At 38.0% G+C, this 72,089-nt stretch overlaps 1 protein-coding gene across 1 annotated transcript; it reads left to right on the top strand.

The window, feature by feature from the left end:
* The first annotated feature begins 6,226 nt into the window (after positions 1 to 6,226).
* RDX (radixin) lies at positions 6,227 to 57,785 on the top strand. Its single transcript, XM_087821556.1, has 14 exons — positions 6,227 to 6,320; positions 21,318 to 21,388; positions 27,930 to 28,013; positions 32,471 to 32,566; positions 33,079 to 33,353; positions 37,888 to 37,971; positions 38,156 to 38,302; positions 41,048 to 41,144; positions 42,016 to 42,179; positions 47,955 to 48,085; positions 49,083 to 49,243; positions 50,111 to 50,203; positions 54,126 to 54,365; positions 55,236 to 57,785. Exons 2-14 carry the CDS (start codon positions 21,377 to 21,379, stop codon positions 55,398 to 55,400), a joined length of 1,749 nt encoding a protein of 582 aa, XP_087677682.1. The 5' UTR covers positions 6,227 to 6,320; positions 21,318 to 21,376; the 3' UTR covers positions 55,401 to 57,785.
* The last annotated feature ends 14,304 nt before the right edge of the window (positions 57,786 to 72,089 follow it).

Here is a 72,089-nt window from a genome sequence, read left to right on the forward strand (position 1 = left end):
AAAGTTCACGACGAGTTTTATTTTTTATATTTTATGTTTTTTATATTTTATATTACTGAGTGTCATTGAGTCACAAACTAACGAATATTTGCATCAAAAATTATGAAATATGGCAAGTGATTCTGTATATAAATGCTTAATGCATATGTTGTAAAATACACAATTCTAGAAATTACACCTTGTTATATATGAGAATCAAGTATTATATATACGAATCAGAGTATTTAGAGCTTGAAAAAAACTTACAGATGGTCTGTCTAATCCAGCTCCTTTATTTAATAGATAAGAAAACTGAGAGTCCATTAATTTTTTAAAATTTTTATTTTTGTCTAGGACTTTCATACAGTTAGTGGCAGAAAGCCACTCATGATGGGATGGCCATTTCACAATAATGTCGGAGAGGGAATTCAATACTCTTTGAGGTTCCCTTTTCGTCCTGAAAATCTGCATGTCTGAAAAAAAAAAATCTCTGGGAAAGGCACAATAGACTTAACATTCTCCCTCTTTTAATGTTATTTGCAAGTGAAGTTACAGACTAGTCCATTGGATCTTTCAAGGTCACTTAGCAACCTGTTTGTAGAAGTTGGGAATCAAGCCAAAGGTATAGATTCCCTCACTTAGACTCTTTTCACTCCGTTTATTACTTACCTGTGAAATTTTATTGCCGTTTATCACAAACTCAATTGGCTTTGAGCAGAGAGGACTGAGTAAAAACGTTTAGTGTGTCTGTGTTGGAGATTAAAGTGCTCCTATCTGTGAACACATTATGAGTTATGTACTTATGTAATTTGATCTCAGATAGGGCGAGAATAAAGGTAGAAACAGGTCTGCGGTTTCTTGACTCTTAGTTTAGGTACATTAGCCGTCAAACCTCTATTGACTGTACTGAAATTTTATAGCTTATATCAGCAATTAAATTTGTATGGCTTAATAGGCACACAAAGCAGAGGATAAGATAGTGTTATTTACCTTGTCTATTTTTTCCTGAGTGCTATTATATTGGCAAACAAATTGTGAATATGTATTTAAATATGCAAGATAATGTGAACAGTATGACATATGGTTTATAAGAAAATATTTCTTTTTCATTTCTTTCTATGCAAAATTTTTTTTTAAAATTGTGACTTTACATGGTTATAGCTTTTATAAAATGGTAAATAAAAATTTTTGATGGAACATTTTAGTACATTACTATGCTTCAGATTAATTTAATATTTAGCACTTCAGTAAAAACGCTGCTTTGAACAAAACTTTTTCAAAGAAATAGTTGGCAATGAGAGGCATATTTTACCACGTTCTCTCTGTACGTTCATTTATTTAACAAGTATTATTGGATGTCTCACTTGCCATTGTTCTTGTAGTTCCTCTATCTCCAGTGACTGAATACACGGTTGTTCAGATTGCCTACAAGTGAGCATCTTCCTGAGCTGCCGACTTACCTTGAGCCCTCAGGCCTGCTTCTTCTACACTCCCCTTTATCGGAATGGCACCCCCCGGGAACCCTGCCCTCACTGGAACGTCTCCCTTTCTCTTACTCCTCAGACCTTTTAAGAGATTCTATTTCCCCTTCTTCATCCTCACAACCTCCCAAGTTCTGTCCCACGTCTCATCCCCTCATTCCTGGGTCTCTATAGCAAAAGTCTATGGAAGGTGTCCCTGCTGATCTCACCCTCCACTCTCACTGTCACACACTGTTTCCCAAGCAGGCCACAGGGCTGCCAGTTACTTACTGACACAAATCAGATCACAGTATTCCTCTTTTTAACACCTCGTATGGATTCCCATTTGCTCAAAGATGAAGGGAAAATCTCGAACTTCCCAAACCGATCTCAATTTACCTTTCTGGTTTTTATAACCTCTGGTCATAAACATCTTTGTGTCTAAATAAATATCAACCCCATCTTGCTACACAATCTCCAAAACTTACTGCCCCCCCCCCCATCCCTTTAATCTCCCCTCCTCTGTGGCACTCTCTGCTCTAGGCAGAGTGGACTGCCTTCTTTTCTGTCTCCCTTGACACCCCGTGTCTGTCTTTATTATATGCACAGCATTGTTTGCTTTCCTCATCACTGAATCTAGTGCGCAGGGACAACATTGTATTCAAACTAGCAAAAGGTTTAAACTCAGCGTTTGTTCAATATTGAAGAACTTCCATTTATAAACCATACCTGCAAAAAATGAATTTTCTTCATTTTCAAGAAGGAATTTCATATGTGCTAGTGAGACAAATGCTTTGTAACTATTCCAGAATTCAGAATGAGCCGATATATTATGGTAGAGCAGAGTAGGATTGTAGCATAAAAGACTTAGTAAAAGATTTTAATAGATTGGTTTGGGCCTTTCCTTTTTATACATATTATGTGCTATATATAAAACTTTTTCTTTGTAACTACTGATATCATTTCTTTTTTTCTGAAAAAAGGTGGTTTCAGCAAATATATGTGATATTGTCTCCTTCAAATCTGAAATGTTGGAATTAAACTGAGAAAGAAAATTTGAATTATCTCTAATATTTCATTTAAAGGTGCATATAGCCCTGGCTAGTGTGGCTCACTTGGTTGAGTGTGCTTCTATGCATCAAGAGGTCAGTAGTTCATCCTGGCCAGTGTTGCTCACTGGTTAGAGCATTGGCCTACACACTGAAGGGTCACAGGTTCAATTCTCAGTCAATGAAGGGCATGTACCTGTGGTGCAGGCTTTGATCCCCGGCCCGGTCAGGGCATGAGCAAGAGGAAACCAATTGATGTGTCTCTCTCACATCGATGTTTCTTCCCCACTCTCTCCACCCCCCTTCCTCCCTCTCTGAGATCAATTGAAAAAGACATATTAAAGGTGCATATATTTTATTTCAGGAACAAGATAAAACAATGGTGTGTGTAGATTACAATTGCAATCAATAGTAAATCTGACCCCTGAATATAAAATCCTGTCAACTCAGTTCATCATAATTCTTCACAGAAGAACCTCACACTTAGGAAACAGTAGCTTTGTTAACAGTGATGTCAGCTCTCGGTTCTTGAGTTCAGCAAAGAAAGAATTTAGAATTGAGAACTCTAGTGCAAGAGGAAGTTTATTTAGCATGAAAAGCAAAGGTACACTCCAAGGGAAGGTTTGAGAGGGCTGCTTAGAGAGTTGCTTTGGCATTTTAGAAAGAAAGTCATAGAGGCAGAAGTGAGCCAGCTGGGCTGCATGGACTCAGGGAACAAGCTACAGAGGCAAAAGAAGGGCCCTTGGAGACAGGTTCAGGGGGTTAGCCCAGGACGAGCTGCCACTGCCCACTGCTCCCCAGGTTGCAAGTCTCATGGGGACCCTTAGAGCTTAGGAGAAAGAGAGCAAAGATACATGACTGAAGAAAGAAGGCATGGGCTTGCTCTAGAAGGAGAGCATGCCTTGGGTCCTCTGTCTTAAGCGTTTTTAAAAATCTGTTTCTAAAGGCAGGAATTTTAGGGGAGGTCTCAGGGGAAGATCTCAATAGAAGCTTCATCAGCTTCCCAGGTGTGTCCTTTAATACGCTGATTCATCAAAATGAGCATATAGGGTCAGGGTCATAGGTCTCTACTGATTGGTTGGCACTAGGGTAGGGGGGTCATTAATCACTGCATTTGGTCCTCATGTCAGCCATGGGTTGCTTCCTCTGATTTTGCTGCTTTTCTGGGCCTACAGCTGAAACACACTGAGACCTAGATGTTATCTGTAGTTTGACCAAAACTCTCTGTCTCTGTGATCAACAGACCCGAGGCTTTGTTCCTAAGATTAATTGATGCTGATCAGAACTTCATTGTCTTAAGGGTTTAACGCTTAAGGGAGAGGTCATGCAAGGGAGGAGGCAGGTGAGTCTGGGTGCTGGATGAGGCCAGTTTGAATCAGCCACGTGTCTCAGTTGCCCCATTCCACTTGCAAAGGAATTTTCCTAGCTTCTTACTATCCTGCCTCAGCTTTGCTATTTTTGTGCAATTAACAACCCACATTGCAGTAAAAACTTAAGTAAATCGATGTTTTACACTGCAAAAGTAATATAGAAAATACTGAAGAACAGAATAAAGGAAAAAAATGCCCACAGAAACACTATCCAGAGACAACGCTGGTTTCAGTCTTTCCTTTTTCCTAACACCTCATAGTTTTTTGTGTTTTGTTTTGTTTTTTAAAAAACATGGATATGATCATACTGCAGGGATAGTTTTATAACTTGCTTTTCCCCCCACTTAATACTATAAAATCCCACTTGCCATGATGTTATATACATTACATAAGCATTTAAAATTGTTACCTAAAATGCTACAGAGTAGACATACTTTTTATTTTTGCACCTTATAAATAATTCTGTGATGTAGAGTGTATGAATTAAACTTTTGCTCTGTTTCAGGTTTTTTCATTCAGAAAGAATCCCAGATATGCGATGACTGGTTCCATGAATATTTTTATAGCTTGAATCAAGTGCCAAGTTGCTTTTTAAACAGGTTGTTTCCCTTTATACTCCTTCTGACAAGGTCTCCAAGCGCCCTTTTTATCTCATCAGCCTTGAATATTGTCATTTACTTAAACAGTTACTAATATGATAGCCAACGGAAATGTTACAATTTCTGGTCTGTTTGTTGTTGCCTAGTATGTAATAAAATCAAGGCTTTGGAGTCTAATGTAACTGGTTTGGTCATAGCTTTGCCACTTCCCAGCTGTGTTACATTGAGCAAATTACTTAACCACTTTGAGGCTCTCTGCAGTCATGCGCTCCCCCCCCCCCTTGTTGTAATTATTAAAAGAAAGTAATATAAGAGCATTTCACAGCAATGCCTGGCACATGACAAACAGCGGTGAATCCTTTACTTTCCATTGCCAGGGTATGATAGATACTTTTAATTAGTGTACCACCTACGAATTTACCTATGACTTGGACTATTATGCCTGCAGCTAGTTGTGGATAATTCTTGCAACCCAGGAAGGTCAGTGAGCAACCTTTTAGTTAAAAAAAAAAAAAAAAAGGAAAAAAAAATGCTCACACCTGGTTTGAGGAATTTGCAATCTCAAGGCCTTTGAGTAAAACTCTTGGGGCTTTTAATTGTCTGGAGAGGTCTCCGAGGGCAAGGGTGGAAACTCACTGAAGAGGGAGCCTGCCAGCGATCTGCGGAGTTCCGGGGAAAGCTACCGTCGCAGGGAAGGCGAGTGCTAAGGAAGGAAGGATATGAATTATTGTTCTATAAAAGTTAAGGATACGCGTGAGGTTTCATCTGAATCTAAAGTTTGGTCATAAAAGGTAAACATCGGAGACAGGGCGTGCGGGCCAGGCTGACCTGACGTTGCGCACTTGCTGTGTATGCTCAGGGCGAGTTTTCTCTGCATCTCGGCAGCACAGAGACGCGCTGGCCAGCAGCGGCCGGTCGCAGCCACCAACCAACGCGCCCAGGCTAGGGTTAGACTGCGGTCAAACGCCCTTCTCTTAAGTTTAGAATCACCCAGGTCTGGTTGCTCTTTGGGGCCCGACTTCCAACTTTTTAATCGACTCCTTACAACTGCCAAAGAACGCGGGTAGTAATAAAAAGTCATTAAGTATCCTTGCGTGGGTAAAAACACGCACTCTCCTTCGGGGTCCTAGCCATTGAGGTTTTGGGGGAGTTTAAAAACTGGCCCTGAAAAAAGCACGTTCTTAATTTACACGTTCTTTGTTGCAAATACAACGTCCTCGGAGAGGCCCGTTTTTCCCTCTGCTGCAGGATTTTCAAAGCCGAAGAGCCGAGTGGCGCGCTCGACCCCGCTCGGGGCTCCCCGTGGGAAGAGCTCCTCCTGGGGGCGACCGAGGCGCCCGCGGGGAGTTTTCCGGCCCCAGCGGGAGTTTCAAGTTTCCCCTCGAGGGGGAGGCGGCGGCGGCGGGCGCGCGCCGGGCTCGGGGTTGGGCGGCTCCGCGCCGCCGGCCTCACTCCGGCCCGGTCCCTGGCAGGAGGCTCGGTGCCGCCGCGCTCGCCCCGCTTCCCTCGGCGCCCCTGGGCCTGCGGCGCGGCCCCGGACGGCGAGCCCGCCGGCGCCCCGCGCGGGGGGCGGCTGGGAGCCCGAGGGGCGGGGCGGCCCGCGCGGCGGCGGCGTTGGCGCTCTGGCCGCGGCGCGAGGCCGGCCGGCAGGGGGAGGCGGGGGGCGCGGGGCAGCCCCGCCTTTCCCCCCGAGGAGGCGCTGGGCGGCCATATTGCGGAGCTGTCTGCGGTGGTGGCGGCGCCTCTCCTCTCCCGCGGCCCGGCGCTCCGGCCACCGCCTCTCCCTGCCCGCCGCAGCCGACGGCCGGCCCCGCCGCTCAGCGCCCGGCCCCGCTCGGGGCGGGAGGACCGCTCGCTCTGGGGGTAAGTCGCCGGCGCCCTCTTCCCCCACCCCGCTCCCCGCTCCCCGAGACGCCCAGGGCGCGAGAAGTTGCGGGGCCCGCGCTGCCCCGCCGCCGCGGCGCTAGGGCCTCGCGCGCCGCTGTTCGCGCCCGTGGGCCTGGGGGCCGCCGCCCTGCCGGCCGGGCCGCCCCGGGGCCCGCGGGAGCCGCGAGGCCCGCCCCGAGCCGTGGCCGGGCTGCGGCCGGAACGTGCGGCCGCGCGGCTCTCCTCCCGGCGGGCGCGGGGTCCGCCTTGGGCGCCGGCCCCCCTGAGCTCCGGGCGCGGCCGGGGCCCCGCCGCCTGGGCGCGGCCCGGGCCCGGCCTGGCGCCTCCCTTCAGGGCAGTTTGGAAATGCAGATGCTGAGCGGCGGTGGGAGTAGCGCAGGGGCGGAATTGAGGAGAACTTCTTCCCCGGCCTCCAGTTTGAAAGTAAGGGCGTTGCATTACTAGAGAGCGTGCGTGCCGCCCTCGTGGCAGAGGGCAGGTTGCATCACGGGGTTCGGGGCGCTTGGGGCGCCGAGCCGCACCCGGCCGCCCGCGCCCGCGCGCCGAGGGCCGCGCTCCGGCCGCCCCGCGCTACCTGCTGCTGCGGCGGCCGCGGGCGGCCGGGAGCCTCAGAACTTTGCCAGGCCCGGCGGCCCGGCTCCGCGCCCCGGCCCCCGCCCGGCAGGCCGAGCCCGCTGCAGCCCCCCCTTCTTTAAAGGGCTCTGAACTTAATTCCCGGGCTGCCTGTGGAAGGGGGCCCTACGTTCCTTCAGTTGAAAAGAGCACCCCACTTCCTGTACGGATGCCCGATGCCCTGCTTTAACCATGCCCGGTATTTGGTGTGTGCCCCCCCCCCCCCCCTTTAGGAGTGGTTATTGAGGAGGTCGGGATGTAAAGTCAACTTCACCAAAGATGTATTTGGGAATACAGTGGAGGTTTTTCAAGAGGACATTTTCATGGGTGCTGTGGCCCCTGGAGGGGCAGGATGCAAATCTGTAAGCCTGCGATGGCGAGGCTGGGTTTGATCCCCGGGTCCTTGGACAGGGACATGACGGTCTATTGTTTTGCGGAGCATTTTTTTAGAACACTCGCTCAATCCCCTGTGATATTTCTGACGGAGTTCCGAATGAACAATTGCCCCGTTCATTTTGCTGGATAAATAATGGCTTAATCCACTTGCCAGAGCAGCATTATTCGATTTGAGAAGATTAATACTCAGACTTGTTTTATTTGTTTTTTTAATTTTCAGAATTTCATTGCTTTCACCAGTGTGCATTTTCTTCCAGAGAGACTAATAATAATAATTTACCCTCAAATATGACAAAATTTAGAACATGCATTTTGAAGTGAACAGTATGCTGTAAAAAGGATTGCATGGACTTTTGTTTCTTTGTTTAATCACTTTCATATAGGGTGGAATTTAATAAACAGTTAATACGTTATTAGTAAGGAATGAATATACATTGGAATGCTTTACAGTTTTATTTAAGTGAGACAAAAATTTATAGCATTTAGAAATATTCTTGCTCTCTTGGATTATACATTGTTTTATTTTCTCATCTATCTCCACACATGGGAGAGCACATAGGAGAGGCTCAGAAATACTGGTAGAGTAAATGTAAATTTCAGTGTGGGGAAAGTATGTTGCATGTGTCCTTTGTTTTATACATTGTTATTACTTAATTGGAAATTGCGATTATTCTTTTTCCTGTAATGTAAGGAATTACAAGCTTTACTGTTCTTTCTCGCTAACTTCTCCGTAGTCTCAGGGAGGGGATACAAGGGTGGTGTCTTGTTTATTGCTTCACTATGCCCAAGAGCAGACTGGGATTTTATTACTCCTTTTTATCTTTTGCAGGCTGTTGAAAGTCTCTATATTTAATCTTTTATATATATATATATATATATATAAGCTTTATTGATCTCAAAGAGAAAGAGAGAAAGGGGGGCGGGGGGAGAGAGTTGAAACAGCAGTGATGAGAGAGAGTCATTGATCGGCTGCCTCCCACACGCCCCATACTGGGCATGTGTCTATATTTAATCTTAATTTCAGTTCTCAATCTTTAGTCTACGATAATAGATTGAGAATAGAGTCTGAAATGTTGGATGATGGTGGGAGCCTTGTCTTCATTTCATAAAAATATTTGTTTTTATTGATTGAGAGAGAGAGAGAAACATCAATGAGAGAGAAACATGGGATCGGTTGCCTCCTGCATGCCCTTCACTGGGGATCGAGCCCACAACCTGGGCATATGCCCTGACTGGGAATTGAACCAGCGACCTCTTGTTGAATAGGTTGATGCTCAACCAGTGAGCCACACTGGGCCCGCTCATTTTTAACTTAATTGCATTTTAACTTACGCCATTTAAAAATGGCAAATTTTAACTAATATTTCCCAAAGACCAAAGCCTAAAACAAAGTTCTATTAAAGCTGTGAAGCCTGAGCTGTACTGGTAGAGCATACCTGATAGGTATAAAATAGAACTTTATGCTACTGCTGTGAATCTAGGAAGTCACTCTTCTTGGATGGCTTCGACCTCCTACAGACCAAGAGCTAGGGGGCACTTCTTACCTACATTGATACTACTTTTGGGGTACTGGATTAGTGGAACTGGATTGAATTGCCCCCCAGACTCTATCCTTACAGGTTTATTTTAAGCCCCATGCTGTTACTGAGGGCCTGAGCCTGTTTGGGGAACTTCCCTAGCTCCTGCAGCCAGCCGAATACGCTCGCTCACCTCTTAACGGTGGTAGAAATGGCCAGTCTGACCCTGGGGAGTTCCCCAGTTTCTAGCTTCTTTCAGAGAACTGTCTTTCCTATTCATTTTAGTTCCTGGTATATTTCTTAATATTCATTTATATTGAACATATATCTTAAACCAGTTTTAAACTAAAAAAGTAATACATTTTAGGAGAAAGTTTAAAGACCCAGAAAGATGTACAGGGAAAAGTAAAAGTCCAGAGTCCCCAACCTCTTTCCCAGTACTGTTTTCTCATAGGTAATTGCTATCAGCAATTCCTTGGATATAGAAAATGCCAGTACTTATGAAAGGATAAACATATACTTCATGTATCTTATTTTTTACTTTAAAGTCTATAAAAATAAGGTTATTTTGTAACAGACATTGAAAGGGTGTTTATTACTGTTAAACATTAATGTTTCTCATATTTTCATCATTTGAATGGAATAACAGTGGAGCTTCCTACAACAGCAATTTTCAACCTGTGTGCCGCAAGAATTTTTAAAACATGCAATACCTGACTATTTAGTCAGGGGCACTGACCTCTTTTCCCTTGGCTTGTCAAATAAAAAAAATGACAACAGCCAACTCAACAATAGCTGTCCAGTGTGAATGAATCAAAATTATACCAATTTTTTGGTCAGATCGGCAAAAAATATACTTTCTGGTGTGCCACAGAATTTTAGTAATTTAGTCTATTTGTGCCATGAAATGAAAAAGGTTGAAAGTCGCTGTCCTATAATAATTCTGAAGTGTGCTTATGTATGTGTGCAAATTTTCTTGACTAATGATTAAAGGTGAAATTTACCTTTTGTTTTATTCTTAGAGTATGGTATATAAATGCCAGTGAAAAATGGTGTCCTTTGAAAAGGTTTATGGTTTTGGGTGGTCAAATGTGTATCTTTGTACCAGGGAACTGTTTGAAAAGAAAATATGGTCCATATGATTCACTTCATTTCTTCTATTTTTAACTCTAATTTCAGCCTCCTGGAAGAGAGCTGTTCATTCAGGTTAGGCGATATATAGAGTGTTGGGTTTTTTTTCTTCGAATACTCAGTATATATGTATATAAATCTTTTCAAATTCACTAATTTAAAATACTTAGTTTTATTTGACAGGTAGATATAAATTTGCATATGAATAAGTTTTGATTTTTTTTTTTTCCTATTGTAACATCTGTTACATTTTAACAGTATGTTACAAATAAATAAAGTAACTAGACTATGTCAGGTGATCTAATGGGTATGAATAGAATGCTCAAGAACAGCTTGTTACTTTTCTCCATAATTTATACACATTTTAAATAAACTATGTTTAAGTTCTAGTAAAGTTTGTTTGAGAAAGAGATTCTCTTTACTGTTAACCATTTAAAGACCAGACCTGGTTTGCAAGGCCACATCCAGCCTGCTTTCATAAATAAAGTTTTCTTTTTTAAATTTTAATCCTTACCCGAGAATATATTTTTATTGATTTTAGAAGGAGAGGGAAGGAGAAAGAGAGAGAGAGAAACATCAATAGGTTGCCTCTGGTACGGGCCCCAACTGGGGACCAAACTGCAACCTAGGTGTGTGCTCTGACTGGGAATGGAACCTGTGACCTTTCGGTGTATGGGACCACACTTTAACAAACTGAGCCACACTGGCCAGGGCTGTAAATAAAGTTTTAATGGGACACAGAAATGCCCATTCATTTACATATTAGCTGCTTTTGAGCTATAATAGCAGTTTGTATTTTTTTGTAAAACCCAAAGTAAATACTATGTAGCCTTTTACAGAAAAAGTTTGCAACCCCTCATTTAGAGGAAAAAAATCCTATTAAAAGATTAAAAGAATGTTTTAGATACAGTAGCAAGGAAGGAGGTACTGCATTGTTTTATTTTCTCCACAACTACAGAAACTATAAAGTTATGAAATTCAGTAATTGATATATACGTTTTTCTGAGTTGTATGTAGACTCTGGGCTTTCAGGACCTTAAATGTTTCTTTTATTTGTGAAAAGTTGTAATTTATAAGACTGACTGCAGATGAAATTGTGAAGTGAGCAATCTTCAGTTTCAAGTCCCTATATCATTTAAGATACTTTGGCTGTTATAACAGAAAATTCTCAAACATGCTTCAATAATGAGGGAATTTATTATTTTACATAATAAAATCCAGAGGCTCAAGAATAACAATAATGACATCAGGGACTCATTCTCTTACCAGTTCTCTGTCCTGTGGTCTTCCCTTTAGATTCATAGTTAAAACTGCTTTCCCTTGCTTCCAGTATGGCTGCAGCAGGATTAGCATTCCATCCAGACACACAGTATCCAAAGGAATGAGAAGAACTGTCTCTCTTTCAGAAGCCCCCCAGCAGATATCTTAGCCTCGTTGGCCAGGATTGGGGCACCTCGATACCTAACCAGTCATTGGTGATGGTAATGGAATTGCCCTTCTTGTAACTCTATTCCCATTAGATTATTTTCCTTAGTCATACCAAATGGCTTGGGTTCTTTCTTATGCCCATTCAAAATCAGATCCAAGACATATCTGTCATATGTAAGCTAGCAAGAATATGTGAATTCATATCTTTGGTACCAAATTTATTTAAATTATGTAATGAAAAGCATTGATTTCCTGCAAAAATACTTTCAGGCAGGGGTTAACAAACTATGGCCCATGAGCCAAATCCAGCCTAGTGCCTGTTTCTGTAAGTAAAAAGCTTTATTTGTGTACATCATAGCTCTTTTGTTTACATATTATTTGTCTGCTTTCACACTATAACAGGAGTTTCAACAGAGACCATAAGATCCACAAAACTTAGAAAGTTTACTTCTCTGGTCCTTTACAGAAAAAGTTTGCCAACCCCTGCTTTAAGATATCTTTCATACATTCAGATATTTATAGTCATGCCAAATACTCTTCACATTTGAGTTGTAAGATACTGAGGTCACACTCTAGTGGACTAGAGTTCTGTCATACTGTACATCATAAAGTGTGTTAAGTGCTTTTGTGTGTATAAACTGGAGTTACAGTGCAACAGATTTGAACCTATCTTTGTTCTTCTATTTTAAACATTTATTATATGAATTTTCTATGTTTCCATAAATGTGAAGAAATTGGACTGGATTTAGCTTTCTTACCTTTTCGTGTTTAAAATTAATCATTGCAAATGATAATGTGTTATTTGTTTTTCTACCCACGGTGGGAATATTACAGATGTGGTGTTTCTTTTAAATTTATAGAATTCTCTTAGAAGACAGTGTAAATTCAGTGTAAAGCTTTTTTAAGTATTGCAGTTCTCCTTTATATTTAAGTTCTAGACATTGCATTTTCACTAACGGTGTTTTGCTAAAAAACGTTGACTATTTCATTTCCTTGAAGATATCCTTGAACAAAATTCATTTCCTACATAAGAAAGTACTTAATATCTTTAGAACTGCATTATTACCCTTACAGGAAATTCATTTACAGAGGTGATTATACCAGTATTAATTCCAACATCTTTAGAAGTAGTACTTTGGCCTGAAAACAACAGAAGAATGAGCTTAAACTTCTTGAAAAATTCTGCTAATTGCTTGGGGTGAACTAGTCTAGAAGGATGTCAGAAAAAACAGAATAGGACAGTCAAGAGCCCAGAGCTAGGATTTTGATGGACCTCTGACTTGTTAACTAGCTTTATTACTTTGGGTAAGTCACTTAAATGAACCTGACTTTCCGTATCAGACGAATGAGGGATTGTGACACCTATCTTGGGCAGGGGGAGGAAGGGCTGTTATTATGAAAATTAGATAATGTAGGTAAAGTGGCTGAAGAGTGAGCATTCTACTACTACGCCCTCCGTTCACTACCCTTGTCCTTGCTTTTGGCCTATTTGTTTGCAAAATGGAGCTTAAAATTCTTGTCCTTTTTGTTTCACTTGGTCAACCACATCGCATTATATAGGTAAAATGCATTATTATTGCTATTAAATACAGCATTAACACCGAGCTACACCTCTAATAAACACAGTTTTGTGTATGTTAAAGGTTTTAAGCCTGTGGGTCTGTGAACTTGGGTAGGGAAACAGGTTACATCTTTACATGTTTTCTTTGATTACAAATGTGGACAACAGTAGCATTAGCAGTAGCAGGTACTATGTCCAGTAGAAATTGCAGATGCTTCATAATCCATTACTCTTGCAGATACCTTAAAATGACATTTATACTTATTACTTAGAAGTTTAGGCTCACTAGTAGATATTGTTTAAAGATTAATAAAGAAGTACATAAATTTGTGCTTTTTCCATTTTGATAATTGTATTTCAATATAATTACTTTTTGGTGTTATTTTAGTTTGTGCACTTTTAAATTTTCATTTATTGGTTGATATTTTAAGAGAGAGAGGAAGGGAGAGAGAGAAGCACTGATTTGTTGTTTGAGGTATTTATGTGTTCATTGGTTGATTCTTGTTTGCGCCCTGACCAGGGATCCAACCCGCCACCTTGGTGTATCCGGACAGTGCTCTGATGAACTGGGCTACTTGGCCAGGGCCTGTTTCTTGCATTTAAAAAATACTTTTCTAGGAAGAGCTTCATAGGCTTCACCAGAGGTGCCCATGGGGGGAGGGGAGGATTAATAACTTTTTTGTCCATGCTGTTATTGTGTTGATTTGACTGCCAGAGTTACCTTATTAATTTAGTTTATTGGCAGAGGAATTCTTTTGTCATATTTTAGTCTGTGGAGAGACCAAAACTGTGTTCGGAGATTGTTTTTGTGTTATAAAAGACAGAAAAAAATTTACAGCTAGGCTCGGGGAAAAGAGTATCTTAAGAATAAAATTAGGTAGCCTGTTATAAATTATTGAAGCTTTAATCTAGGTCTGGTATGGACTAGACTTAACACCTGTTTTACCACCTGACAGGTGGGAAGGGTCTGTTTTGCTGCTGACTTGCTGGAGCTCAAGGTGTTGAGCATGAGGCTGTTTTTCTGTTGTGTGAAGCAGAGAGGAGGCTGTTTTAGGGTCCCCCTTAAAGGACAAAGAGGAGAATGTTTTATGTGAATGTTTTGTTTATAAAATGTGACACCTTTAGTGTGTGAGCACATACTCATCCATGAAGTTTTCTGGAAATGGAGGATGTGTGCTGACAACACCCTTAACTTGGTTATTTTGCGGCCGTGATTGTGCTTCATTGCTCTTGGGGAGTCAGTATGAAGAGAGCTGTAGGGTAAGACGCCTTTAAGAAATTTATGACGAGTGGGAAGGAGCGACTGAATTTTTCCTCAATGATTAGGTATTATGAGGGCAGAGAGAAGAAGAGTTGATTTTTTATTACGATATACAGTGGTTTAGGTGATTATATATTACCATTTTTTAGAAAGGAAAAGGAAGACACTGACAAAGTATTGAAGATGAGTCCATTGGAGGTGGACCCCTATGACACGTTTCTGGGTACCATGTCTTTTCATGTGACATGTCTGTTCTGCTACTAACAGATTCCAGTTTCAAGAAAAAACATACAATCAAGGATTAGAAATGTTCAATTGAGGTTAAATAACTTTGTGATATAAGTATTTTTCAGTAATTAGCTAATTGGCTAAAAATGTAGGTTTTACTTACATATAGACACAGCCTCATCCTAAAAAGCTGAAGGCAAAATTCTTACCTATATCATATTATATAAGCTAGTAAACTGATAAATAAGCAATTTAGTGAAATAAATGCTCGTCTGATTTTTAAAATAGGAACTTAACAAGAATAAGACCCTGATTAGAATTAAGCGCTCAGTTCTGTATATCCACATACCATTTGTAAGGATACCTGTGTTTTTACCTAGCTATAATGGGTGGTACATATTCTGCCTTTTTGCTTATCCATATGTAAATGTTGACAGTTTGTCATATTATACCCCACAGAAAACTAGTTCATTATGTTGCATATTTCAACATGAATTGTGGTTTTAATCATTGGCTGTTATAAGGAGTGCTGCTGAGAATATTTTGGTACAGCTTATCTTCTTTTGGGGCATATTCCAGAAGCAGAATTTCATGTTCAGAAACACTTTGTAGCTTTCATTATGTATTGCCAACTTATGGTGCTACCAGCAATATTTATCTACTTATTTACCAACACAGACTCATCAGTACTATCATGCGTAATTAATAATTATTTTGCTAGTTTAATGAGTATATAATCAATAATACTTTAAAGTCATTTATTATTTTTTTTTAAATTTATTTTTATTGGGGTAACACTTAACAAAATTATACAGGTTTCAGGTAAAGTCATGTTGATTTTTAGTTTTAATCACAGTTATACTCCCCCCCCCCCCCCCCCGCCAATAAGATTTGTTAGTAAAGAGTTTCTCATTTAACCATTTTTACTGAGTGGGGGTCCAAGTGATATCCTTATATATTTAATTATTTTTTACTTTCTATAATAACTTTTTGTTACGGCTGTTGTATATTTTTCTATTCTACTTAATTTTGATGTTTTATTATTTTTTAATATATCTTTATTGATTTCAGAGAGAGGAAAGGAGTGGGGGAGAGAGAGATAGAAACACCAATGATGAGTCATTGATTGGCTGCCTAGCCCACAACTTGGGCATGTTCCCTGACCGGGAATCGAACCCCGATCTCCTGGATCCTAGTTTGATGCTCAACCGCTGAGTCACGTCCGGCCAGGCTTGATGTTATATTTTAAAACATACCTTCCTGAGTCATATTTTTCCTCCAAAACTGGAAAAATTTTTAAGTCTCTTTGAAAAAATATTAACCTACTTAGATTTTATTAAATGTTATGGTGAAGTTAGAGGTCCAACTTTAGTTTACTTAAATTTTGTTCTTTCATTTTAAGGAACTTGTTTTTCTTATTACAGCTCTGCATTTTTATTTTAGAAGTCTATAGATTAATTGTGATTCCATACACTCATTTTGGAATATCATTCTATTCTCTATACTTTTTTAAAAATAAATATGATGCTAGTATATATATGGTTTTAAAAACTGCCTTTTTACTCAGTAGTTTGTGAATAACTTGCAGTGTCATTTAATATTTTCCTATAACATTTTGATTGTGGTCTAGCAGACCCTACAGATATTTCTAACCTCTCAACTAACCTTTCAGTATTCACTTAACTTCTCAGTCTTGTATATACTTTTTTTTTTTTTAAGTATTACAGATATCCCTTTTTCTCTCCATGACCCACTCCACTCCATCCCAGCCCCTCTCCCCACCATTGTCCATGTCCTTGGGTTGTGCATATATGCATATAAATTCTTTGGTTACTCCCTCCCCCTCTACCCACACGGCCTCCCCCATCCCTCTGACATTCGCCAGTTTGATCTATGCTTCCATTACATATACTCTTATAAATAGCATTATAACTAGAATTTTTGTAACTATACCATTTACACATTCGTTATATTCTGTATATGGTAGAACTCTGAACTCTAGGTTTCAAAAGAATATTTGGTCATTTATTACCCATGCGATTTAGGACAAGTCACTTTTATGCAGATGTTTCTATAAGTATCCATAATGTGACCTGTCTTGTTTGTCTCCTAATTTTTGTTGTAGAAAATTAAATGATGTATAAGAACATACAACTATGAAGTATTCTATAAATACAAGGCACTGTTGAGTAGTCACTTGATGTTTACCTGTTAAATAAGGAGGTAGAGCCATTTTCATATAACTTATAATTAACTGAAATAAAACGGGGAAGACTAACTTGAATTTTAAGAGAGAACACTGGTCTGAAAATATACATTTTCAGAAGCTTCTTTTAGAAGTTAATCGTATCTATTTGCAAAGGCTTTGGTTAGGCCCTGCACTTCCCACAGTTCATTTAGATCAGTTAGGTTTGTTGGAGGTTTAAAAAACATAACTAGCTTGTGTAAAAACCTGTTTTCATGTGTATTGATCTATCATGTATACTTTTATGTCAGCAGAGCTCTCTTTTTAAACCTAAAACTTAAATTATGCATTATTTTGCTTCAAATGTCCTTTTCAGTAGAGTATAACCTCAAGTAACTAATATTGAAAACTTGGATAAATTATGTCTTAAAGGAAAAGAAAACAACCCCACCTTTATTCAGTTCTAGTATTTGAGTAATACATAGCTTCAGAAATTCTGCAGACCCACATGGTTGGCATTTATTTACCTGCCTGGCTGGCCCTGTGTTTGATAAATGCTTTTTCTATAGTTTGAGTGCTTTGACTTCATTTGTGCCCTGGCACCTAATTACTGCTCACTTATATCCTGTGTTCCTTACTGATGAGAGATTGCACGTGATCAGGACATGACTCTTGAGCCTCTGCTAACGTCTCGGGTGTGGCTGTGGGGTCTGATGTGATAATGGAGTGCTAAATCAAGAAAATGTAAAAATTGGTCTTGGACAATTAAAATTCCTTGTACTCTGAAAGGAGCAAACCTGAAATACCTTTGTAGGGATACATCTACAACTCAGGGCTTGTATGACTCTCACATTGGTGAGGGACATGGGCTCTCTGTCCAAAATTACAAACTCTGTAAAGAAATAAGCTATAATAAACTAAAAATAGTACAGTGATAATATAGTGACATAAAATAAACATTATAGGGATACAAGGATTCAAAACAAGTTGTAAAGTAGTATAGCACTATTAAACTTTTTTAATAAGCTAGAAAGAAATAAAAATATATAATCACTGAAATTTTAAACCCATGGACATTAAAAACAACTGGAGAGAATTAGTGATGGAGGAATATTGCGCAGAGAGATGAAGAGATGGTGAATATGAAGTAGGCATGGTTAGAGAATGAGATACCAGTATGTGCATAAGAACTGCTGAATGAAAGGAGAAAATGGGAAACTGGCTAATCATTTTCCAGAATTTAAAACAAGCATGAGCCGTCAGAATAAGGAAGCTTACCAGTTCTGAACAAGATAAATAAAAGCAAATCTGAAGAATGCCTCCATCCCCCCGAAAAAATTCTTAAAGGGAAGCAGAGGAGAAAGGCGGGTTGTCTCAGAGGACTGAGTTAGAGTGACAGCTGACTTATCGTCAGTAACAGATCCCAGAAAAAGAGTATCTTCCAAATGCTGAGGGAATGACTGTTGATGTAGAAATCTGTATGCAATTAAATTGTTACTTAGTGGAAAAGGAAAGTATTTACTGGAAAGCTATAACACGTGTAAACGTATGGTCACCTAACAATCTAGTTTATATGCTTATACAGCCTAAAGGATATAAACTAAAAAAATTGCAATTTACAAGAAGAAATTAACATCCAGAATCATACTTGGGAAAATTTAATCCGTTTTTTTCTCAAATTGGTTAAGTAGACTAAAATAAGTAGTAGAGACTATAAACAACATTAAATATTTGGTTTAGCTTGATCTAGCTTATCAGATGCAGAAAATAAATTTTTATTTATATCTGGAATAATTAAAAAAGAAACTAAACTGACCAAGTACTAAACATAAGGGAAATCTAAATGAATTTTTTGACTATAGTAAACTTAGAGATAATAATAAAAAGATGTGTTCTGCCCCCAGGCCTCTAATCATTTCATTTGTGAACTTAAAAAAAAAAGTTCTTAGTAGTGATTAGAAATTATAATTTGAAATTAGAACTAAACAACAAAAAAATACATATAAAGACTTGTGTGGGAAACCACTAAAATGACTTAGAAAAATACTATGGATTCAAATAGAAGGTAAAATATTTTCTCAAAAAATATTCCCCGCGAAAGGATATTTATATTTGTGTTCTTAGAAACACTCTCATTGCAATTCTCATGTTTTCTTTCTCTTGAACATGAAAGTTCAAGATAGGCACATTGACCTGAAGTGCCTTTTAGTGCATGTGAGTTCGGAAAGCTCAGAGCTCATCTGATAAGAGGCAAAGAAATCTAGCACAGATCCAGTGTTAAAAAAAAATCACTTAAAGAATAATACACTTTGGCTACACTACAGATACTAGAATATATCCCAACAGTACAAATAGGAAAAATGTCCTCTAATATTTTATATAAATGAATACTTGTGGCTTGGGATAAAAATTTATTAATAGAATAATTAAATGAAAAAGTAGTTATGTAATCAGGAAAATTTACTGTGATTCAAAAAATTTTGACACACTCATGTCTCGTGTCAAGAGTTTGAAGAAAAGTGTTCTATGAAATGTGATATAAAGCAAACAGTATTCTGAATCAATATTTTACAGATCATGTATTTTAATATTTATACTAATATATATTTGATTACATATTCAGATACAAATTTTAAAATATTCTAACTGGCAAAATAGGATCACTTTATATTGGAGCTGCCTTATACTTGGACATATTTAGTTTATGACCTTAATGCACGTAAGAGAAAAGAAAAACGATAGGAAATTATTTAGGTAACCTTTCAATTGTAGGGATTAGAAAATGAGCCACAGAGTAAAGCCAACTAGTGAAGAGGAAAATGTTGATGATAGAAATTAACAGAAGAGAAAATTATATAAGAAACAAAATCAAAACTGGCCTTTACACCAATAAACCAAGCAAACTTCTGGCAAAGTTAATCAAACAAAATGGAAGGCAAAAATGGAATGAAAAGATTATACCTCTAGATGTAGTAGAGAAAAAAATCATGAGAGAATACAATGTATAACTTTCTATAAATATATCACCAAGACTTACAGAGAGCAGACTCAGCTGCAGGGTCGGGATTTAAGTGTTTTGGCCATGTTATGTTTGAGAGAATCCTTAGATGTTGAGTAAGCCAAGTTAGCCAGGCAAGTTCTGGAGATATGTAGATTCGGGAGTTACTAGCTTATAAATGATGTGGAAAGCAGGTCCATTTGGAGGCTTTTTATAGGACCTGAGATGATAAGGATCTGAACTAAGACACTAGTAGTGGGAGGAAGAGGCTATAGAATTAGAAAATAGAACTGAAGTACATTTCGGTTTGTGCAAGTAGGTGCCTGTAGGAAGAGAATGCCTATATCATTTCCTAGCTAAGAGTTAAGGAAATGATGAGTGAGGAAATAAGGAGCTTAATACTGCAGCAGAATTTCATAGCCCTGTAGATTAGATAAAAAATAACTCGGAAGGAAGTTCCCTCTATAGAAAGGTTTATTGGCATGTGATTGAGTAAAATTTAGGGAAACGACCTTACTTTAATGCTTTAATTTTATTTCAATTAGGAGAATTTCAGTTTTACATAATTATAGCATCTTAAAAAGCAACTGATAGTATAGTTTTAAAACTAATTTTATATTAATTTAGTTGAAGCTAGTATAATGAATAAAGTTTCTTGGCAAAGATATTACCAGTATAAGCTGATCTTCAAGTAATAATTTATCTAATATTCTTCTCTATAGGTTTTCAAATTGGAATTAAACTTTTTTTTTTTTTTTTTATGGACAGTGCATAATGAATGGTTAAGAATGTTTAGCCTTCTGGTAGATTTGTAGGTGGGGGGACCAGTTTTGTTAGATATTTTTAAGAACATTTACCCTAAAACAACAGCATGATGGTTTTACTGGATTAGGATTCACTTCTTTTGCCATGGAGAGAGGATACAATTTAACATTGGTTTTATCTACATTTCAGTGAAGGCCACTAGCTTGTTGGTGAGTAGCATGCAGATTGTTATTGTGCACACTGTGGCTGTTTTGTACACTTTAGTTGAATAAGCTACTTGTGTATTTCTTCTACTTGAATTTTTAAATTTTCAAGAAAAAAGTTATTTTTTATAGTTTGCATTAATTAGACTTTCCTTTTGTCTTTGGTAGTACAGAAAAAAAGTTGAAAAGTATTTTTTAATTCATTCTTTTTAGACTCTGAATCCATCTATCCTCACCTTGATTGTCAGCTGTGTCTACTGAACTGGATCTAGGGGTGAACCTGACTCAGACAGCATTCAGGCCCATAGCAAGCTTGTTTCCTTGCTGGATGTTGTCTCTAATTAAAGTTTTAGTTGGTGATCAATATGTTTTATATTGTTATTTGACATGCATGCTGTTTTAAATCATAACTATAAATATTTTTAGAGAATGTGAAATGATAATAGAAAACATTGAAAATTACAATAAAATGAGAGTTCTGTGTTACTTTAAACTCACATTTTAAAATATTAATTTTTTAGAATTGTATACCTGAAACATATAATTTTATTAACCAGTAACCCCAATAAATTCAATAAAAATTAAAAAATAAAATATTTTAATTTTTATTTTATTCTATTTATGCATTTAAATAAAAGCATTATATTAAAAAGATAATAGATCAATTTTGCTTTTTTCCCTTTAACAGAAGGTGGCAACAGGATTTATAAAAGTGAATTTTTAAAGAAGGTGAAAAAGAGAAGGAAAATGCCGAAACCAGTAAGTGTATTTTATTTTACTTTTGACACTACTTACTTAATAGATAACATAAGTTCCTTTTGGAACAAGGCAAAGTATTACGATAGAGTTGTTGGGAAGAAAAAAGTATTGATATTACTGATAATTGTTTTATGTTAATGTGGTTAGAGTGCAGTATTTTGTGGACCAGTGAAGAAGAGGTATTGGTAACATTGTAGTTAAGATTAAAATTCATGGGTTCTGGGATCAAACTGTCCTAGTTCTTGCTCTGGCTCTGCTACTTAATTTGAGTGCCTTTGTGAGGTTAGTTCAGTTTCTCCAGGTCTTAACTTCCTCATATATAAAATGGCGATGAACATTGTGGGGATCAGAAGTGGGTACACATTCAGTGTCAGTGAGCAACAACTTACTTTTAAACAGGAGGGATGAGAGGTTTGTGCATTATTAATCTTCTCATAATTCTGGCTGTGAGACCGGTGATGCCAATGCTGATGTTACAGAGTCTTACATGTTTTATTTAAGGGTATATGTGTGCTCATTTTACGTAGTTTATAATTATGTAGCTCTTGACTGAGTCTTAACTCCTCTTGTCTTAGGATAAATGTTCTTTAACAAAATTTGGGGTTTTTTCAGCAATTTTCTTTTGGCCAAATATTTTTTTAAGAAAATTGTTGGTTATAGTTACTGGAATGTTCTGGCATGGACATCACTTTGGAATTACTTTAAGGCTCAGGAGGTAACAAAGTGCATTATTGTCCGAGGTAGAAAAGAACAAAAAGAAACAAAACTCATAACTGTCAGAAAGGAAGAAGTAAAGTTTCCTATCTGCCAGTGACGCTTTATGGAGAAAATCTTCAGGAATGAGCTAGTAGAACTAATAACTGAACTCAAGATTGTTGGTAAAGATGTGAGTCACTGGGAACTAAGGTATTTCTCAGAGGAATGTGCAAGTTTGCAACTGCTTTGGAAAACTCCTCTGTCAGTATAATTGAATGGAGAACATTCATTCCTTAGGGTAAGGATTCAAACGTGTCTATATAGTTTGATACAAATATGTGTTGTTAATGCATAAAAATTATGGAAGAAAATACTTTAAGATATTAAAGTTAATGTATTTTTTCCTTTAAACTTTTTAGCTCAGAATTTAATTAGCCATCCTAAAGAGTCTAGTTTCTCAAAATGCAAGCTTGGAGAAATTTAATTTGATTTTCATATTTTACGCTGATCTTGTTAGCCCAGCTTTATACTTAGTAGATACATAACCTAGGTCAAGTGACAACTTCTGTAGATCTGGTTGTTGTTTTTTAAGTTTCTGTTTTGTTATTGCTGAGAATATTACAGATGTCCCCTTTTTTATCCAGACTGATCCCCTGCACCCCACATCCATCCCACTCCCAGGCTTTCCCCATACCCATGTCTGTGTTCGTGGGTTATGCTTATAAACATATAAGTTCTTTGATTAATATCTCCTGACCCATACCTTCCTCCCCTCCTCCCCTCTGAGATCCCCCAGTCTGTTCCATGCTTCTATGTCTCAGGATTTACTTTGTTCATCAGTTTATTTATTATATTCCACATATAAGTGAGATCATGTGATACTTGTCTTTCTCTGACTGGCTTATTTCTCTTAGCATAATACTTTCTAGTTCTCTCCATGCTGTGCCAAAGGATAAAAGATTCTTGTTTTTACAGCTGCATGGTACTCCATGGTGTAAATGTGCCACGGCTTTATCTACTCACCTACTGATGGGCACTTGGGCTCTTTCCAGGTCTTACCTATTGTAAATTGTGCTGCTATGAACATAGGGGTGCATAAGTTCTTTCTAATTGGTGTTTCAGGTTCCTTAGGATATATTCCTAGCAGTGGGATCACTGGGTCAAATGGCAGGTCAATTTTTAATCTTTTGAGGAACCTCCATACTTCTTTCCATAGTGGCTGCATGAGTCTGCATTCCCACCAGCAGTGTACTAGGGTGCCCTTTTCTCCACACCCTAGCCAGCATTTGTCATTTGTTGATTTGTTGATGGAGCCATTCTTACAGGCATGAAGTGATACCTCATTGTGGTTTTAATTTGCATCTCTCTGATGATTAGCGATGTTGAGCACTTTTTCATATGTCTCTTATCTATCTCTATGTCCTGTTTGGAGAAGTGTCTATTTAGGTCCTTTGTCCATTTTTTAATTGGATTGTTTGTCTTCCTTTTGTTGAGTTGTATGAATTTCTTATATATTTTAGATATTAACCCTTTATCTGATGTGTTGTTGGCAAATATGTTCTCCCATACAGTGGGCTCCCTTTTCATTTTGTTGATGGTTTCTTTGGCTGTGCAGAAGCTTTTTATTTTGATGCAGTCCCATTTGTTTATTTTCTCCTTAGTTTCTCTTGCCCTGGGAGATGTATCAGCAAACATACTGCTATGAGATATGTCTGAGATTTTGGTGCCTATGTTTTCCTCTAGGATTTTTATGGTTTCGTGCCTTACATTTAAGCCTTTTATCCATTTCGAATTTACTTTTGTGTATAGTGTAAGTTAGTGGTCTAGTTTCATTTTTTTGCATGTACCTGTTCAGTTTTCCCAACACCAGTTATTGAAAAGACTGTCTTTACTCCATTGTATGTTCTTGCTTCCTTTGTCAAACATTAATTGACCATAATGGCTTGGGTCGATTTCTGGGTTCTCTGTTCTGTTCCACTGATCTATATGTCTGATCTTGTGCCAGTACCGGGCTATTTTGATTACAGTGGCATTGTAGTATAACTTGATATCTGGTACTGTGATCCCTCCAACTTCATTCTTCTTTTTCATGATTGCCGTGGCTATTTGGGGTGTTTTTTGGTTCCATATAAATTTTCAAAGTGTTTGTTCTAAATCTGTGAAATATGCTGTTAGTATTTTAATAGGGATTGCATTGAATTTATAGATTGCTTTGGGTAGTATGGACATTTTAATGATGTTAATTCTTCCAATCCATGAACATGGTATATTTTCCCATTTGTTTATATCTTCCTCTATTTCTTTTTTCAGTGTTCTGTAGTTTTCCAAGTAAAGGTCTTTTACATCTTTGGTTAAGTTTATTCCTAGGTACCTTATTTTTTTAGTTGCAATGGTAAATGGGATTGTTTTTTTAGTTTCTGTTTCTGTGAGTTCATTATTGGTATATTAAAAAAATGCCATCAATTTCTGGGTGTTAATTTTGTACCCTGCTACATTGCTGAATTCATTTATTAGATCTAGTAGTTTTTGGTAGATTCCTTAGGATTTTTTAGGTACAATATCATGTCATCTGCAAATAATGACAGTTTTGTTTCCTCCTTTCCAATTTGGATGCCTTTTGTGTTTTCTTGTCTGATGTCTGTGGCTAGGACTTCCAGTACTATGTTGAATAAGAGTGGTGAAAGTGGACACCCCTGTCTTGTTCCTGTTATTAGGGGAAATGGTTTTAGTTTTTGCCCATTGAGTGTGATGTTGGCTATAGGCTTGTCATATATGGCTTTTATTATGTTGAGGTATGACCCCTCTATTCCCACTTTGCTGAGAGTTTTTATCAAAAATGGGTGTTGGATTTTATCGAATGCTTTTTCTGCATCTATTGATATGATCATATGATTTTTGTCTTTCAATTTGTTTATGTGATGTATCACGTTTATTGATTTGTGAATATTGTACCAGCCTTGCATCCCTGGAATAAATCCCACTTGGTCATGGTGTATGATCTTTCTAATATATTGCTGGATTCGATTTGTTAATATTTTGGTGAGGATTTTAGCCTCTGTGTTCATCAGGGATATTGGCCTGTAATTCTCTTTCTTTGCAGTGTCTTTATCTGGTTTTGGAATTAGGCTAATGCTGCCTCATAAAAAGAGTTTGGAAGTGTTCCTTCCTCTTGGATTTTTGAAATAGTTTGAGGAGGATAGGTGTTAATTCTTCTTTGAATGTTTGGTAAAACTCCCCTGTGAGGCCATCCAGGCCAGGGCTTTTGTGTGCTGAGAGCCCTTTGGTTACTGCTTCAACTTCATCAGCAGTTATCAGCCTATTTAGACTTTCTGACTCTTCCTGATTGAGTTTTGGAAGGTGGTATTTTTCTAGGAATTTATCCATTTCATCCAGGTTGTTCAGCTTGTGGCATATAGTTGTTCATAGTATTTTCTTACAATCCTTTGTATTTCTGTTGGGTCAGTTGTTATTTCACCTCTTTTGTTTCTGATTTTATTTGGGTCCTCTCTCTCTGTTTCTTGATGAGTCTGACTAAAAAGGTTCATCAATCTTATTTATCTTTTCAGAGAACCAGCTCTTGGTTTCATTGATCTTTTGTATTGTTTTTTTAGTCTCTGTGTCATTAATTTCTGCTCTGATGTTTATTATTTCCTTCCTTCTACTTACGCTGGGCTTTTTTTTTTAATTGTAAGATAAAGTTGATTTAATAATGTGCTTTGATTACCACAAAGAATTACTATTAGTATGAAATGAAAAGGCTTTAAAAGTTGCCTTATAGTGCTTTTTGTTAAGATATTGATAGTGATATTTGTATTATTCATGTTATTTATGTTAACATCTAATAGGTTTATTTTTGTTACATTTAAATGAATTTATATCTTTTTTTTTTAATCCTCACCTGAGGATATTTTTTCCATTGATTTTTAGAGAGTGGAGGGGGGGGGGGAGAGAAACATCAGTGTGAGAGAGAGACATCAATTGGTTGCCTTGCGCACGAGCCTCGACTGGGGTGGTGGTCAAACTTGCAACCGAGGTATGTGCCCTTGACTGGGACTAAAACCCAAGACCCTTGGGCCCGAGGGCAAATGCTCTAACCACTGAGCAAACTGGCCAGCGCTAAAGGAGTTCATTTTAAAATTTTCTCAGTTTTAATTTCTGGTGTGGTTTATGTTGATGAACAAAAGTGTTTTGGGATGCTTTATAATTTTTAAGAGTATAAAGAGGTCCTGAGACCTGGCAGTTTGAGAACTTGGGGTCTAGGGGCTTATAATTGAAACTGAGTTCCTGGTGTCTGGGCTGCAGCCAGCAGGAAGGGAGTTTAAAGCATAGGGAGGCATGCTACCTGTGTTACGCCTACGCCTAGAGGCGGCAGGTGTCTCTTCTCACATTCTGTGGGTGAGGGCTTAGTTACACAGCCACACCTGCCAGCAGGAGGCACTGAGAAATGTTTTGTAGCTCAGCCATTTGTCCAACTATAATTTTATTACATTTTGGTGGTTAAACAACAACCAATCTCTGCCACGATCAGTATGGTTAGTTTAAAGGAGAAAAGTTACATGATAAATGTAGAGGGAGCAGTTGCTAAAATTGAACAACTCTTCATGATTTAACAAACAAAAACCAACACTTGTACTAGATATAGAAGAAAAGCTACAGCAAAAGTTGTTCTTAGTGGGTTAACAGTGGAAGCATTTCTTTTAAAATCAGGAACAAGACAAAAGATACCTACTATCACCCTGGCCAGTGTGCTCAGTGGTTAGAGCCCTGGCCCTCGGGTTCGATTCCCTGTCAAGGGCATGTACTTCAGTTGCAGGTTCTATCCCCAGCCCTGGTCCGGACGTGTGGGGAGGCAGCGAATTGGTGTGTGTGTCTCTCTCTCCCCTCCTACCCCCTCTTCCACTCTGTAAAACTCAATGCAAAAATATCCTTGGGTGAGGATTGAAACGAGGCCCGTACTATCACCATTGCTCTCAGCACTGAACAGATCCTGTGCAGAAAGAGAAACCAGAAGCTCAGGGACTGCAAAGGGAGAAACACTGTTGGAAGGTGTGAAGGTTCTTCTTTCCGTAAGGGGTTGGCCAGATCCCGCCCACAACATGTTTCTGTGTAGCCTGTAAACTAAGAATGTTTTTACCTTTCCAGTGGTTGAGAAAACAATCACAATATTTCAAATGTGAAAATTATATGAAATTTCAAGTTTCCTTTTTATTGGAAATTCTGAAGTTTTATTGGAACATAGTATCTTTATTATCTATAACTACTTTGTTGCTGTAGCAGCATAATTGAGTTAATGCAGCAGGCTGTGTAGGCTGCAGAGCCTAAAATAGTTATTCTGTGGTCCTTCACAGGAAAAGCTTTCTGGCCCCTGCTTTATATAAACACAAAGATTTGCGGACAGTTGGCAAAGGAACTGATAAAAAGGATCGATGTAAAAATCAGTTGTGTTTCTACAGAAGCAAAACCACGTGTTGATGGGCAAATAATGAGAACTCTTTCAGTTTCTGTGGAAATGAGCATATCTTCTAGTATTGTTGCAGGGGCTAAATGAGAATATGGAAAACTCGTGACCTAGTGCCTAATATATGTTAGTATTCAATAAATGTTTTTAAAAGAGGACTTCATAAGGTCTTTGTTTTGCAAATAGATTTAAGATTTCCTATGATTAAAATCAAACCTTATCACTTTATCTATTAAAGAAACTATTAGGTGCAATATGGAATTGCTCTTTACTGCCTGAATGTTAACATCACTTTATTTTAGAAATCAGATAAGAGTATTTTCTCTGCCTAATACTTAATGAGTTTACTCTCTTTCGTACTGATTATCCCTTTTGATTTTGTTACAGATCAATGTAAGAGTAACCACAATGGATGCTGAGCTGGAATTTGCCATCCAGCCCAATACAACTGGCAAACAACTTTTTGACCAGGTAAAATTTAACCACATGAAGTGTGCAATTTTTGACACACTTCATGGTGTGCATGCTATTGCACTTCTTTTTGTGTTTTTCTGTACCTTAACTGATAATGCAGCATTGTAGTGCTGGAATTGTTCACAATACCTATTCAGGTATCTGACAGCTGTAGAGATATTCTTTCTCATTCCTAGATTTGAGGGGTAGGATTTGTAAAAAATAACTTAGGTATTTATTTAATCAAAGACATTCTACAAAGTGGAATGAGTGCAGATCCTAGACAGAGGGGATGGCAGGAGCAAAGACATAGGGAATTATAGGCTATAAGTAAGCACCTAACGGCCATTTGCTGTCATAGGCTCGTTTGCTAGCTGGGGGTTAGAACATGGATGTCATGTTAAGGAACTTGGAGTACTGATTTGTTTTTCCTTCCCTGAGTGCACATTTGAGTCACCAGTGGCCTAAGAAAAAAGGGCAGTGCTTAGAAACCACCTCCAGAGATCCCGATTTAATTATCTGTGGCCTATTTTAAACCATTAGTTTTTTTTAATTTAAGCTCCTTAGGTGATGCTGTATGTAATGTTCTAGGTAATCAAGTTTAATGAGAAAAGATGGAGAAAGGTATTGGTGCCCAGGGTCAAGCGATTAAGGTGAATTGATGATTGCAAAGAGGAGGAAAGTGATATGTCTTCCATGACCTGAAACTTCTAACTTTTACATAAACTTTTACATATGAGCAAGAGAGCAACAGTCTGTGGTCAGACTAACTTGACTTTAGAGCAGCGGTTTTCAACCATTGTGGTGCAAGAATTTTTGAAACATGCGATACCTATTTTGTCAAGGGCACTGACCTCTTTTCCGTTAGATTGTCAAATAAAAAAGTGACAACAGGCAACAGAACAACATCAGTCTGATGTGAATGAATCAAAATCATATCTGTTTTCTCCTGACCAGGTAGCTCAGTTGGTTAGTGTGTCGTCCCAATATGCCAAGGTTGTGGGTTCCATCCCCAGTCAGGGCGCATGCAAGAATCAACCAATGAATGCGTAAATAAGTGGAATAACAAATTGAAGTTTCCCTCCCTCCCTCTCCCTTCCTCTCCCTCCCTCTCCCTTCCTCTCCCTTCCTCATCCTTCCTCATCCTTCCTCATCCTTCCTCATCTCTCTCTTCCTCCCTCTCCTCTCTCCCTCTCTTCCTCTCTCTCAAGTCAATAAATAAAATTAAACAATTATACCTATTTTTTTGTCAGATTGGCAAAAAATATATTGTTTGGTGTGCCGCAAAATTTTAGTAATTAATGTGTTCCATGAGATGAAAAAGGTTGAAAATTGCTGCCTTAAAGAATGGGGGTGAGAGTTTCTTGCATTACAGCAATAAGTAACCAGTTACATATCTTGGTTTTATTAGGTTTATTAGGTGTCATTCTATCAGGTACTGATCCAAAATACAATTAAATAAAATTAAAATTTCCTGGAAAGTTGTTTCTTTTCTTGACAAAGTATATACTTAATCTCCTGGTTGTTGATTAATGATCTTGAAAGCCCTAATAAGGTCTTTTTTGGAAGATGAAAGGCTTTGTGTGTGTGTGAGCAAATTTTTAAAACAAAAATTAGAAGCAGCTGCATTCACCATACATTGTAGATATTTTACCTTGTAAACTAATACCCACTTCTGTTGATTCTCCTATAGCCTGTCTTTATTTGAATAAAAATGTAAATGGAGTTAGCATTTATTGTACTTCTCAGCAAGTTGAAATGTTATTTATATAATGAGTGAAATGCTTATGGTTGTCAGAAACTAACCAGCAAGTAGGCCTTTTTAATATTGACACTGAGAAGTAAAATATTTGTGTTTTATTAAGTAGAATTGCTTTAGTTTGGATACCTGGGAAAATGGAACCCCATTTATTGTGCAGTAATGTAGTCCAAAACTGTGGGCCCTGGAGCTGCACCTGCCTGCACTCGTCCTGGCTGTAGCTGTTCGACTTTGGACAGATTCCTGTCTCTGCCTCTTTTTTCTCCTTTGTTCAGTTAGGGTGATGTTAACATTACTCAGGAGGTGATTGTGAGAGTTAATTAAGGCTACATGTAAAGTGCACAGAGCAGTATTCTACATATACACATATGCTGTCTTTCATATTGTAAATGAAGGTCTAGATTAAGGCATATTGTTATCTGTTATGGGCTCTCTCACCAGTTAATTCTTACAGTTGCTGTTCTGTTTCCTGACAAATTCTCTTGAGCCCAAATGCAAGGATCTAAAAGCAGGCTTTTCCTTGGATGTAGTGAGTTTATGGGGTGAGCTGGCAGGTAAGTTCAGGGTTAGGCCAGGAGTGGACCTAGAGATGGGGTCCTTGCAAATGAGGGTACATAGCTACATGAGTCCACCTGAGCAGAGTCTCTCTTCTAATTATGACATTGCTTGAGGCCAGCCACTTGGATACACTGCTGTCTGTTGCCCTTGACCTGTGTAAATTTCCTACCCCTGCCACTCTGAGCTGGAATGTTTTCTATGGCTCTGTTGAAACAACCTGTCTTTTGCCGAAGTTAAATTATCTAAGGTGGTCTTTGTCCACGTTAACGTTTTGTTGTTTGGCATTGATTAACTTTTGCATTAGTATAAATTTTTATATCCCATATCCAGAAATTTCTCAGTTTTGGGTTTTTTTATGGTAACCTTCCTTAGCACAGCAAATGATTTTTCCTATTTTTAATTTTGTGTGTGTCATTTCAGTGAAATTTTTTAAGGGAGGGAAAGTAAACTGAAGGGTTCAGTTTGCTATCTTGAATCCAAAAGCCTGGCATGTTTTTAGGTTTAAAAGTAAAAAACCAAGAATATTTATCACTTAAGAACTAATGTTGACTTTTTCTGTAAAGCTTTTAAAATGTTAATAAATTCTCATCTCCTCTGGCTCAGTTCCCTCATTTTATTTTAAATGTATATATATATATACACACACATATATATATATTTTTAAATAAATCTTTATTAATTTCAGAGAGAGGACAGGAGGGGAGAGAGAGAGAAACATCAGTGATGAGAGAGTCATTGATCGAGCCCACAACCCCTGGCATGTGCCCTGACCTGGAATCAAACCCCGATTGCCTGGATCCTAGGTTGACGCTCAACCACTGAGCCATGCCCAGCCAGGCTAAATGTATATTTTTTAAAATATGCTGTTAAGTGTTGGTACAATCCTGGGTATGGATCCTAGTTTACCACTTTGTTTACTCTTAATATATGTTTTTTAAATGTTTTTATTGCTTTCAGAGAGAGGAAGGGAGAGGGAGAGAGAGAGAGAAACATCAGTGATGAGAGAGTCATTGATTGGCTGCCTCCTGCACACCCCCTACTGGGGATCGAGCCAGCAACCCGGGAATGTGTCCTGAGTGGGAATCGAACCGTGACCTCTTGGTCATAGGTTGACACTCAACCACTGAGCCATGCCAGCCAGGCTACTGTTAGTACTTTTGAATGCCTGTCACAGGCTAATCATTCTTTGAGATGACATGGATCTTAAGACAAATAAGGCAAGTAATCTCTGTCCTTAATTTTAGACAGTCAAGGAGAATAAATAGACATCCTGCTAATAGAATTAATTATGATATGATACAGTAAATATTCTAATAGCAGTACAGATAAAGTACTGTGGGAACGTCTGGACACAGGTGATTCATTTTATCTGGATAATAGGAGAGCTTCATTCACAGAAGGTATGTTAGTTGAGCTGGGCCTTAAGGAATAAATTATTCAGCAGGTGGTAAAAGTACAGAAGAAACATTCTAGGCAGGGGAAAAAGCATGAGCAAAGCTGTAAAGGGTAAATTCATGGCATGTTCCAAGAGTGGTTCTTGCTCATTGAGGGACGAACATGGAACATACACTGGTGAGTGAAGGGAAGGAGTGGGGGTGAAATCACCAGCAGGGCATTTAAATGTCTTCAGAGACTTGTCACCAAAATGGCACTATTTGCCTTGCCTCACCATAGTGTAGTTGTGAGGGTAAATTGAACATAGGGGTGCATATAATTTTTTCGAATTAGTGTTTTGGGGTTCTTTGAGTATATACCCAGATGTGGAGTTGCTGGGTCATAAGGCAGTTCCATTTTTTAGTTTTTTGAGGAACCTTCATACTCTTTTCTATAGTGGCTGCACCAGCCTACATTTGTTGTGGGGGTAAATTGAAATAGGAAAATGGGATTATAACAGCTCTTGATGGGATCATGATGGGAGTTGAGAAGGAAAGGGAGGTATAAAAAATGGATCAAATAGGATTGAAATGACACTATAAAATTTAATATACAAACTCTAAGTTTTCAGAAATGTTCCTTTAATTAACATGTAAAATTTTAGAAAGAGCTTCTCTGTAGCAAAGGAATAAACCTGTAATACCTATGTAGTTTGTTTTTCTTTTAAGTATAGTGCCATCTAGTTATAGTGTGAACGTTGAACTGAAATTGGCTTTTTTTTAAGGTGGTGAAAACAGTTGGTTTGCGTGAGGTCTGGTTTTTTGGGCTGCAGTACGTGGACAGCAAAGGTTATTCTACATGGCTTAAACTAAATAAAAAGGTAAAGTATGTATAATAACATTCAGCTAATAATAAAGTTACTTTGAAATTAATGATCTTGAGTTTGTGCCAGAAAAACTTAGGGGTCTGACTGATTCAGGATTCCTTTTGCAGTTATATCGGAATCATTAAAGGTGTCATGCCTTTGAATTCAATAAGACACCATCAGCTTATCCTAGAAAAAGAAGTGTTTGCTTTTCCTGTTTGAAAACTTAGCATATAATAAATATTAGGTATAACTTAGTATTTTGACTTTGATTTAAATATCTGCAGAATAAGCTTCTCAAGAGAAGTTTCATTTTGGTTATTATATAGGGTCTGTGAGTTATAGGTCATATTTGTGAGCATAGAATCTTTTTTTCTCACATATATTTTTTACAGGTTTAAAATCTTACTTACAGATTTAGAATCTTATTGCTGTTTTACATCATACCTAAAGGAATTTGATGTGACTAGATTTCGTTATTTTGAACTTAAGATTTTTGTTGATTATGCTTGAAATTACTGTTCCAGGTGACACAGCAAGATGTTAAAAAAGAGAATCCTTTACAGTTCAAATTTAGAGCTAAGTTCTTTCCTGAAGATGTTTCTGAGGAATTAATTCAAGAAATAACCCAGAGACTTTTCTTCTTGCAAGTTAAAGAAGCTATCTTAAATGATGAGATATATTGCCCACCAGAAACTGCAGTCCTTTTGGCTTCCTATGCTGTCCAAGCCAAGTACGGAGATTATAACAAAGAGATTCACAAACCAGGCTACCTGGCTAATGATAGACTCCTACCCCAGCGGTAAGTGAAATATGCTTTTATGTTATATTCTCTGAAAAAATATATTTCAGAAGTTCGTATATAGAATTTTATTTTTTTAGATTTTAAGTTGCCAGCTGAATCGAAGTATAGTTTTAAAAATCATGGCTCAGTAACTACATAGATTTATATAGTCTGCAAGTACCTGTACCTTCTGCCTCTTTCATTTCCACAAGATAAGCAGTTAAGTGGCGATTTGAGCTTAGGGGAAGATGCGGCCTTGGCTGCTCGGTAAAAGCACAGGCAGGTCGGTGCTTAATGAAGGCTTTTGAGAATAGTAAGTAACAGCCTGTGTTTCCTCCATAGAACTAAAATTAAGTTTCTAACTTTTAAAAAGGCATTTCAAACTCAGTTTTTCAGACTACTAGTCTTGTGTTCCTTTCTTATCTGTACTATATTGCTGCCTCAGTAAGTTATTTAAAGTAACATGGCATAAGAAAAAAATCATTAGAGAGGACACCTAGATTTTGAGTACTGGTTCTACTCTTTGGTAGTTATGTGACCTTGGGTGCAAAAAACCCAAAATCCCTGAGCCTTGATAGCAAAGTGGAGATACTAATTCTGCTTTGCCTGCCTTACAGTTTATGATTACTGTACATGAACTGTATGGTGTACAGTTTTAACTGTAAAATGTGTATTTTCTTTTTAAAAAAAAAAATATATATATCTTTATTGATTTCAGAGAGGGGGAGAGAGAGATAGAAACATCAATGATGAGAGAGTCTTTGCTCGAGCCCGCAACCCGGGCATGTGCCCTGACCAGGAATTGAATCCCAATCGCCTGGATCCTAGGTCGATGCTCAACCACGGAGCCATGCTCGGGCGGGCTTAACTGTAAAATGTGATACAAGTGTTAGTTGTTAGCATTACTTAAGAAATTTAGAAAGTACAGTGTCAGATATTATTTTTAAATATCCCAGTTCTTGTACCACACATGTCCTTGATATTAGAATGTATGTGATCTTTTAGAACCAGAGAGAAGTTGTTCTTAGTTCAAATTCCCAAGTTTAAAAATTTCTACTTAAATTAAAAACTGTATATTTTTAACTTAAAATTTCAGTTCTGCACCAGTTTCTCATAGTAGTTAAGCTCTTGGATGTAGTTTCTTTTTCATAGGTACTAATACGAAGAAAAATTAAACTATGTCATGTCCCCTTCTATTTTCCTTTGGTTGAGACATTAATGTTTATTTTCAGCTAACAAAGTGTATTCTGTTGATACATGCTTTATAAGTTAGCGTTAAGTGCAGTAGCTTTAATATTTGATTATTAAATGTTACACTATTTTAGCTGTTAATATTGCAATAATAGTTATCTTAGAGGTAAAACAATGCATGGGTTCACCAAAAGAATCAGGAATGTGAGATACTTACTAGTCTGTATGTTTTGTCTGTTTTTTATTTCAATTCGAAGTTCTTTTTCTCAGATTTTTTTAAGTACTGAATTGAGAAATTGATTATTGGCACAGTATTTCATTTCAGTAAGGATTAGTTTTTATTTTTAATTGAGGTATAATTTATATATAATAAAATATATAGCAGACTAAGTTTTAAGTCAGTACATAAGGTAAATATTATGTATAATCAAAATTACCCTGAAAAATTTCTTAATTCATAAAAAACAATTTTATCTCAACAACTGTAACATAGTAGTTCTTTCAATATTAAGTCAGATTGATAATTGGTTGAGCACCAAAGTAATTGGTTTACATTTAATAGTCACGTGATTTAAAAAAATCTGAAACACTGGAATCACTCTTAAGGACAGTTTCTTATTTTAAATGCATGTATGCTGTAACCACTCTATCTACAAAGAAGGGAGATAGACATGCTCTTTAAGATTTGGTCTTTGACATCGAAAGTCCAGTGAGTTCTTCAAGTTGATAGTCCCTGGAGAAGTAATTCCAGCTGTCGAAGATTAAGAGAGACTCCTAATGTTAGAATACTACTAATTTTTTGGTTCAGAATGAGAAAATTTCACGATTGACCTATGCCATGATAGTATATAGCACACTTTTATATAGCATACTCAGATCATTATCTGAGTATGGGGGGGATTAGTAATCGGAAGGTTATTTGGTGATCATTGATCATAAATCATAGTAATTTGATGATTTTGATGGATGCTTTTAATTCTTATATTGAAAAACCCAGATAAGCAATCTGTTCTCCGACAGTAGAGTTTAGTTTTCTGGTGATGTGGATACTTAGCTCCACCAGACAGTATCTTTCTCCTTTAAAAAGAGCTTGATACACATACATTTTTATATCCCAGGTTTCTGACTTGGGCATCTGGATGTTTGGTAATACCTTTTTGACAAGATGTGGGGGGCAGGAATACATTTTTCAGGAGGGAGATTTCAGTTTTGAACCTATTGAGTTTGAAATATCTACAGTATAATCAAGAGAGAGCTAATGTTCATCGGTCAGTGTGGGTTCAGATCTTGGAGAGCAGTTTGAGCTATGATACAGTTCTGGGAGTAACTAGCACATAGATGGGAAGAAAGAGATGGACCTGAAAGTACATATAGACTAAGAGAAAGGCCTGGGATAGACCTTGTTGGAACTTGACTTTTAAGTACAGAGGAAGAGGCCTGTAAAGTGTACTGAGATTAATACCAGAGGAGTGTTACATCATGGAAGCCAAGGCGAAAATGCTTTCTGGAGACTGGTCAGCAGTGTCAAATAGTACAAAGAGGTCGAGTATGAGGGAAACGGATGCGTCTTGGGTATAACAATAAGTAGATTGGTAGTGACCTTAGAAGGAGCAGTGTCCGTAGACTGTTGGGGACTAAAGCCAGATTTTGGTAGGCGGGGGCGGGGGGCAGTGAGTGTGAGGGATGGAATTGAAGGGTAGTGAATATGGTGGACAGTTCTCGAAAGAAGTTTGCTGTTTAGAAGAAAAAACTAGGAGTAGCAAAGCATGGGTTTCTAGACGTGTTCTGTAACACAGAGAAAAGAATTGACTTATTTTTAAATTTATCTTTATTGTTGGAAGTATTACAGATATCCTCCCTTTTCCCCCCATTGATCCCCTCCACCACGCCTCCTCCCCCGCCCCAGGCCTTTACCACACTGTTGTCTGCGTCCATGGGTTATGCATATATGCATGTAAGTTGTTTAAAGAACTGATTTTTGGACAGAAGGAAAAGGGGGTAGGAAGTTTTGGAGATCTGCAAATTTAGTCCTGCAGATTTAATAGTACAGGTACATTATACAAAATGCAGACAAATGATATTTGAAATTCAGGATATGGAAAGCTATAGCAGAAGTCTTAGTGGCGTCCAGTTTAATTAACCTGTACCTTCAGATTTAGTTAACATCAGATACCAGCAATTGGCTGAATTGATTGTGTCTTCAAGGCTGATTGTACTCCTGTTGGTGAGGAGGCGCCAGACAGCAAGAGAGAGGAATAAAGACAAGAAAAATGTGGAAACTTAAGTGCTCTGAGGGAGAAAACAAAACTCATTTCCCCTAAAGCAAGGGCTTAAAAAAGGGTACATAGAGATAGGAACAGTTTGTAACAAGAACATGATGGTCTGTCTGAGACCCCATTAAGGAGTCTGCTCTCAATAGTAACTTGTCCAAGAAGTCCTAAGATTTCTTTATATTGCCAAGAAATCCCTGGGTTTCATGTAAAATTTTTATATAGCAAAATAATATTTTAACACCACAGCTTTTGCTATCAGTAAAGTGGAATTTGGGGATTCACCAATAAAGAAATAATTATTATATGACCCTAAGAGGATAGAAATACATACTCTATAGCGTGCGTAGTAGGAAAATTATATGCATGTTGAATCTGCTGATTTGATGTTAAAATATTAGTAGTAGAAAATACAGTTTGTATGTTTTTATATTTGCATAAGAAACACTGGAAGGATACAAAAGAAACTAATGAAAAGTTATTTGGAGGGCACAGGTGGTGAAAAATGTATGACTTTTCACTTTATATAAAGTATGACCTATAGAAAATAAAACTAAATTTAGCAGCACAGAAAATAAATACATACAGTAAAAGAATGATTAAGGCCTAAGAATTCTGATTTTCAGTCTTTTCTGTAATTTTTCTATTAATGAGAGTCATTTTTCCTCTTCTGCCCAATATTCATTTGAAACATTTGAATTCTTAAACTATCTGTATAATAACTATTTAAAACATGTTATTAAAGTAATTTCAGGATTATAGAAATTTTTTATTTTGAGATCATTGTAGATTCCCATGCAATTGTAAAATATAGAGAGATCCTGTGCATTGTTCTCCCAGACCTCCCTAATCGTAACATCTTGATAACTTCAGTACAGTATCGAAGTCAGTGTTCACATTGATATGATCCACCTGCTTATTCAGGTTCTATCAGCTTTGCATGCAGTCATTTGTGTGCAGGTGTGTGTTTATCCTGTGCAGTTATATTGTGTATGACAACCACCACAGTGAGGGTGGGATTCTAACTTTTAAAGAATATTGACTTACTGTCGTGGGGACATTTTCATAGGTTTTTTTCTTTTTCATTATAGTGTTTTGGAACAACACAAATTGACAAAAGAGCAGTGGGAAGAAAGAATACAGAACTGGCATGAAGAACACAGAGGAATGCTAAGGTATTCGGATGGCTGTTTTCTTGTGTTTTCCTCAGATTAAAGTATTTTTATTTCATAACATAAATTATTACATCAGATTATCCCCCAGAGATCATTTGACTTACATAAATAAAGCACTAAATTTTAATTCAAAGTTTTTCTGTAATTTGTTTGATATATATTGTAATAAGATTTATTTCAACAGGGAGGATTCTATGATGGAATACCTGAAAATTGCACAAGATCTAGAAATGTATGGAGTCAACTATTTTGAAATAAAAAATAAAAAAGGAACTGAATTGTGGCTGGGTGTTGATGCCCTGGGTCTGAACATTTATGAGCATGATGACAAGTGAGTAAACAGTGATCTCGACATTGATCAGTTGGTGTCACTCTCCCTGCTGCTTTTCCCCTTCAAGTTACAAGATTAGTTAATGCCATGTAGGCTTTCAGATATCATATTTTCATTGTCTCAACATCTTGTGGTTTTAGAGTTTACTTTCATTGTATTTATCAAAATGGGAGGATTCACTTTTATTTGAAATGTGCTGCTTTATCCCTTGTGAGTTATGTCTAGTAATGTAATTAAACTTTGTTCCCTCAGTAGGTGAAGCATAATTCTTTAAATGTTACGCCTGGCATACAGGTCGAAATTGAAATTAACATCTATAAAAAAATCAGGAGAAATGAGACAGTGAAATGAAAAGATGTGTGATCTATTGTTTTGTAACATCTTTTTGTTGAACGTTTATAGGAATTGTTTTGAATATTTTTGGACATTAATAAAATAGAATATCCCTGTATTAAAAATAGTGAACAGTGTAATTTTATTTTGAAATTCACCAGGTATTTTTATGTTAATATAATATACATTAAGCTCTTTTAGCACTTTTTGTGTATGATAGCTGCAATTGCTTCATTTGACTTACATATACCTTTCTTTAATTTATTTACCATACCACATAAGCATTCAAGTCTGTGCCAGTAGCATCTCCTCCAAAAGCATTTCACTTTATTTTGGGTTGGCTCCAAAATTTTAGTTTCATTATTACAGATAGCGAATAAAACACACATTTCTAAGCATATACGTCATGACTCCAAAAGTGAGCATTTTCCTAATTTTACTCTGGTACATTTTTTCACTTATATTACAAAGCAAGTTAAAATGCTCTATCATTCAGGAGGGAAAATTTGAAATTTTTGAAAAACAAAAATAACTTTAAGACTATTATAAGCCAATCTTTTTTCTTTCCTTTAAAATTCAAGTATCTATTAGAGTACTCATTATATATATAAATACAGATAAAGGTGGGGAATATGAAAGAGACAAAGGGGTTAGCTCAGGGCAGAGAGGATTGGGGATTGTGGACAGAGTGTCCTTTGGTCTCTTCTGTAATTTAATTTTTTTTATAATGAGAATGTATTCATCTATTTCCAAATTTAAAATAAAAATAGGGTGCAACACTAGAAGGCTAGTTAGGTTCTTTTATCAGCTCTGCTTCTAATTATCTTTGTGACCCTGGTCAAGGTATTAACTCTCTGAAATTTGTATCACTGCCAGGGTCACCACACAAAATTGTTGTGAGAATTGTATGAGTAAATACTTTAGAATTTTTAAAAGTAAAATGTAAATATAGTATAATACTGCCTTAAAAATAGTGTTCTAACAGCCTCCCATTTAAGTAGGTGTCTGACTTGGTGGCCATTAGGGAACAGTATAATGCATGCATATTGAGTAAAGAATGTTTTTTGTGGAAAAATTATTTGCTGTACTGCAGTGAGTCTGATTAAGAATGAAAAGGACTCTAAATAGGTAGAAATTCATACTCTGTTATCAGAATTCTGACTCAATATGCCTTCAGGCCAACATAGGTATCACAGTCATTTCATGCTCCTTATTGGCTAGCAGTGACACATTGATGGGTAGTCTGAAACAGTAACATGTATGAAAAGCAGAAACAAAATTACTTGTTCCAATCTGATTTCCTGAATCTTTGTGTGTAGGGTGGTTAATGGGGGCACAACTGTTTATAGTCACAGGGTTAGAATTTCAGTTCTACTTATACAAACATTTGTGTATATGAGTGTTTAAATTTTTTTTTTAAACTATGTTTTTATTGATTTCAGAGCCAGTAAAGGAGAGGGACAGAGAGAGAGATAGAAACATCAGTGATGAGAGTCATTGATTGGCTGCCTCATGCACACCCCCTACTGGGTATCTAGCCCAGAACCCAGACATGGGCCCTGACTGGGAATCGAACCTCCATCTCCTGTGTCATAGGTTGATGCTTAGCTGCTGAGCCACACCAGCCGGGAGAGTGTTTAAAATTTTTTGTAGGACATATGTCACATACCATAAAATTAAGCCTTTTATTTATTTATTTTATTACTTTTAATCCCCACTTGAGGATAATGCTTAGAGAGAAGAGAGTGAGAGAGTAAAACATCAATGTGAGAGAGAAACACAGATTGGTTGCCCTCCATACACACCTCTACTGGGGATTGAACCCACAACTCAGGCATGTGCTCTGACCAAGAATCGAATTGGCAACATTTTGGTGCATGGGCTGATGCTCAACCAACTGAGCCATTCCAGCCTGGATAAAATTAAGCCTTTTAAAGTATACTGAAAATTCAGTGTTTTTAGTATATTCATAAATAATGCAAACATTTTAAAAATAAACAGGAAATAATTTTTTTATATTTAGTAACATGTCAATTCACATGAAAAGTTATGAAAGCTATTATTCCTCCCCCACCCTCCCTTAAACATATTAAACTTAATGGTTATAGTAGTTTGACCCTGAGAGCTCAGTTCTACACTCTAGAGCTAGATAGTTTTCTTTAGGTAATTTTAGGAAAATCAAGGTTCATGACACATTTAGGGAATTTTGGGGATAGTTATTCTTTGTTTTATGTGATTTAATCAGATTTTTCCTTAAAAGACAATGTCAAAAATATGTTATGAGTAAGAATAGATTTTGAAAATCTGGAACTTTTAAGACTGGTCATTCAGCTAAATTGCCCCAAAAAAGTTGATAGGAATTTTGTCCATTGTTTCCTGCTTCTAACTAAAGGGATGCTCTCATTTTTTAAGGTTAACACCTAAAATTGGTTTTCCCTGGAGTGAAATCAGAAATATTTCATTTAATGACAAAAAATTTGTCATAAAGCCAATCGACAAAAAGGCACCTGTAAGTAAAATTTTAAAATATTTTTCCTGTCGTGTCAGTTTCTGCCCCTTTGCTATGGTATTACTTGAAGAATGACACTGTTCATTTATTGGGTTGCTCCTAAGGAATATTCTTTTTCACCTGTGTTTTTAATAACGCAATAATAAATTATTAAAAATACAGAGTTTTCATCTTAGTACAACATACAAATATATAAATATTAGAGTTGTGTTTTAACTGAAATTTAACTATAAGGTATTAGGAGGTGGTTGCAAATAATCAACATTCCTAAGAAGCATAAAAAGCTTGTTTATTGACGTCTGGGATGCAGCAGAGGTGTCCTGTTCTGTATTAATTCTGTTCCGAGAGTTTTGCGTCATGAACGTTGTATTTTTGTAACTCGAAGCCTTACACTTAAATCTTGATATTTAAATACATTCTTTGATTCCTCCAGTATTACACATACTCCCATATTCTGTTAGTTAGTTGAAGACAGAAGATGAGAGCAGTTCTAGGCTACAGAACCTGACAGCCCTGAACGAAGGCCAGTTTTGAGATAAATATGGTAAAAGGTAAAACAAAAACCCCACCTGGGATGGAGGAACATATGCTAGTAGTTACTTTGGAGAAGAAAAAATAAAAATAATAAATGACATTTAATGTATTGAGAGTATAAGGTGGTTATCCCCTCCACAAACTGGTGGTGAATGAGAAGCTGAGGAACCGGCTGTGTGAAAGTGGCACACTCACTAGGAGTTCAGAAATTTTATGATTCCTAAACTGTATGTAATGTGACGTCAGAGTTCATACCACACACTGAAATTTAGTACAGATTATTGTGAGAAAGACTATCCTTTAGAAAGATTTTAAGTTTAGAATATTTTATGTTTAGGATTTTGTTTTTTATGCGCCTCGTCTGAGAATCAATAAGCGGATTTTGGCCTTGTGTATGGGAAACCATGAACTGTACATGCGAAGAAGGAAGCCTGATACTATTGAAGTACAGCAGATGAAGGCTCAGGCGAGGGAGGAGAAACATCAGAAGCAGTTGGAGAGGTATGGAATTTACAGCCTTTCCTTCTTGACTGATAGGAATAGGCTCTTTAAAATTTAAGGATGCTCAGTTTCTTTAACATACTCGGAATTTACATTTTCATTGTATTAAAATTGAATAACAGTATTATCACTATCCTCTTTTATAATGAGTATATATAATTTTCACGTTTGAAATCTGACATATTTCTATGTAAATAGCTTTTCATGATTTCACAGATGTGCTTTTTTATGCTTGCTTCTCATTGACAGACATTGACTTGGATGTATGAAATTTCAAGTTTGTTTTGCTTGTGACTTACATTTCTTAATTTTTCAGGGTAAGAATATGCTGGAATTTTTTTTAAACAATGTCATGGATATAGAACTCAAAAAGTCAGTGTACAGAGTACAGTAACACCAATTCTCCCTGCCAGCAACACTGATCTTTGTAACCATGGTTCACGTAGACTTTCAAAAGAAGATACTATTATCTATATTAAATGGAGAGCTTTTGAAATGGACAGATTAAGTAAAATTCTTGTCCAGCCTAGAACCATATTACTACGTGTGACAGCAAAATTCCCAAATCTGTTTCTAGATTAATTTAAACTTTATGCTTTATTTGAAAAAATTTAGACACTAAAGTTAACCTTTATTAAAGAAATCTTTGTAGAATAGCATGATAATCCAAGAAATAGAGTAAGTCCTAAAGAAAACAAAATTGAGGATACCTAAGTATATGTAAATTTATGTAGTTTAAACATACTGGAAATTATACGATTTGAATCTAATAAATAGGCCCGCTGCTAAATACAGTTTTGCTTTTTATACTTTCAGTGTTTGTTTTTAATGATGTAATTTTTTTTTTCTTAAATGTTCTGTGTAATTCAGATCTTCTATTAATTCAGATTTCTCCCCTCAACTCATTTGCCTTAGAAAAGTTTACTGTATTATAAAACATTTTTTATATAGGTATGAAACTTTCCAGTAATTTCTGACCTACCATTAAAGATACTAAGTTGGATTGTTACCTAGACTGGGCTCTCATTTTGTACTGCTCTCATGTGGCTTAGAATCCCATTGTGGTTCTAGTATTACATACTTTCTAAAATAGTTCTTTATTGGGCTTTACTTTCTACAAGGTCTCCCAAAATACGAATACACACTGTAATAGTTGATAGCTCAGTTTTGAAAATGAGATGTATTTTAATAAACACTGCCTTTATAATTATTCAGAGTGTGTATACACATTTTTTTGGGACACCCTGTATCTACATATATGTTCAGAAGTTACAGCTTTCCTCTGTGGGGTTGGTCCCAGGGCCCCCATGGACGCCCCGGTGCCCTATAGAGAGCGGTGTCGTATTTCCACATGACCTGCGCACATCCTCCCCGTACTTTAAATCGTCTCTAGATGACTTGTAATACCTAATATGATGCAAACGCTACGTAAATGTGATGCTGTATTGCTTAGGGAGCAATGACAAGGGAAAAAGTCCTTACATGTTTCCTACAGACACAACCATTGTAGGCCTCAGTGCACATCAGCAACAACAGAACTTTTTTCCAAATATTTTTGCTTCACAGTTAGTTAAATCCATGGATGAGGAGCCCACGACAGAGCGCCGACTGTGCTCTCGCATGCTCATCACTCCGTGCCCTAACTGTTCTGCTTGTCTGTAGTGTGGACACGTTATTCACTTTCTGGAATATATTCATGAACTTGTTCTTTATTTCTCACATAGAGGGGTGTTGTTGGTTTTAATATATGTAGGGTGATTTGTAAGTACCATTTGGTGATGGGACTATGTTTTAGTTACTCTGAGGCCTGGATGAAAGTGGAGGACTTTATGTTTCTTTTATGCCACAATAAGAATCCTCTGGTTCCTATCTTGGATAAATTGTACAGCCTTTTCATTAGCAAGCATTGTACACAGTAGGAATTCAGTAACTGTTTAATTCATTTGGATGCCGAGAGGCTGTTTTATATTAGCAATGTAGGGGTGTGGCAGGTTTCAGAAATGGCATGCCAGGTCTTCATTTATCCCCTGCTTTACAGGTCAGAGAGAGAGAAATGACAACTGCATATGTGGAAACAATTTTGGTCAAGCCCATTGGCAAAGTAGCCAGCCAGACGTATTGGGGGAATGCTCGGGGCTGTGCCGCCTGTGCGGCTGGACGCTTCTGGGCAAGAAGAGTAGTTGGGATGGGGCAGGGCAGCGAGGAACCTCTTTCCCTGCAGCACCTTGGCGTATGTGCTCCTGTTCTTTCCCACAACTCTCCCCACTTCAGGTTTTTCACGGTGGAAGTGGTGTTATACGTTAAATACCATGGGTTACTGATGCCTGTAATCTGTGCTCTAAAGTTATTTGCATCCAAATTGATGATTCATCGTGTAATTCTGGATGTTTTTTGTATGGCTAAAATTGTTACCAAATTTAAAAAGGAAGAGCCTGGAGTTTACAATTTAGATTCAGATGCACTCACGCTGGTTGTGGGTTAGCTATGGGATGTTTTGTGTCATGGCTGGCTGCCTGTGTCATTAGGACACAGCTGGTGTCATACAAAGGGTAATATAATACAGGCTTTGGAACTACATACATCTGGGTTTGAATCCTCATCTAACACTTGCTGAAAACAACTTCTGAGCCACTGTTCTCTTACCCTTAATATGAAAATAGTTGTTCTATCTTCAAGGGTTTTTGTAAGAAATAATGACAGTGATTGATATATAAACATTTAATAGTAGCTATTATAATATTTCTTAATGTTGTTAATACATAGTCTGAATAGAAGTTATATGTTAGTTTTTTTAATGTTTTTGTTGATTTCAGAGAGAGGGAGAGGGGCAGAGAGAGAAACATCAGTTGGCTGCCTCCCATATGCCCCCTATTGGGGATTGAGCCCGCAGCTTGGGCATGTGCCCTGACTGGGAATTGAACCAGTAACCTTTTGGTGCATGGATCGACGTTCAGCCACTGAGCCACACTGGCAGGGCTATATGTTAGTTTTTAATCTTCACTTAACAAAAATGTAATTGGGCCCATCTGATATTCTTTAAAAAGTAATCTATTCTGAAATGTTTTCTTTTTTGCATGTTAGTACAGAGAATTGGTAGTTTATTAATATGCTATTTACATTCTTGAAGTAGAACAACTTGGTCACATTAGTGTTTCCAAACCCAATCTAAAGAAAAATATTTATGGTTCAGATTTGTGTCATTACACAAGAGGCTTAATGGGGAAAGTGGGACTTTACTAAGGCTTTAAAGTTAGAATTAGGCTTGAGAATTAGAGGGGGAGGATATTTTCAGAAGAGGAAGCCAACATAAGCAAACATGTAGATAAGAACATGCACAGCTTGCCTAGGGGCCAGTGGATGTACCAGGTTGGTCCTCCCTATTCAACATTGTTTAGGGGACAAGCAGGTTCATTTCATGAGGGAGACGAGACAGACCTGCAAAACTAGGTACGATTGAGGGATGTGGAGAGCCAAAGGCGTTTGTTTCCATTGAATGCAGCGCTCGTTGTTGATGGCTGCAGTCGTGAGAATTCTTGTAAGATGCGAGACACAGGCTTTGTAAGAGTGCAGCAGAGTAAACTGTATTGTTTTAAATATTATAATCAAGTTAAATATCTGCTGTACGTTTATTCCACATTTCAGTACAAAGGCTAGTCCCCTCAACCCCCCATGCTTTTCCTGTTTCCGTATCTCCTCACTTCCCTCCTTGAGGAAGAATGAATGAAACATCAGTAGGGAAAACTAAGTAAAACCAGCACCCATCTCCAGGAGGGGCCACATGGGTGCCAGAGCTGGACCTGACAGGTTGAGCTCCTGGCATATTATCGAAGCCTTTAGTCTTGAGATGTGGTTTGTGGTGTGAGCCTCCGGGAGGAAGGTCACTGCCTGGGGAGCTGTGGCAGCACTGGATGTGGCTGAGCAGAGGCTGGGAAGCTGATCAACAACATCCAAGGGTGAAAGGCAGCTTGGCACGGAAAAAAAGTACCTCTTGCTCATATTAGCAATTACTTGAAAAGTACTGTGCTTTCTTTGCCTTCAGGGGCAGCCTGCATTTTCAGCTTTCTATAGAATACAAAAAGGGCAGCAGTCTCTGGGGGCCACCAGGCCCTTCTTTTGCCCAAGGAAATTGAGAAACTCAAACTTTCATTTAAGCCTCTATCACACTCATATCTTCTAGAGGGGTGGGGTCTCCTAAGTCCTTAAATTTCTGCCTGCACGTACTTGAATGTACTCTGTAGATCAAAATAGGAGAGGAAGGAGGAGGTGAATGTGCTGCACAGGGAGGCCATCTCTCGGGGTGGGTGGCTAGGTGTTGACTCTTCCTCTTGGCTGTTGAGGAAGTACCTCTAGGGAACTCCAGAACGTAGGCGGAGCTCCCCTTGAATGAATGAACTTCAGGCCCTAGAATCGTAAATGCTGTGAGGATTCATTAAACTAGTTGTGGAGGTGTGGTGACTCCTAAGGTTTGGTTTGGTGCACAGGAGATCACCATCAGGTGTCTATCTTAACTCTTGCTGACATCACAATTCTACCTGTTTGCCCCAAAGCTGGATTCTTTTTCTGTGCTGGGAGCAGATAGGTATGAAGGAGTTGCAGAAATGTTTAAATTTGGGTTTTACAGAGGAAGGAAAAAAAACTTTGCTGATAAGTTTATCAGAGATGGAAAGTTGAGAAACTACATGGCTTTGTGCCTGGCATTCAGAATGGACACCAGCTGGCAGTGGTGCCTTTTTGGGGGATTATTTAGACATATTCAGGTAAGTTTCAGAAATGAAAATATAATCCATTTTTAACTTAAATGTTTTTCCATTAAAGTAATGGTGATATTGAATGTTGATTAAACTTATTAAGTAGGTAATATTTCTGATGATTGACATAGCATCTCATCTAATTCTTATTTATCTTTATATTTTTGGCCCTCGACATACAGTCAGACCCATGGTAGGCTCTTGGCAGATGTTCAGTGAACGATTTTGGCTATATTTAAAAGAAACGGTCTGTTAGGCCCATGACAGATGCAGCTAACCGATGGAGGCTGGCTGTTCCACCTAGCTCTCATGATGACCTTTTGAAACAGCATTAGATAGCTACCTACTTTCATTCTATTGGAATTGCCACAGGAGACATAACTGATTTGACCTCTTGTATCTATCTAAGCATAAATTGGTTCTATCTTAAAATTTAAGCTTGGGTTAATTTATTGTTGATTGAAAATTGTTGCTCTCCCAGGCTATTTTACTGTTTAAAATAAAACAGCTTTGTGTGCTCCCTTCAAGCTCCTGCTAAGCTACAGAAGTCATGTTTTGGGGTATGGCAACTGTGCAGTTAACTCCTTTTGTGCTGATCTCTAATTTATTGCCAAAGTTCATTGTGTATGCAAGTGATAAATCTCCTACCTTTTTTTCTCCACACAAGTCCGCATTAAGAAAGTGCTTTGCACACAAGGGATATATTTGACAGTTTTACTTTCCTAGCAGTTTTGAAAATTTGTCCTTTGAGACTCTTTCTAAAATGGCTCAGTTTTTAATATTTTTAAAGTAGTGATTGATTGTTTATTATGACTCCATTGTAGGAAACACATTATAATCCAGTGTATGTGTAAGTTCCAGGGCACATCTATATTTTTGACATGATTTTTTTTTTTAACACAGCTGAATATAATGAAGACGTAATATTTATGCTATGGTTTCTTCTCAGTTGATTTACAGTACTTAGATTTTATGTAACTATTTCTAGTTATTAATTTGTAACAAAGCAGTTGCAATTCCTTTTAAGGGCGCAGTTAGAGAATGAAAAGAAGAAAAGAGAAATAGCAGAAAAGGAAAAGGAAAGAATAGAACGTGAGAAGGAAGAGCTAATGGAGCGTCTACGGCAAATAGAAGAGCAGACCTTGAAAGCCCAGAAAGGTGAAAGTTTCTCTTTGACATTGGATTCGCAATTGTTGCTCTGTTGTCAGGTGTAGTATTCCTTCTACTACTACGTCTTACCTTACAGAGAGTAATTACGTTTCATTGCCAAGTTAAACTTAGTGGAATCACATCATAAATGTGTTGAAAGCAGTCAGCCGTTCGGTGCTTATGGGTTCTCTCTTCTGTCGACTAAACCAGCAATTTCTTTCTCTTGTTCAGGGTTCCATAAACAAGAACACATTTTTGCACTTTATGGCATTTAAACAAAAGCATTTACACACTGCTTTATGGATACTTAAATACCTTAAGGCACTAAGTAATTTAAGGCATTTTTAAGCTATTCTGACTGTGTAACTCTTTTGGAACTCAGTCCTGGATTTGATTGCAGTATATTAAAGAGCACACAACACATAGAAGTGTTGGGAAGAATCTGCTTCCTAAGCAGTGTGTAACCAACATGCTATATAGTGTGTAGGAAGGATACCTTAGATTTGGACAGCATGGTTTATATTAAATAACTCTAGGATATATATACTACTTTCAACAACAAATAGTGGGGAGAACAAAAGAAAAAAACTATTGAGCAAAATAAGATGTTTGCCTCCTTCCAAAGCAGCAATATCCCGGGGCTAGTATGAAATCTACACTGTCTATAAAACTAGAGTTAATACCTGCTTTCCTCACAGCTAGTAGAACAGCCATTAATTCTGTTGGAAATAGAATAAGATGATTATTCTGTTCCTGGTTTATTAAATAACAGCCTTGTATAAGGTTTATTTTCATTCCTTACACCAGCCTGCTGTGGTGGGGAGATGCTCGTGAGCAGCGGGTACAGTAGTTTGCAGATGGGTAGCTAGAGGAGGAAGTCGCAAAGATCGCTGTCCATCCACAAACTGCTTATCATTGTAGTTCCTAAGAGGAACGGAAATAATTTCTAAGGGAAAAAACTGAAGAAACTTGGTTTTATTCAGACTCATTCTGATATTTTTGACAGAACTGGAAGAACAGACTAGAAAAGCTCTGGAACTGGACCAGGAACGAAAACGAGCGAAAGAAGAAGCGGAAAGGCTTGAAAAGGAGCGACAGGCTGCGGAGGAGGCCAAGTCGGCGATCGCGAAGCAGGCTGCCGACCAGATGAAGAACCAGGAACAGCTCGTGAGGACCTTAGTTCTTTCTGTCCTAGAGAGAAGAAAAGTGTAGACAGAAGCAGGAGGGAACCTTGTGAAACTAAGTATATATTACGCCTTTTGGAAAGCAAACCGAAGATACAAGTAACTTAATAACAGTGTGGAAATAAACCTAAAAGTATGAAACAGGATAAAAGATAAATGGAAGCCTATTGCTAGCAAAAGATTCTGATTCACTTAAACTTTACATAAGCCACTGGCATGCTTTGTTTTAGATAAATTGACAGTGTATTGTAGCCTCTATAAGATAGCTGTTGGCCGTAACTGACTGGGTTTTGTTTGTGTAGTGGACTTGCAAGTAAATGGTAAGGAGCAGGCGTGACACTTGGGAGATCCTGGAGTTGAGCAGTGGCCGGGCACTCACTCGCTGTGTGTCTTTGGTCTTCCTGAGTCTCAGGTCCCTACTTTTGAGAAAAGGAGTAGCGCCCCCAATAGGCTTGTTGGGGAATCAAGGGAGATTAGTTGGCAGAGTGCTCTTTAAACTATAAAGCATTATGTAAATACAGGGTTTTTTCCCTTTGTAGGCTTTATCAAATACTTATCGATAAAAGTAAAAAATAACTCCTAAGTCATACATTTGAAGTCCCTGCTGCTGAACCATGAGTACATTCTTGTCTATAGAATAGTAAAAATTCTTATACTTTTTCTTATTAGCTCATTAGACCTGCTGTGAATACGGTATTTATGACATTAAAGAAATGCTACCTTTTTAAAAATGGAAGACTAAGAAAAACATAAAACAGCTCAAGCATGTACATTTAAGCTTTGTTGACTTAATATAAGTTATTGAAAATATATTATTTTTTAGTTTTGGTAATTATATTGTCCATTTTAGGCAGCAGAACTTGCCGAATTCACTGCCAGGATTACACTTCTGGAAGTAGCCAAGAGGAAGAAAGAAGAGGAAGCTAATGAGTGGCAACAAAAAGTAATTTATTTGTTCATTCACTGTCATTCATTGACTACTTGCATTATGCTGAATTTATAGAGATGAGTACAGGGCACTGTTACAGTCTGGAGGGGAAGGTACGGGTGTGTGGTAGTAAATGTTTATCTACTGATGTGAGCTACGTGCTCTGGGAACGCAGGAGAGGTGAGTGAGGCAGGTGTGGGGACACGCTTAGAAGTTTAAGCTGGGTCTTGAATAATACATTCGATTTTGGGGTAGAAAGATTAGGAGTGGTTAGAGACTGAAGAGGAAGTCATTGCAGAAAGAGGGAAATGAATGCTTGTAGGAAGTATGAAAGTACACGACAGACCTGAGGGGAGCCAGTGAGCAATCAATTCAGAAATTTTCGGAGATGTGGCTGGAGAGTTAGAGAGGAAATTAACTTGTGGAAGGTTTTATAGAAATACCCTGCTAAGTCAAGTCGATGGGGAGTATCTATAGGTGTTGGGTTCCAAAGATTTTAAAACAGGATTGTAACATAGCCAGGAATGGTTTTATAAAAATAGCTTCACAGTCAGTGTGAAGGGTGGATTGGGGTAGTGGGTAGGGTTACTTAGAGCTAAAGACCCAACCTAAGGATGTGGCTGTGAGAATAAAGAGGGACAGGAATTGTCAGGGACATTCATGGTCGATTCAGAAGGGCCTGGCAGCCAGGTGATTGGCTGTAAAGTTGAATTAGAGGGAGGCAGTGAAGGTGATTCTGAGATTTCTAATACGAGTTCTAAGTAGATGAAACTACAGTTGTCTGAAATCACACACAAGTGAAAACTAAGGCTTTAGTTGAGGGGTGGGGAATATAAGATGATGACAACTTAATTCAAACTTTAGATAACATTAATGCTTAAATGTATACTTACATGACTTTTCTTCATTCTTAAATTTTCTTTGTAGCAGTTTAAATTTCATAGAAAAGTTTTTGATATATTGAGAATTAGTATATATGTATGTATAACTGTACAAAAGAAATAAAACTCTGTTAACCCACCTGTTACACTATCTTTATTAGAATTTTATAGAGACACTTAAACTTAAAAATAATTCACCACAGGGCAAATCCTGTGAATTCCAGAGATTAGAAAAATCACACGGACCACATTCCCATACCCTAGGATCACTGTTGTGACACCTCCTTGCATGTCCTTTCAGGGTCTCTTCCTGTTTGCACATGTGTGTCACACATGTACATGTTCAGAGTGAGGTCATACTGTATATACTGTTTCATTTTAGTCAGTTTTCATCTCATCTAATATTAGACTATATTCAAAACATTTTTAAATTTAGATATAATTGACATTATATTAGTTTTAGGTGTCCAACATAATTCATATTTGTGTACATAGTGAAATGATCCAAATTTTTTTCCCTTGTGATGAAAACTTTTAAGTTATCTCTCTTAGTGACTTTCAAATATGCAATATAGTAGATTAATTACAGTTGTCATGCTGTGCATTACATCCCATGACTTATTTTATAGCTAGGAGTTTGTACTTACTAACCCCTTTGTCATATTTTGCCCACCCCCACCTCTGGTCACTACCAGTCGGTCTCGATATTCAAAAGCTCAATTTTGTGTGTGGGGAGGGGGTGTGTTTAATTTGGTTTTTTGCTTGTTTGTTTTTTTCTTTATTTTACTTTTTTCCATCACCATTAATCCCCCCCTATACTTTCCACATATAGGTGAGATCATACGATATTCGTCTTTGTCTGACTTATTTCACTTGGCATAATGCCTTCAAGGTCCATCCCTTGTTACAAGTGGCATGACTTTTTTCTTTTTTATGGCTGAATAATATTCCGTGTGTGTGTGTGTGTGTGTGTGTGTGTGTGTGTGTGTGTGTGAATATACACCACGTTTTCTTTAATCATTCATTTATGGACACTCAGGTTGCTTTTATATCTTGACTATTGTAAATAATGCCACCATGTATATGGAGAGGCATATATCTTTTCAGGTTAGTGTTTTTGTTTCCTTTGGATAACTACCCAAAAGTAGAATTGGTGGGTCATATGGTTATTTTAATTTTTTGACTCTCCAGTACTGTTTTCCAATTTATATCCCCGCCAACAGTACATACACAAGGGTTCTTTTTCCCCCACATCTTCACCAACACTTATTTGTTATTTTTTTTTATAATAGTTATTCTCACTGGTGTGAGGTAATATATCACTGTGGTTTGATGTTCATTTCCCTTATAATTAGGGATATTGACCACCTTTTCATGTACCTATTAGTCGTCTGTATGTCTTTGGAAAAATGTCTGTTCAGTTCTCTGCCCATTTTTTAATTGGATTGTTTCTTTTTTAACTATTGATATTTTGGATATTAACTCCTTATCAGATATATGATTTGTAAATATTTTCTCCCACTTTTTGATGGTTTCCTTTGCTGTGCAGAAGTTTTATAGTTCGATGGAGTTCCACTTGTTTATTTTTGTTTTTGTTGCCTTTGCTTTTGGTGTCAAATCCAAAAAGTCTTTGCCAAGACCACTGTCAAGGAGCTTGCTGCCTATGATTTCTTCTAGGACTTTAATGGTTTTAGGTCTTAAATTCAAACCTTTGATGCATTTTGAGTTGATTTTTGTGTAGGGTGTAACATAGTGGTCTAGTTTCATTCTTTTACACCCAATTTTTCCAACACCATTTATTGAAGGACTGTCCTTTCTTTGTTTTTGGCTGCCTTCTTGTCAGTTAATTGAACATATATGTATGGGTTTATTTCTGGGCAGACTATATTCAAAATGGACCCAAAAAGTCTTTTGTCTTCTTTTTAATTCTTATCTGAGGATATATATATATATATATATATATATATATATTTTTTTTTTTTTTTAATTGATTTGAGAGAGGAAGGGGAGGGGGGAGAGAGAGAGAAAGAAACATCGACGTGAAAGAGAAACATTGATCGATTGCCTGCAGTATGAGACCCAACTGGGGATTGAACCTGCAACCTGGGTATGTGTTCTGACCAGGAATTGAACCCGCCACCTTTTGGCGTACAAGGTGATGCTCCAACCAACTGAGCCACACCAGCCAGGGCCCAAAAAGTCTTTTATAGCTAACTTGCCACACCAGTGTCCAAAGTAGGACTTTGCATTGCATCTGTTTGCTCTAAGTCTGTTTTAAAGTAGGACGGTTCTTTTCATGATACTGAATTATTGCAAGCACCCAGGTTTTACCATCTCCTGTATTTGTCTAGTTGTGTTTTCATGGTGTCATCCAGCTTCTCCTTTTATCAATATTTCCTATAAAGTGGAAGATGAATCCTTCAAGCTTTTAGATCTAAGTTAAAAGTTTTGGGCTATTATGCCTCATAGATGAGACTTTCATATAATTTATAATCCAAATTAGAATATTTTTGAAAGTGAAATGGTGGGGGTGTTATCAATAATTACACTAGGACAACAGTCTGAAGCAGAACTTTTAGGCAAACCAGCACAATAGGGTCACTCAAATAATTGGTGATGGTGGGTACTTCCTATTGCATCATATAGATCACTTAATATCTAGTTAATTCACCATTAATTATTTTAATTGATTATCATATTAGAATAATATCTGGTTCCTTCATTGGTTACGTTTCCCCCTTGTGGCTAAAGTGTAACCTATTAGGTGTGGCACTCTGGCATTATACTAATATCCATTTATCATCAACCATTTGCAGAACAGTTTAGCAGCAACTGATAATCCTTGCCAGAATTAATAATTTTATTAGGGCTTCCAAAGTAATGTTTTTTAAAATTCTGTCACTTCTACCTACTGGCATTCTTCTATAAAAATAGAACTTTCATCAATAGGGCCTATTTTCATTATCTGAAATGCAGTTTCTATATTAGGAAGGATTACTTGATTTTTTAAATCACTGATTTTTAAAGTTGCTGATAAACTTATTTTTAATATTCAGGCTTATGCAGCCCAGGAAGATTTGGAAAAGACCAAAGAAGAGTTAAAGAGCGTGATGTCTGCCCCCCCTCCACCTCCACCACCAGTCGTTCCTCCAACAGAAAATGAGCATGATGAGCATGATGAGAGTAATGCTGAGGCCAGTGCCGAGTTATCCAGTGATGGGGTGGTGAACCATAGAAGTGAGGAGCAGCGCGTCACGGAAACACAGAAAAACGAGCGTGTTAAGAAGCAACTCCAGGTATTTAAAATTTGCAGTTGTCTGCATGTTTAGAGTATAGTTTTTCATTTTCCTTACTTATCAAGACGAAGTTACTAAAATGGAACATTTGATTTTTGGAAGCTTTAACACCAGCTAGCCTTGGGGTTGGCTTGTGGGTGCGTGGCCTACAGGCACGTGACTATTAGCAAATATTCACTAGCCTTATGTCTTCAGGCCTTAACTAGTAAGTTGTTCTTTAATCATAGCTTAACCCGTGTTTAAAGATAGAAGGCATCTAATGCTGTGTTTAAAAAACAAATGAGTTGAGTTTCTAAACGAAGTAAAGTATACATTAAAAAGCAGTCATTTAATAGACTACCTGTATGACATTAGACAATCTGAATTATTTACTTACTATTATAATTAGATCAAAATAGGAAATTTTGATATTCTTGGACTTTTTCCCCACTAAATTCACTGATTTTTAAATTGGTGAAATCTTTAGATATTAAGAAAATGAAGTGATAATTATAATAAATATATTAAAACTTTTGGAGAAAGTTTCTCTCCTGGTGTAGATTTTAGGTCTTACAGTAACATTACTTTGTAATGGCTACATTAAATTTTTGGTAGTCATTTCAACTATTGTGAGAGAGTTAAAGTTAGATTAATACATGAAGTCATAATAGTCAGTGGGTATAGAAATGCAAGACCATGGTTCTTCTCTACCCACTGTCCCCCTGATTACTAAAAGCAGAACAAACTTACGTCAAAGATTTCACAATTGAATTTTAAATATACTAAAAAGCAAACTTCTTATATGTACGTTTTTTGTCTTTCAGCCTTTTTCTTAAGTTTTTAAAATCTTAAGAAAAAAAAAATAATAGTCCTGTTTTTTTTTACACATAGGCATTAAGTTCAGAATTAGCCCAAGCCAGAGATGAAACTAAGAAAACACAGAATGATGTTCTTCACGCTGAGAACGTCAAAGCGGGCCGAGATAAATACAAGACTCTGCGGCAGATTCGACAAGGCAACACGAAGCAGCGTATTGATGAGTTTGAAGCAATGTGAGAGCTGTTCTTTTGCATACATGTTCTTCATAAGCTGAACCACGAACAGAGAAAAGCAGGCCTTTGCAGATGTGATGGAATGCATCCCACCTTGCCAAAGCACTTATACCAGTTTGACTGTGGTGGCTAAAGACGTATTTAAGGGGAGCTTTCAACATTAAGGCAGTGTGACATCATGCTTGGTTTTCTTTTTCTTTTGAGCCAGGGGATGGAGAACAGTGTTCATCACCTCCTTTCATATTTTGCATTTTCCATTTTTTTTTCCTGTTGAAGATTAACACTAATTATCATGTCTGACAAATGTGTATGTGTGATTTAAGCACTTTGTACATTTTGAAGGGTGATGGTGATTCAGTGAGTGTTTAGGTTGAATACTGCGTTTTCCCTTGCCCCCTCCATATTTTACCTGCATGTAGCTCCATTCTCATTATGTTTTTGCAGTGGCCCCTCTCACATTTAGCCATGCCCATAGCCTCACTCTGCTACCTACAGATCATTGGCAGTGTTGCACATGAGGGGTAGGCCACAGGTGCACAGTCTTGATCGTTGTGTGGAAGATGACTGTGAATCATGAAAAGATTAGAAAGTTGAACAGTGTAGTGTGCAACTGGTGGTTAATTTTTTTAATCCCAATTTTATTACATTATTGGATATTTGGTACTTACTGAGTCATCTCTGACAGCTGAATTGATTGGTGTTTCATCTTCTGTTATCCTTTGGGTTTCTTTGCCTCCCGATTCACAAAGGTGTAGACAGCAGGTAGTAGTTCCTTAGGAGAGTTAATTGGTAAATACTACCTGCAAATAGCATCCAAAAGATTTTAAAAGTTTTGCTCTTTCATAGATTGGTTTAGGCAAACAGACATGTAATAAAAGAAAATACACATTTGTTGGTAATTGATTAAAATCATTAAAAACCCTGGACCTTCCTGGAAGGGGGAGCATATGCAAACATCAGTCCCATGCGAGGACAGTAATGCTACCTCCCTGCTACACCTGCAATGACTGGCTGTTCAAACACAATAGTGTGCCCAAGCTCTATGTTTTATAATACACAGTAATACTTCAATCATGAACGACTGTTCGAGGGTTTTTTCCCCCCTCAGAATATCTTAAGAGGGCTACATTTCTAACTGCCTTTTTGTTGAGCTGAATTGTGGGACACTGAATTGTATTGAAATTGTAAGCTCTCACTGGTATACTATCTTCCTGGAGAGGAGTTGTATGTCTGGGGGGGTGTGTGTGTGTGTGTGTATGTGTATGAGAGAGAGAGATGTTTGTAGCATGTGAAGAGTGTACCTTCATTTCTTGATAATTGTTACATAATCATTCAGTACATTTGGTTCTTAAATCATTGGCTTATTTCTTTTTCAGTCTCTTAAGAGTACTTAAATTTGGTTTGTTAATCCTGTTTTAGAAATTACAATTTTAGGTAATATTAAGTTCAATTATGTCTTAAGAAATCTTTCCAGTTTGAAAGATGTTCTAATATTCACATGTTCTAACATTTCTTTATTGTAAAATCTGGATTTGGATATAAGGAAAGCCTTGTTTTCTCTGTGTGGTTCAGCTACTTTTCATTTGGTATTATGCATTCAAATTGACATTTATCTTTTAAAATTGCCATTTTATTAAGACATTTTCATGCACAGTGGATTCAAGTTGTGTCTGAAAATATCTCTTGTGCTTTTTTGATTTTGCTGACTTTAAAAGGATTAATCTGGGCAGACATTATGAAAAGGAAAGGTTGCATTTAATATATTTTTTGGACTTTGTAGGACAAAATATAACTGGTTAACCTTGAAGTGACTGTTGTACAGTGGTTGTGCACATGCTTCAAAGCACTGTGGGAGAGACTGTTTCTACTTCCACACGTTGGAGGAATGCACGGCGAGCCCTGCTTGCCGTTCATGCTGCAAGGCATACATTTTTACTTCTCCAAAGCACTAAAGCAGTTGCCATGATGGGGAAACGTGGACTACCATTGGATTTTTATTAATTTTCTTCATTTTGAATTGTGTGCACTACCATTGCTACATCAGTTTGATATCAGTGTTGAAAAATTACCAGTTATATTGGCTGTTTATAATCTATTTGTAGATTAGGATTAAAATGGAGTTAATCCATTTTTAAAGCTGTGTGAATTTTTCTAAACAGGAACGATTATTTGCAATATGGATTTTCATAGTGATTAAACCAATTATAACTTTTATTATTAGCAGTTGAGAGCACATGTTCATATAGCAATGTAAAAATATATTAATGAGTATTTGGTAAATTCCAACAGGCTTTTACCATTAGTATAACTGTGTTGTACAATTAAGTTACAGTTACATCTATAATTTTGGATAACATTCATTGGTTAACAATAAAGTGACAAAAACTCATGCCTTTAAGGTCCACTGTTGTTATTTAACATGGATTTTTTGTTATATTTTCTGAAAAGTATAATCTCTACAATTATAATCTTAAAAATGAAAAGTGGTTAGGAAAAATTTCAAAATCCTCATGGATTTACTCTTTCCCCTAAATTATACAGTCTCTTTCGATATGGAAGTAATAGTGATTATTAATTCTGTGGAATAATTAAATAAATTGATAAATCGATTCTTGATAACAGAAATCAGGATTTTTAGTCATTGCTTTTATTGTAGAGTGTTTAGTTTCTTTTTCCTAAGGAAGATACAGTTTCATTGTCATTGATTAATCTCACTATTAAAATGCTAATGTTCTTTAAAGAAGTGTACACTAAGTACATTTATTTAAATACATATTTTAAAGTAGCGTTATAGAGCAGTTACCATAAAGCTAGAAGTTAATTTTCTTTTTAAAAGCTTCTTACTAATTTTTAACATAAAGATTATTCTTAAATAAACAAGTGATAAATGTAAAAATAGGAAAAGCCAGGCGTCTTCAGTTTATAGTAATATTTAACTCACTTTTTTATTGTTGTTCTTAGAGGCAGGTAGTGACTTCTTCTAATCCTGTCAGAAAAGGGAATTTTATAAGATTTTGTTTTATAGCTAATCAGAAATTTTCTTAAAAAACTATAATTTCTACTTACAGAGTATCTTAGATTGTATTGGAACTCTTACACCTGATTATTAGAAAAGAGTTTCAATGTGAGTATTCTGATTAAAATAAAAAATGCCAACCACTTTCTGTCTCAGTTTTGATTATCTTGTTGAATGGTGATCTTGTTAGAAGTGAAGATAAAAACATTTTAGATCCTAAAGCAGCACATCTTATGTACATATGATGAAAACAATTAGTTGTTTTTTTTTAATCTAAAGCTTAAAACTGAAGTATAAGGAATTACTGCCTTTAGCATTAATTTACTGAACTGATTAGTGAACCAAAGCATAGATGTCTTTAATAAGGATAAGGGAAAACATTTAAATATGGAGCTACACTGGTAGACAAGTTTCTCTCTTGTTTGTTCTAAATGAACAGAACTTGAGCATTTTCTTATTCTGTACTTTTTTTAACTAGAAGATTACATATCAAGTGTTCTGATGTGGTTTATCATGTAGAATGACAGTATTTTAGCCCATTTCAAAAGCTCAGTAGATTCCCCAGATGTTTTGGTAACTTCATAAGATGTCAAGGCATTCTGACTCCTCGCACTCAGCACTGGTGACCAGGGACAGTTGGCTCACAGTGTTCCATGTGTCAAAGCTTATCCCTTTCCCACCTGTGACTTTTTCACTTAATTTTAACTCTCATTTTTTCCTAGCGGACCTACTTATTATGCCCATCTTCCAAGATTTTTTTTTTAAATATACCTTTATTGATTTCTGAGAGAGGAAAGGAAAGGGAGAGAGAGAGACAGAAACATCAATGGTGAGAGAGTCACCGATCGACCGCCTCCCACAGGCCCCCGACTGAGGATCGGGCCCGCAACCCGGGCATGTGCCCTGAACGGGAATCGAACCCCGATCCCCTGGATTCTAGGTCGACATTCATCTTCCAAGATTTTTAAGAGCTTCCATTTCCCTCTGGGAAGATCATGAGTCCTTACATTGTTGCCTCAGTATTTTTACCTGCCTTAAGCTCTGTGATTCGAGAATTTTCTGGTTTCAGGTTACTTACACTGCTTTAGGAATTGGAAGTATCCATCATTATTTTCCACAGAATTTTAAGGTCAAAGATCATGACTGAGAAAATTATTACCCTGTGGCACATCTTTTAAATTCAGGTTTCTATTTGGCTCCTGACTTCCCTAGCTACTAAGTGGTTCCAGATTCTTATACAGTGATCATTTAGCCAATACGTTTTTACTAAGTACTGGCTATATCCCGGAGTATAGAAGCAAGATTAAAATGGCTGTGACCCTTTGCTATGGCCTATCTCAAAATGTGGAACTCAAATACTAATTCATCTTAGCTCTTAGACCACTGGCATCAGTCTGTTACAAACACTAGATTGCTTTAAAAATGGCAGCACCGTTTTGTTGAATTGTGTTAATTGTATGCCCAGATTCCTCCGTGCTTGTATCTAGTCACTTGCTTCCATCCGTGTAACTTATTATTTGTATTCCTCTGTTCGAATTGTTCATGTTTAATGATCATTTAAAAATTTAGATGTACTTTGATGTTTATGCATGTCTTTTAGTTTGCTCTTTAAAATAGTGATACTGGTTCTAGTTTATCTTTACTAAGTCTGTATAGCCAACAGTCCATCTTCCAAGTGGTAATATGGGATCAGAGTTTCTGAGATTTATGTGGCGATCCTTGGAAGAGTTCCTTTTGATAAAGCATGGATTTATTATATGAAATTCTTGCACTTTTATAATGTATGCCATAATATTCCTTTTCTTTTTTTACAAGTGAAATTAAGATGTTTTATCTTCTGTTTTAGAACTGGAAATGCATGTATGTCTCAGACTCACAAGGCAATCCATCCTGCGCCCTTTCCTGTTGCTTATACTGAAAAGTCTGTAATTCAAGTCTAGCATTTGAATCTATCTGCCATCATTCCATTTATATTATTATCTACTTTAAAATTTTAGCTATTTTGGATAGAAGATGCAGTTTTGTGATGAAGGAGCTACTGCAACATTAAGAAGATCAATAGAGGAAAATTAGTGACGGAGAGAGACTAAGAATACACAGTCTAGTTTCTCAAGTGTGCTTTTTCTTTGATAAATTACTAAAATTTTATAGCTCAAATATTAAACAGTGGTCAGTATTTAAAGATACCTTTTAAAAGGTGCCTAATTTAAAATTTTTCTTACTTTATAGGAAGACTCATTCTGTACCCATCTGACAAACCATTCATGTATTGTTATTAATAATACGTTTTAAATATTGAGAAGTTAAATGGCATTAGGGGTTTTTGGTTGAATCTTTAATTTTTATTGTGTTAAAATACACGTAATGTAAAATTTTCACCAATTTCAAGTATACAGTTCAGTGATACTAGTACATTCACATTGTTTTGCGGCCACCATCACTCTCCATCTCTAGAACTCCCCAGCCCGTCCTCTTTGTTGTCCCTGGTAACCACTATTCTATTTTCTGTCTCTGAATTTGACTGTTCTAGGTGCCTCTTATGAGTGGACTCATGTTTGTCCTTTCGTGCCTGACTTATTTCACTTAGCATAATGTTTTCAAGGTTCATCCCTGTTACTGCATGTATCAGAATTTTATTTTTTCAGGCTGAGTAATATTCCATTGTATGTGTGTACTACATTTTATCTATCAGTGGACACATTTGGATTGCTTCCACATTTTGACAATTGCCAACACATGCTACTATGACACTGGTGTACAAGTATCTGTTCAAGTCCTTGCTTTCTATTCCTTTAAATATATACCCACAAATGAAATTGCTATGTTTAATTTTTGAGGAATTGCCATACTCTTTTTCATAGCGGCTGTACCATTTTCTATTCCTACCACCAGTGCATAAGGGTTCCAGTTTTTCCACATCCTTACCAACAACTGTTATTTTTGTTTATTTTTGATAATAGCTATTTTAATGGATGAAATGGTATGTCATTGTGGTTTTGAGTTGCATTTATCAGTGATGCATTTCTGAGTTGAACCATTCTTTTCATGTGCGTATTGACCATATGTATATCATCTTTGCTGAAATTTTTATTCATGTTTTTGTCCATTTTTTAAATTGAGTTTTTTGTTATTGAGTTGTAGTTCTTTATATTTTCTGGATATTAATTCCTTATCAGATAATATGAGTTGCAAGTAATCCCTTACCAGATATATGAGTTACACATTTTCTCATTCTGTGGGTAGCCTTTTCACTCTGATAGTATCCTTTGATGCACAAAATTTTTAAAATTTTGATGAAGCCCAATTTATTTTTTCTTTTGTTGCCTGTACTTTTAGTCTTCATGTGTTTTAAAAAGAAAAAAATAATTTTGATGAAGGTATAACTATAGAGAGGCAGACCAGTACAGGTATGTACACTGGTAAGAGTCGAGAGATGAAGGATAGCCTGTCTTACTGGAGTAGGCATTGGCCCTCTGCGCGCCGACCTGGGTAAAGCTGGAGTGGGTGAGGTCAGAGACTTATGGAGCCTTGAATCCTGTGCTTCGCTGGTTTGGGTTTGATTTGCAAACACCTGGTGCCTTTGGGAATGAGTTACAGAAGGGAACTATTACCAAACTGAGGTCCAAAGGAACATTCATGCTGCTGTGTAAGGTCGTCTAGGAAGTTCAGAGATTGAAGGAAGCCTAGTAGAACTGCGCATCCTGTAATTAGCCTGGAGAAAGGCTGTGGTCCTGAGAGAATTAAGTCACTACCTTCTGAGGACGTCAGGGATACCTGGATGTAACTTGCTCTCATGTTTGCTATGTGTAGTAGTGTTTTTTTCTTCTGCTTATTTTCCAAGTGACCTCTTTTGAGACGGTTAAGGCCTCTGTTTTTATCCAACCTTTGGGGAATGGGTTTCTCAGTGGCACAAAAGAACTGGAAAGATAACCAAGAAAAAATAGCTTGGATTCTGAGCTCTAATTCTAGATGTTATACCCTCCTGTCTAATTTTTGTAAGCAGTTTCATAGTTCTGAATTACATTGTTTCTCTGGAGTCACATTTAGACACTTAGATTCCAGATGCATCGTCTTCCCAAAAATGTAATGCCTGACCAAGGGTCACTGTGAGTGGACTTGGAATTTTAATACTTGCTTCTAGTTGAAAAACTTACTGCAGAGTGTGTTTACAAGAGCAGTTCTATCGGTATCCCTTCTGCTCCCAGATGATCCTAATAATGTCATGACTGGAAGACACATGAAGGGTTTTTAAGAACAGGTTAAGGAGTTAGGAAGTAGTTCTGAAAAGATCATTATGAAGAGATTATATTCACCAGAACACAACTCAGTGAGGATTACCTCAGAATGCACTGGCCGTGACAGCTTTGCATAACAGGAATTTCTGTAGGTTTTGTCAAGCTGAGGATCGTACTTGATCATGCTTCCTCCACTTAGCTTTAGAGGCGTCATTCGATGCTCTGCTTATGCTCAAGTGATACGTTTTTCCCATTTGTTTTGTTACTTTCCCCATATAATTCCTACTACAATATTTTTCTCAATTTTTAGGCCAGAAAGTGTTTGAATGTAGGTAAATATAATCTTGGTCATCTAAGTTACAGCAGATGGTTTTCCTTCCCACTAACTTCATAAACTATAGCAACTTACTGCTGGTGTGTAGCTAGTACTTGACAGTAGCTCATTTTACTTTCCTTAGAACTTTTAGTTTGATTAAACTATCATTTTTCCCCCCTTAGAAATAATATCTTTTAAAAGTAGTTGATATAAGTATGGAAAATGTTTTTGTTGGTAGGTACAAAATAAAATCATTGTTATTTGGTAGTTTGTATGCATTCTTAGAATATCCTGAGAGAATACCTCCATCCTGTTAGAGTACTAAGCAGTGTAAAACCTAGAATTAGAACCGAAACCTCATTAAAGTTTATAATACAGTTTCACATACTGGGCCACGTTATATTCTTGTCCAAGCTGATATTTTAAGGATATTTATGATGAGTTCGGGGGTCACAGGCTGTATCAAAGGCTTTGCCTCAAATGTGGACTGTGTATCCATTAGAAAAGGGAGTTTTGCATCTTTAGAAGAGACTATTGGCATTCATATTTTTGGGATGTCCTGCAGCATTAGGAAGAGTGGAAGCAAGCATGTCACCTAGATGACTGCTGGTGTGTCTCCAGGTAAAGTGTTCTCTGCCACCTCTTATTTTTGCGCCATTATGCGTTTGTCCTTAGATATTAGAAATTTAAAAGGTTTTCGGTTTAATAGTGTTGTGAAAGGAATGCTGAGTGGGAGACGCGGAGGCATGGCGTTTCCCTGTGAAGTAATAAGGTGGTCCCTTGGGCCATAAGCACTCGGAGGTCGTCCCTCCTTCAGAGAGTGACAGGCACTGGCCGCCTCTGCAGAGCGCGGCTAAGGTTATGGGAGATGGACGCGCCCCGGTGACTGCTGGGGAAATTGTGAGGTCGGGGAGTTGAGACATGGACTGAAATTAGATGCAGAAAGTAAAGTAGTAAAATACTGGGAGAAAAACTGAGTAAAACGTTCAGGAGTTAGAGAAATGAGAGGTCACTTGGCAGATGCTAATTAGCAAACAAGAAGCATAATACAGACTTTAATAAGGCCAGACAATGTCCTCTTCATTTGTAAAGTGCAGCTGCTGGGAGCATCAAAGGTATAAATTCATCTCTAGGTAGGCCAGCTAATATTTTATTTTAGATTTGTTAACTTCGTTCACTGTCACTAAGGAATTGCATATCCTTCATATCAAATATAAATGTGGTTTTCTTGTAGTAGTCTGTCGAATATGAGCAACCTTACTGATAATGGTTTATATTAGAATAGCCAGTATTGAAACAGTATTAAAGTTTTCTTATGGCCTTTTTTGTTTACTGTCCTTACTTTGCCATTAAGTTTGCCATTTTTTACTACAAATTATTTTTCTACTTCACATATCAGGATATCATTCTCTCAGGCAGTACAGGTAGAGTTTTCTTCTAACAAGCAATTGTTAATTGTGTGGATTTTTGTAATCCACATGGTATTAGCTTATAGCATGGCAAAGCATCCGGAAACTGGGATAGTAAAGGGTTTTTCTTAGTTATATTTTTCTTTGGAAATTTTTTAAAGCATTAAAATAATGAAGTTATTACCAAATTTCTTCCTTTTTTATTAAAAACATTTTTTTTCAGTGCCACTTAAAATTGTTTTTTTTTTTAACTTAGAAAAGTAGGTATTAAATTCCAGATATTTTTAGGAAAGTGTCTTTTTCATTGGCTTCCAGTATTATGTGTTGAAATTGCCCAGTAGTGAAGGTGCTTTAAGTCATACTTAGCTACTTTATAGCTAACGCCTCACTTTTAAAAACTTGGTTAAATCATTAAAATTCTTAAAAATAAGCTATACATAAACATGAAACAAAATTCAGTAGCTACCGTAGGATAACATTTAAAAACAAGCCTTTCTGGGCTCTGGTCTCCAGCTCTCCCCAGAGGTAACTTTACAGCTTGTGCCTCTTTTCTGGAGATCGCCTAGATGCACCAGCGGGCATGTCCTATGTCCTTTTGTTAAGTAAGTTGCAGCACTCTGCACACGCTTTCCCGCCGCTTGCACTGAACGGTGTGGATTTTGGAAATCATTGCATATCGGCGCAAAAATACACGCTCCTTAACCTCTGGCGAACATTGTTTTGCCCGAGCCTTTGCTGTTACAAGCGGTCCTGCGATGTATTCTCGTACAAACACCGCTTGTGCTTTACTCTCTCGAAGAAATTGTGTTATAGCCCAATGGGAGGTGCGTTTATATAAGATTTTCTATATCTTTCGCTTTCCTAAAATATAGGAAGTTGCTTTTTACATAAATGTCGTAGTACGTTTCCATTTAAAAAAATTAAATAATAGTATGCCATTATTGTATACTTCCTTTCATAAATTGGATTTCTGTATATATCACTTAAATGGTGACACGGCCATGATGGTCCTCATGTTTCACTTTTGAGGGCCCGAGTGGAAAAGCTCTGCCAGTAATTAAAACTCTGACTTCTGCAAATTCTATAATCAGAAAATATTATTTTAAAAAGAAGCCAATCAATAGGGTAGGGTTTTCTAAGTGTGCTGTGGTAGCTTTTTTTTTAATGTTTGGGACTAGATACCTATTTATTTTGGCTTAAATTTATTAAGCACTGTTGTTTCCTTTTTTCCCTCCTCATTGAATCTATTGGGGTGGCCCTGGTGAACAAAATTATACAGGTTTCAGGTGCACGATTCCACAGCACATCGTCTGTACACTGCATTGTGTGTTCACCACCCCAAGTCAAGTTTCCGCCCATCACCATTTATCCCCCAGACTTTGGTAGCTTTTTGCTTTTTAATTTACTTTGCCATTTCCTCAGTGATCAGAGTTTTCAATTGTCTGCTTTTGTAAAATGACAAACTCAGAGCATTGCCCAACATGCTAATACATAGTGTAAGACACTTGACCGTGCCAACAACAGCCGAAGTATTTAGAAAAAATTTGATTCTACAAGTTTTCTTTGATTTTTTAGGAAGTAGATCAGCTTAGAGGTTTCTTTAGCATACCATCTTCTAAGTTACAATATATGCTTCATCTTTGAATTCAGTGTATTGTTGGGATTCTTCTTCCTGAAGGTAAGAAAATGTCCTTTGATTTCAGAGCTTGCTTTTGTGTCTGCAAACTAGCTCTTGTCTATAAACTTTGGCCAAGTTCTTAAATGATTTTCTTGGGCCGTGGACAGCCTAGATTTGTTTCAGAAGTGCGAATGCTATCTCATGTTAATCAGAGGAAGCATCCACCTCGGTGTGCAGTCTCCCCTCCCGCTTTCCTGAGATGCACACTGAACCCAAGGCTGATGTATCAGAGAGACTCAAGTCTGCAGTGGTCACCATCCTCGGGGCGCTTTCAGCTGCCCAGACCCCCATCTGTTTCTGCTTCGTAGGCTCAGTACTGTCAGTGGTCAACCCACAGGTCCTGTGGCCCATGGCTCTCCCCAGTCTAAGGTACAGGATCTTCCCCAGGTTTTTCTGTTGGTTCAGCACACATTTTTATTTTTACCAAAGATGCTCAGCTCCAGGTCTCATCAGTTGAGAGCACATTGAATGCATAGCCCGTCTGATTGGCTTCCAGAGGGTGTTTGGGACAGACGTGAGGCAGCGTAGTTATAGACAATTGCATGAGTTTGGAGTCCCACATTTGGGTTTGAACGGCGCAGCCACTTACTAGCCGTGTGACCTTGGGGAAGCCACTCAGCCATGTGGTACCTAAATTTCCTCATCTCTCTCTTAAAAATACATATATCTTTATTGATTTCAGAGAGAGGAAGGGAGAGAGAGAGGGAAAGAAACGTCAGTGATGAGAGAGCCATTGATCAGCTGCCTCCTGCACACCCGACGTGCCCTGACCGGCAGTTTAACCAAGATCTGGATTATAGGTCGATGCTCAACCACTGAGCCACACGGCTCCTCCTCTTGTAAATGGGCGTAACAATGTCGATCTCATGAGCATTGACTGTAATAATATAAGTGGAATACTTTGTTTACAGCTTGGCATATTAAAGGTGTTAATAGTAACTTCTGTCATTTTATTTTGCATAATATTTTTGTTCATCTGTCAGTATTGTGGATATTAGTGTTTGTACCCAAGCCCTTTGGATTCCATTTTTAATGTCGTCTGTCTGCTTTTTAAGGATTTTACTTGTGATTCTTAGACGGTCTCACTCAGCATATGCTTATTAGAACGTGTGCCAGGCCCTGTGTTAAGTACGTGGAGATAGAACGCCTGTCCTGAGCAGTAAGCAGTTTACAGTTTGCTCCCAGTAGACAGAATTTGTGTGTTTTTATGTTTTACGGATAAGTGGGGTTCCCTTCTCAACCTCTGACTATGGGAGTGTCCCAAGGCCCAGGCTGCCTCTGTCTACACATGGCTTCTTGGTGACCTTACCCGGTGTTCCTTCCACCTGTGTGCTGAAAACTCTCATCTCCAGCCAGACCTCTCCCCTAAACTTTGGACTATCTATCCGTCTACCCGAAACTCCCACATTGATACCTAATAAGCATCTCACACTGTATCAAACCAAACTCAAGAACTCTACCCCGCACAGCTTGCCCCTGCCCCAGCCAATAAATGGCAAGTCTATTTTTTCAGTAGATCGGGCCAAAACCTCGACTGTTTCTCTTTTTCTGCTTCTAACCCACATCCAACCCAACAGTAAACCATTGGCCCACATTCAGCGTACAGTGTATCCGAATACGACCCCTTAGTCCACGGCGATTGCCCTGCGCCACTCACTAGAGCCGCCAGTGGGTTTTCTTGATGTCTCTCTTGCTGTTCTGCAGTCTGTCCGACAGCAGCCTTAAAAAGGTAAATCAGATCCTGTCCCGTCTCAGACAAAAGCCTCGTCCTCGACGGCCATGCAGAGCCAAGCACAGCCTGGTCTGTCCCTCTAGGACCCGTGTGCTGAGTTCCCCTTCTCTCGTTGGAAGTGAGCTGGCTCCCTTTTTTATTCTTCAGCCAGTGCTCCTGTTGCCTCAGCTGAATGTCTCTTTATGCCAACTGCACGATTTTGCTTAAATGTCACTTCACTGTGGCCCTCTCTCCCTGCCCCTTCCCTTGGATTCTCTGCCTGGTTGTTTATGTTACTTTTCTCTGTAGCATTGTCATTAATGTATTATATGTCTTACCTATTTGTATTGTTGTTTATCTGTTTTCTCCCACTAGAAGGCAAGGTCCACGAGGGCAGGAATGTCACTGTTCTGTGCAGTGTGTGCTCAGTGCCTAGAGCCATTAATGCCTAGCACCTGGTGAATACTCAGTTATTTGTTAAATGAGTGGGATGGATGGGTTTTGGAACCCAGAAGGAAGGCACCTAATCTTGCTGGAGGGCTCCAGGGGAGGCTCCCTGGAGGTGGTGATCCCCAAACCAAGTCTTTAAGGATGCATTATTATTAATCAGGAGGCAAAGATAGGAAGACGATCCAGACAGGAGGAACTATATATGCAGACACATTAAGGCGCACATGGACTAGTGGAACTGCCTATTTATATTGAAAAAATACAAAATTTGAGATTCAGAAAATGGTAGAGCAAGACACTAGGAAATCATGAGTGGAAGCAGGTGTGGATGGGCTGTGACATTTCTTTGGACATTTATAATTTTGGAATGCTGATGGAGAGTCAGATGAAGTTCCCAGGGGGAACGTGTGAGGAGAGAAATGGCTTAATACAGAACCTCGGTGAGCGCCAGCAATTTAAGTCCTGCCAGAGCAGGGGACATCCAGGAGAGGACAGTACCAACTCTCCCGGACAGAGGTGGCTAGCCCACACGACCACGTGTCACGAAATAGGGAAGACTGATATAGTATTTAAAATGTACCCTGGTTTTGTCAACAAGAAAAGAATTGAAAAGATCAATTTTCTTGGAATTGGAATAGTTTTTACTTAACTGTGCAGTGTTTTCTGGAAAGTGTTTCCCACAAACCTATGCACAGAACAGGAAAATGCTCCTTCTAGCCGTGTCCTCTGTCACCTCCAGATGTCTGAAGTGGACACTGGTGAGAGCCCCACCCCTCACCCCTACTCAAGTCCATGAGACTACCTACTAAACAAAAATCTGTTCCTGTATTTACCTTCTAGGGGTGCTCTGTGTGGCACTTGAGTGGTATAATCCATTCAAATAATGCCATTCACTCATTAACCATTACGTCCCTGAAGTTAGCTCCTGAGGGTTCATAGATAATTTTTAAGGCAGTCATGGTGTAGAGGAAAGAGGAGAGTTAAGAAATAGTGGGACGAGGCGGCCAACAAGAGCGTACACAGAGATCCAGGCAGCCACCAACCTCTCGCTGGCGTCTCTGAGGTTACTTGGCGGCGGTCACCTCAGGAACAAGTACCATTTTCCTAGCCGCCTTTCAAGGGCTGAGGGACATCTCAGAGGATGTCCAGGAGTGATCTCGGTCCAGGGAAAGTCACACCTGGGAGTCATTTTCAATACCAGGACCGGGGCGTCTGCTATGTGAGCAGAGGCTGATGAAGTCTGGGGCTAAACTTGGCTCTGGAGCCAAGGGGGGCCATGCTAGGAGAGTAGGGCTGCCCTGTGCTGTGGGCCAGGAAAGCCCACTTAGAATGTGGGCTAATTCTAGAGGCTTCCGGGCAGGTTCAACTGCATTTCATGAGTGTTCTGGAGCTGCTAAGAAACTTTCAGTGGGAGGAGTCCATTTATCCATCCAAATAGTTTAGTGCCTTGTACCTGCCAGGTGCTCAGTCCTAGTCATTGAGAATGTAATTGTGACTAAGGCTAGATTCTTGTCCTAATAGACTTAGTTTCTATAGAAAGACATGAAACGCAAACAAAATAAAAGTTGAAAAGAGATCAATTCATGAAATTGCCAATAGTCAACCATCTTTGACCTATAAAAGCAGCAAATTCGTATCAACTTGATATTATGAGAGAAGGGGCTGTGTTGGGGAAATTCAGGGATGATAATTTGGGACGGAAGGTCACAAAAAGCCTTTGAGAAGGTGGCATATAATGGCCACCTGGAAGCAGAGAAGGCTGGCTCTTCTATTAAACCAAGATGGTAAGGGCCGTGGCTGAGGCCTGCAGGCTGCCCTGGGCCTGGGGGGCGGTGCCGCCGGATCTCGCCCTGCCTGAGGACGCAGCAGCGCCTCAGGTGCAGTTGGCCCACCGTTGCTGTACCTTTTGATTTCCAAGATAAGCCAGAAAATGGTTTTTTAAAAAGCATTTAAAAAATAATGCTTTAGATATTTAAGTTGAAATGTAGTTTTATATGAAATCTCCCAAATTTTATGTCAGCTTTTTTTTTTTTTAAATTTGGAAAATGTTTTGCAAGCCAAACAATGTATCTCCTTGCCAGGAGTGGCCCACTCAGCACCAATTTGCAGTCTTCACTTTAAAGCATTCCAGGTAGAGGGAACAGCATATGCAAAGACCATAGGCAAGGAAGGGCTTGGCTTGCCTGGCCGGGCGTGGCTCAGCGGCTGAGCATCGACCTAGGATCCAAGAGATCACGGTTCGATCCCGTCAGGGGCATGCAGGAGGCAGCCTATCAGGGATGACTCTCGCATCAATATTTCTCTCTCCCTCTCCCTTCTCTCTGAAATCAATAAAGATGTATTTTAAAAGGGGGGGGGTTGGTTTGTTCAAGGAGCAGACAAGTGGGCAGTATGTCCAGAGCTGAGTGGACCCATGGGAGAGGAGTGTGTGAGTGACCTTGGAGAGGAACCAGACCACAGGAGCTCACAGAAGTGTAGGGGCAAAAGTTGAGGGGCAGGAGTACAAGTTCAGTCTGTACTCCACTGGACAAGCATGCCCCCGGGGCGACAGGGCTGCATCTGCCTAGAGGAAGGGACACGTTTTCCTAATCCACACAAAGATGTCATAAATGCTGCGGGTCTTGCATTTTCCCATTTTACAGTTCAGTAACTGGCCCAAGGCAACCATAGAGGCAGAGTCTGCATCTGGGAAGTTTATGGGGTTTTCTAAATGTTTTTTTAAAATTGATTTCAGAGAGAGGAAGAAGGGGGGGGAGAGAAATATCCATGATGAGAGAGTCATTGATCGGCTGCCTCCTGCGTACCCCCCACTGGGGATCAAGCCTGCACCCCGGGCAGGTGTCCTGACCAGGAATCGATCCAGGGACCTCTTGGTTCATGGGTCAAAGCTCAGCCACCGAGCCACACGGCCAGGCCCCATATTCTTTTGCCTATGAAACACTATCTTTCTAATTGAGATTGACGGTGCCCTTTGGAAGATTTGCTTTTCTGCGTAACTCCAAGTGAATGTACCCTGAATTTCGAGGCCAAAGAAGAGTGTTTCAAACATTAAGTTGTATGTAGAGTCACAATGGCCTGGAGATGCAGTCCCGCCAAATGGAAGACCAGACTTACTCGGCTGCTCTGTGTGGGGCTCGTCCGGCCAACCCGTCAAGGGTTTACTGCTCTCCTTTTCAAGGTCAGGCGAATGTAGCTTAAAGATCTGCCGTTGAAATACGATTTACTCTTGTGAGAAGGTATCCGTTCCTTTTTGTTGAGTGGGAAAGCCCTCGAAATCAAAGGGCCTCTGCTCAGGGACCTTAGAAATCTGGAGGAAGGTGAAATTCAAGAAGTCACGGGGGATATGTATAAAAAGGGTTTTTCAGCGACCCAATATGTGTTGAATAAAATATTTTAGGAATTCAGTGAGCGGGCCTTCAGTGGTATGATCTGAACTGGAAAATAGGTCTGGAAAACATTCAAGAGGAAGAAAGGCTTTGGTCTGGAGGGTGTCAGCTGGGGAGGGAGGAGGCCTGAGAAATGAATATTTGAAGAGAGTAAGGAGCATAATTAATAACATTTTCTAGGTGCTCTGCGTGGGTTATTTAATTTGCTTTGTAAATAAAAATGGGTCTGATTTAACTACTTTTAAATTATTCTTTAAGCTGATAGATTTTTTTTTTTTTACCACCTGTGGAATTAAAATGAAAATTGTATTTTTAAGATAAAAATCAATATAATCGCCTATAGTTTGCTTTTAGATTAGCAGATTCTAATGATCGAATTAAGGCAGAAGTTGGCAAACTTCTGTAAAGATGCAGATATTAAATGTTTTCAGCTTTGTAGGCCAAACAGTCTGTCCCAACTCCACACGTTGCTGTTTTAGTACAGAAGCAGCC

This window comes from Miniopterus natalensis, chromosome 11, assembly GCF_054644295.1.
Source record: "Miniopterus natalensis isolate mMinNat1 chromosome 11, mMinNat1.hap1, whole genome shotgun sequence".
Classification (NCBI taxonomy): domain Eukaryota; kingdom Metazoa; phylum Chordata; class Mammalia; order Chiroptera; family Miniopteridae; genus Miniopterus; species Miniopterus natalensis.

What these genes read in the sequence shown, in the direction of transcription:
- RDX (XM_087821556.1), top strand. An exon ending in GGCTTAAACTAAATAAAAAG is followed by an intron (nt 32,567 to 33,078) that starts GTAAAGTATGTA and finishes TTACTGTTCCAG; the next exon opens with GTGACACAGCAAGATGTTAA. An exon ending in CATCAGAAGCAGTTGGAGAG is followed by an intron (nt 42,180 to 47,954) that starts GTATGGAATTTA and finishes ATTCCTTTTAAG; the next exon opens with GGCGCAGTTAGAGAATGAAA.